This window comes from Lolium rigidum, chromosome 7 (genome assembly GCF_022539505.1).
Source record: "Lolium rigidum isolate FL_2022 chromosome 7, APGP_CSIRO_Lrig_0.1, whole genome shotgun sequence".
Lineage (NCBI taxonomy): Eukaryota > Viridiplantae > Streptophyta > Magnoliopsida > Poales > Poaceae > Lolium > Lolium rigidum.
In genome coordinates, this window is record NC_061514.1 from 184,434,639 (window position 1) to 184,504,785 (window position 70,147).

Here is a 70,147-nt window from a genome sequence, read left to right on the forward strand (position 1 = left end):
CTTAATGATGGGCTCTCAACCATCTTCCAACTTCCTAGGAATAGAAGTTTCAAGTTTTAATTTCTCTTCTCTAACTTTTATGAGAGCATTTGTAATATGTTTTGTAAAGGCCAAATTTATAGCACTAGCATTAGGACTTCTAGCAAGTTTTTGTAAGAACTTAATAACTTCAGAGATATGACAATCAAAAAAAATCATAAACCATTATGATCTACAGCAATGGGATCATTGTCCCCAATATTTTGAAAAATTTCAGCGGTTTTATCACAAACGGTTTACTGCGAGTTTTAGCAATTTCAGCGATTTTAGCGGCTTCGGATTTCGAGGCAATTTTGCACGCTTTGCACTAGGAGTAGAAACATTGCCAACTCCAATTATTTTACCATTGATAGTAGGAGGTTTAGCAACATGTGAAGCATCAACATTACTAGTGGTGGTAATAGTCCAAACTTTAGCTACATTGTTCTGTTTAGCTAGTTTTTCTTCTTTTTCCCACCTAGCATGCAATTCAGCCATCAATCTAATATTTTCATTAATTCGAACTTGGATGGCGTTTGCTGTAGCAAATGACTTAATATCTTTATCTTCTTTAGGCATAACTTTCAATTTTAAAAGATCAACATCAGAGGTAAGACTATCAACCTTAGAAGCAAGAATATCAATTTTACCAAGCTTTTCTTCAACAGATTTGTTAAAAGCAGTTTGTGTACTAATAAATTCTTTAAGTATGGCTTCAAGACCAGGGGGTACACTCCTATTATTGTTGTAAGAATTACCATAAGAATTACCATAACCATTACCATTATTAGAAGGATATGGCCTATAGTTGTTACCAGAATTATTCCTATAAGCATTGTTGTTGAAATTACTATTTTTAATGAAGTTCCCATCAACATGCTCTTCTTGAGCAACCAATGAAGCTAAAGGAACATTATTAGGATCAACATTAGATCTACCATTCACAAGCATAGACATAATAGCATCAATCTTATCACTCAAGGAGGAGGTTTCTTCAACGAAATTTACCTTCTTACCTTGTGGAGTCCTTTCGATTGTGCCATTCGAGTAATTTATCATCATATAATCAAGAATCTTTGTTGCCGCGCCTAAGGTGATGGACATAAAAGTACCTCCGACTAGTCTGAATCCAATAGGTTCCGCGAAGAAAAATTCGATCCGCATAAAGGTTTGGATGATCATCCAAGTAGTTAGTCCATGGGTAGGGCAATTCTTTACCAAAGATTTCATTCTTTCCCATGCTTGGGCAACATGTTCATTATCCAATTGCTTAAAATTCATTATGCTACTTCTCAAAGATATAATTTTAGCGGGAGGATAATATCTACCAATGAAAGCATCTTTACATTTAGTCCATGAATCAATATTATTCTTAGGCAAAGATAGCAACCAATCTTTAGCTCTTCCTCTTAAGGAGAAAGGAAAAAGTTTCAATTTTATAATGTCACCATCTACATCCTTATACTTTTGCATTTCACAAAGTTCAACAAAATTATTAAGATGGGCAGCGACATCATCGAAATTAACACCGAGAAAATTGCTCTCTCATAACAAGATTTAGTAAAGCGAGTTTAATTTCATAATTGCTGCTGTAGTAAGCGAGTGGAGCAATAGGTGTGCATAGGAAATCATTATTATTTGTGCTAGTGAAGTCACACAACTTAGTATTCTCAGGAGTATTCATTTTAGCGATAGTAAATAAAGCAAACTAAATAAAGTAAATGCAAGTAACTAATTTTTGTGTGTTTATGTGAACAGGTATAAAGTAAGCAAAACTAAATTGCGATAAGATAGACATAATAGTAAAGCAAGACAAAAACAAAGTAAAGAGATTGGATGTGGGAGACTCCCTTGCGGCGTGTCTTGATCTCCCGGCAACGGCGCCGGAAAAATATCTTGATGGCGTGTAGTTGACACACGTCGTTGGGAACCCCAAGAGGAAGGTGTGATGCGTACAGCTGCAAGTTTTCCCTCGATGAGAAACCAAGGTTATCGAACCAGTAGGAGTCAAGGACCACGTGAAGGTTGTTGGTGACGGGGTGTAGTGCGGCGCAACACCGGGGATTCGGCGCCAACGTGGAACCTGCACAACACAATCACAATACTCCTTTAGCTTAACGGTGAGGTTGTCAATCTCACCGACTTGTGTAAACAAAGGATTAAACGTATGGTGTGGAAAATGATGTTTGTTTGCGAAGAACGGTAGAGAACGAGAGTTTGCGGTGGATTGTATTTCAGATGTAAAAGAATGGACCGGGGTCCACGATTCACTAGTGGTGTCTCTCCAATAAGATAAATAGCATGTTGGGTGAACAAATTACGAGTTGGGCAATTGACAAATAGAGAGGGCATAACAATGCACATACATATCACGATGACTACTATGAGATTTAATCGGAGGCATTACGACAAAGTACATAGACCGCTATCCGGCAGCATCTATGCCTAAAAAGTCCACCTTCGAGTTAGCATCCGCACCCCTTCCGGTGATTAAGTTGCAAACAACGGACAATTGCATTAAGTATGGTGCGTAATGTAATCAACACAAATATCCTTAGACAAAGCAATGATGTTTTATCCCTAGTGGCAACGACACATCCACAACCTTAGAACTTTCTCGTCAGCATCCCCGGATTCAATGGAGGCATGAACCCACTATCGAGCATAAATACTCCCTCTTGGAGTTACAAGTATCAACTTGGCCAGAGCCTCTACTAGCAACGGAGAGCATGCAAGAACATAAACAACACATATATGATAGATTGATAATCAACTTGACATAGTATTCCATATTCATCGGATCCCAACAAACACAACATGTAGCATTACAAATAGATGATCTTGATCATGATAGGCAGCTCACAAGATCTAACATGATAGCACAAGAGGAAGACAACCATCTAGCTACTTGCTATGGACCCATAGTCAAGGATGAACTACTCACACATCAGTCCGGAGGCGATCATGAGTGATGTAGAGTCCTCAGGGAGATGATTCCATCTCTCGGCGAGGGTGCCGGAGGCGATCACTGAATCCCCGAGATGGGATTGGCGGCGGCGTCTGCTGGAACTTTTCCGTATCGTGGCTCTCGGTAATAGGGTTTTCGCGACGGAGAGTATAAGTAGGCGGAAGGGCGAGGGCCCCCACACCATGGGCCGGCGCGGGCCCCATGCGCCGCGCCGCCCTATGGTTACTGGCCCCTCGTGGCCCCACTTCGTATGCTCTTCGGTCTTCTGGAAGCTCCGTGGAAAAATAAGACCCTGGGCGTTGATTTCTTCCAATTCCGAGAATATTTCCTTTGTAGGATTTCTGAAACCAAAAACAGCATAAAACATCAACTGGCTCTTCGGCATCTTGTCAATAGGTTAGTGCCGGAAAATGCATAATAATGATGTAAAGTGTGTATAAAATATGTGAGTATTGTCATAAAAGTAGCATGGAACATAAGAAATTATAGATACGTTTGAGACGTATCAATACGTTTGGGACATATCAGCCGCCACCGCACGATTCCGCCGGCGCCGGTCGATTCCGCCGCCGGCCCCGCTGTAGCTCGCCGCCGCGCCGTAGATCCTCCTCGCCCGCGCCTCGTCCTGACAGTTCCGGCCGCTCCACCATGCTGTACCAACCCGCCGCCGTCGCCACCGATGGGCACAAGGCTGGCGCTTCTCCTCGCCTCCCCCGCGCCTTCTCCTCTCCCTACCCCACGCTGTCGTCGCCATGTCGTCGTCAAGCCTACTTTCAACATTGCGCAACCAAGATGCTCGCCGGTTTTCTCGCAAGGTATGCACCTCCACCGGCCGCCATCATTTTGTCGATTTTTTTTGCTACTAGCTAGTTGTAGTGAAGTCATTTCATATGTATATTTGTAGAGTTCATCATATGGTTCATCGGATGACGAGTACGACCAAGAGGAAGAAGAGAACATATCCATACTATTACCATACCGCACCGTCAAGAAGCCAAAAATGGGTGGATCGGTGTTCGGTACACAGAAGTTGTGGAGAGAAAGGATTGAAGGGCATGAGAAGTTGATGTGGTCTTATTTCAATGAGAATCCGAAATTTCCGGAAAGCTATTTTCGGCAGCATTTTCGGATGAGCATCGACTTGTTCAAACACATCGCAATGGAGGTGACCAAGTATGATCGATTCTTTGAGCAACGGAGAAATTCCGCCGGAGAACTTGGTCATAGCACATATCAGAAGGTGATCGCCGCCTTGCGTATGTTGGCATATGGTATACTGGCGGATCTAATTGATGATCATTTGGCCATGGGAGAGAGCACTTCCATCTTGTGTGTGAAGCGCTGATACGTCTCAAACGTATCTATAATTTCTTATGTTCCATGCTACTTTTATGATGATACTCACATGTTTTATACACATTATATGTCATTATTATGCATTTTCCGGCACTAACCTATTGACGAGATGCCGAAGAGCCGATTCTCGTTTTCTACGCTGTTTTTGGTTTCAGAAATCCTACAAAGGAAATATTCTCGGAATTGGACGAAATCAACGCCCAGGGGCCTATTTTTCCACGAAGCTTCCAGAAGACCGAGGGAGAAGCGAAGTGGGGCCACGGGGCGCCGCCACACTAGGGCGGCGCGGCCTACAGGGGGCCGCGCGGCCTAGCGTGTGGGGCCCCCGTGACTCCTCCGACTCCGCCCTTCCGCCTACTTAAAGCCTTCGTCGCGAATACCCCCGATGCCGAGAGCCACGATACGGAAAACCTTCCGAGAGACGCCGCCGCCAATCCCATCTCGGGGGATTCGGGAGATCGCCTCCGGCACCCTGCCGGAGAGGGGAATCATCTCCCGGAGGGCTCTTCATCGCCATGATCGCCTCGGATCGATGTGTGAGTAGTTCACCCACGGACTATGGGTCCATAGCAGTAGCTAGATGGTTGTCTTCTCCTCATTGTGCTATCATGTTAGATCTTGTGAGCTGCCTATCATGATCAAGATCATCTATTTGTAATCCTACATGTTGTGTTTGTTGGGATCCGATGAATATTGAATACTATGTCAAGTTGATTATCAATCTATCATATATGTTGTTTATGTTCTTGCATGCTCTCCGTTGCTAGTAGAGGCTGCGGCCAAGTTGATACTTGTGACTCCAAGAGGGAGTATTTATGCTCGATAGTGGGTTCATGCCTCCATTGAATGCAGGACGGTGACGGAAAGTTCTAAGGTTGTGGATGTCTTGTTGCCACTAGGGATAAAACATCAATGCTTTGTCTAAGGATATTTGTGTTGATTACATTACGCACCATACTTAATGCAATTGTGCTGTTGTTTGCAACTTAATCTGGAAGGGTTCGGATGATAACCTGAAGGTGGACTTTTTAGGCATAGATGCATGCTTTGGATAGCGGTCTATGTACTTTGTCGTAATGCCACGATTAAATCTCATAGTACTCATCATGATATATGTATGTGCATTGTTATGCCTTCTCTATTTGTCAATTGCCCAACTGTAATTTGTTCACCCAACATGCGTTTATCTTATGGGAGAGACACCACTAGTGAATTGTGGACCCCGGTCCAATTCTTTACATCTGAAATACAATCTATTGCAATTGTTCATTACTATTCTTCGCAAACAAACATCATCATCCACACTATACATCTAATCCTTTGTTTACAGCAAGCCGGTGAGATTGACAACCTCAGCTGTTACGTTGGGAGCAAAGTACTTTGATTGTGTTGTGCAGGTTCCACGTTGGCGCCGGAATCCCTGGTGTTGAGCCGCACTACACTCCGCCACCAACAACCTTCACGCGCTTCCTTGACTCCTACTGGTTCAATAACCTTGGTTTCTTACTGAGGGAAAACTTGTTGTTGTGCGCATCACACCTTCCTCTTGGGGTTCCCAACGGACGTGTGTCTTACACGCCATCAAGCTCTTTTTCTGGCGCCGTTGCCGTAGAGATCAAGACACGTGCAAGAGGAGTCTCCCCACATCCAATCTCTTTACTTTGTTTTTGTCTTGCTTTACTTTACTTTATTTACTGCTTTGTTTGCTCTCTATATCAAAAACACAAAAAAATTAGTTGCTAGTTTTACTTTATTTACTGTCTTGCTCTCCATATTGAAAACACAAAAAAATTAGTTACTTGTATTTACTTTATTTACCTTTCGTTTATTCCATCATGTTTCCTCCTAAGTACACTCTCAAAGACATACTGGTGGGACGAGGGTCTATAATTGGAAGAGATAATATAGAAGATTTTTTCACTCATGTTAGTACATCTGAAGATTTTGAAGATAAACACTTGGTAGAACTTGCTCCTACTTATGAAATTGCTCTTTGCTTCTTTAGTACACATGTTGGAAACTAAATTTGTTAATCTCAATCCTATAATTCAACACATGTTTCTTACACTCTGTGATATGGAGGAAGGAGAAAAGAAAGATTTTGTCTTAGAAATCCTTCTTGAAGAATTTGGTGGTGCAGCAAGAGAGGCTAGAAAAGTCTTTATTATATATAAGATGCTTGGCTCTTATACCAACTTTGCTAGTACCCTTGAGAAAATGGGAAAAGATAGATTAAGGTACACTAATAGTGTTAATGATGAAGGGGAGATTAAGACATCAATACCTTGCAAGCTCCTAGGAATGCATGAAGCTCTAGAAAATAACTATGGTTGGCTTGCTCCTGAAAATTTGTTTGACGAGAATAGCAAGCCCAAGAATAATGAAAAAGGAGCCTCTGAAACTTACATAGATAAGATACAATGCATAGTTGAGAAAACTCCCAACACCCCTGGTAATGATGCTAACGCTTCATTTTTTGATGTTACTTGATTCACACTTTCTGCGCCTAGCTGAAAGGCGTTAAAGAAAAGCGCTTATGGGAGACAACCCATTATTTTACTTCTGCACTTTTATTTTATATTTGAGTCTTGGAAGTTGTTACTACTGTAGCAACCTCTCCTTATCTTTATTTTATTGCATTGTTGTGCCAAGTAAAGTCTTTGATAGTAAAGTCAATACTAGATTTGGATTGCTGCAGCAGGAACAGATTTCTTCTTTGTCACGAATTTGAGTAGGATTCTCTGTAGGTAACTCAGAAAAATCTGCCAATTTACGTGCGTGATCCTCAGATATGTATGCAACTTTCATTCAATTTGGGCATTTTCATCTGAGCAAGTCTGGTGCCTCTAAAAAATTCGTCTTTATGCACTGTTCTGTTTTGACAGATTCTGTTTTTTTATTTTGCATTGCCTGTTTTGCTATGTTTGATGGATTTCTTTGTTCCATTAATTTTCAGTAGCTTTGTGCAATGTTCAGAAGTGTTAAGAATGATTATATCACCTCTGAATATATGAATTTTCAATTATGCACTAACCCTCTAATGAGTTTGTTTCTAGTTTGGTGTGGAGGAAGTTTTCAAGGGTCAAGAGAGGAGGATGATACAATATGATCAAGAAGAGTGAAAATTCTAAGCTTGGGGATGCCCCGTGGTTCATCCCTGCATATTTTAAGAAGACTCAAGCATCTAAGCTTGGGGATGCCCAAGGCATCCCTTCTTCATCAACAACTTATCAGGTCACCTCTAGTGAAACTTTATTTTTATTCCGTCACATCTTATGTGCTTTAGTTGGAGCGTCTGTTTGTTTTTGTTTTTGTTTTTGTTTGAATAAAATCGGATCCTAGCATTCTTTGTTTGGGAGAGAGACACGCTCAGTTGTTTCGTATGAACACATATGTTCTTAGCTTTATCCTTAATGTTCATTGCGAAAGTTGAACTACTTCATTCATTGTTATATGGTTGGAAACGGAAAATGCCGCATGTGGTAAATGGTATAATGTCTTGAATAATTTGATACTTGGCAATTGTTGTGCTCATATAGATCATGTTTAAGCTCTTGCATCATGTACTTTGCACCTATTAATGAAGAACTACATAGAGCTTGTTAAAATTTGGTTTGCATGATTAGTCTCTAGAGTCTAGATATTTTACGGTTAAGGTGTTTGAACAACAAGGAGACGATATAAAGTCTTATAATGCTTACAATATGTTCATATGTGAGTCTTGCTGCACCGTTTTATACTTGAGTTTGCTTCAAACAACCTTGCTAGCCCAGCCTTGTATTGAGAGGAATTTTTCTCGTGCATCCAAATCCTTGAGCCAAAAACTAGGCCATTTGTGTCCACCATACCTACCTACTACATGGTATTTCTCCACCATTCCAAAGTACATTACTTGAGTGCTACCTTTAAAATTTCTATCCTTTGTCTTTGCAATATATAGCTCATGGGAAAATAGCCTTAAAAACTATTGTGGTGAAGAATATGTACTTATGTGTCTTATTTCTTAATAAGTTGCTTGTTGAGCGGTAACCATGTTTACGGGGACGCTATCAACTTTTACCTTTGTTGAATATCATGTGAGTTGCTATGCATGTTCGTCTTGTACGAAGTAAGGGCGATTTTCATGATCAAATGGTTTGAGTATGCATATTGTTAGAGAAGAACATTGGGCCGCTAACTAAAGCCATGATCAATGGTGGAAGTTTCAGTTTGGACAATCAATCCTCAATCTCTTATGAGAATTTTAACTGTTGTTGTATGCTTATGCATTAAAGAGGAGTCCATTATCTGTTGTCTATGTTGTCCCGGTATGGATGTCTAAGTTGAGAATAATCAAAAAGCGAGAAATCCAATGTGAACTTTCTCCTTAGACCTTTGTACAGGCGGCATAGAGGTACCCCTTTGTGACACTTGGTTGAAACATATGCTATACTATGATAATCCATGTTAATCCAAGCTAATTAGGACAAGGTGCGAGCACTATTGGTATACTATGCATGAGGCTTGCAACTTAGAGGATGTCTTATACATAACACATATGCTTTATTACTACCGTTGACAAAATTGTTTCTTGTTTTCAAAATGAAAAGCTCTAGCACAAATATAGTAATCCATGCTTCCCTCTGCGAAGGGCCATATCTTCTACTTTATTGTTGAGTCGGTTTACCCATTCTTTCTATCTTAGAAGCAAACACTTGTATCAAGCTGTGTGCATTGATTCTTACATGTTTACCTATTGCACTTGTTATATTACTTTGTGTTGACAATTATCCATGAGATAAACATGTTGAAGTTGAAAGCAACTAGCTGAAACTTATATCTTCCTTTGTGTTGCTTCAAAGCTTTCTACTAAGAATCTATTGCTTTATGAGTAACTCTTATGCAAGTCTTATTGATGCTTGTCTTGAAAGTATTATTCATGAAAAGTCTTTGCTATATGATTCATTTGTTTACTCATTATCTTCACCATTACTTCGAATCGCTGCATTCATCTCATATGCTTTACAATAGTATGATCAAGATTATGATAGCATGTCACTTCGAAATTATCTTTGTTATCGTTTACCTACTCGAGGGCGAGTAGGAACTAAGCTTGGGGATGCTTGATACGTCTCAAACGTATCTATAATTTCTTATGTTCCATGCTACTTTTATGATGATACTCACATGTTTTATACACATTATATGTCATTATTATGCATTTTCCGGCACTAACCTATTGACGAGATGCCGAAGAGCCGATTGCTTGTTTTACGTTGTTTTTGGTTTCAGAAATCCTACAAAGGAAATATTCTCGGAATTGGACGAAATCAACGCCCAGGGGCCTATTTTTCCACGAAGCTTCCGGAAGACCGAGGGAGAAACGAAGTGGCGCCACGGGGCGCCGCCACACTAGGGCGGCGCGGCCTAAGGGGGGCTCGCGCGGCCCTAGCGTGTGGGGCCCCTGTGCCTCCTCCGACTCCGCCCTTCCGCCTACTTAGAGCCTTCGTCGCGAATACCCCAGTACCGAGAGCCACGATACGGAAAACCTTCCAGAGACGCCGCCGCCGCCAATCCCATCTCGGGGGATTCAGGAGATCGCCTCCGGCACCCTGCCGGAGAGGGAATCATCTCCCGGAGGGCTCTTCATCGCCATGATCGCCTCCGGATCGATGTGTGAGTAGTTCACCCACTGGACTATGGGTCCATAGCGGTAGCTAGATGGTTGTCTTCTCCTCATTGTGCTATCATGTTAGATCTTGTGAGCTGCCTATCATGATCAAGATCATCTATTTGTAATACTACATGTTGTGTTTGTTGGGATCCAATGAATATTGAATACTATGTCAAGTTGATTATCAATCTATCATATATGTTGTTTATGTTCTTGCATGCTCTCCGTTGCTAGTAGAGGCTCTGGCCAAGTTGATACTTGTGACTCCAAGAGGGAGTATTTATGCTCGATAGTGGGTTCATGCCTCCATTGAATGCAGGACAGGTGACAGAAAGTTCTAAGGTTGTGGATGTCTTGTTGCCACTAGGGATAAAACATCAATGCTTTGTCTAAGGATATTTGTGTTGATTGCATTACGCACCATACTTAATGCAATTGTTTGTTGTTTGCAACTTAATACTGGAAGGGGTTCGGATGATAACCTGAAGGTGGACTTTTTAGGCATAGATGCATGCTGGATAGCGGTCTATGTACTTTGTCGTAATGCCCTGATTAAATCTCATAGTACTCATCATGATATATGTATGTGCATTGTTATGCCTTCTCTATTTGTCAATTGCCCAACTGTAATTTGTTCACCCAACATGCGTTTATCTTATGGGAGAGACACCACTAGTGAATTGTGGACCCCGGTTCAATTCTTTACATCTGAAATACAATCTACTGCAATTGTTCGTTCTCGTTCTTCGCAAACAAACATCATCATCCACACTATACATCTAATCCTTTGTTTACAGCAAGCCGGTGAGATTGACAACCTCACTGTTACGTTGGGGCAAAGTATTTTGATTGTGTTGTGCAGGTTCCACGTTGGTGCCGGAATCCCTGGTGTTGAGCCGCACTACACTCCGCCACCAACAACCTTCACGTGCTTCCTTGACTCCTACTGGTTCGATAACCTTGGTTTCTTACTGAGGGAAAACTTGCTGCTATGCGCATCACACCTTCCTCTTGGGGTTCCCAACGGACGTGTGTCTTACACGCCATCAAGCGCTTTGCCGTGGCAATTGTGAATGTTTTCAGATCCACGTACTTGAGAGCCCCAAATGCTCAAGACACGGCAAGACTTTTGGAGTTCAACACCGACCGGGGATTTCCAGGTATGCTTGGCTCCATTGATTGTATGCATTGGAGTTGAAAGAATTATCCAGCGGCATGGCATGAACAATTCAAAGGGTACAAGAAGGATGCCACTATTATCCTTGAAGCGGTCGCCGATCATGAGACGTGGATATGGCATGCATTTTTTTGGAATGCCCGGGTCTTCCAATCACATCAATGTTCTTCAACGGTCACAAGTAATGACAAGACTTGCAATGCAGGGAGTTCCATCGGTGGAGTTTGAAGCAAATGGCCACAAGTACAACTATGGCTACTTCCTCACCGACGGCATATATCCAAGGTGGCAAACATTTGTGGAGACGGTTATTCAACCACGAGGTAAGAAACAAACCCAATTTCACAATGCACAAGCGGCGGCTAGGAAAGATGTAGAGATAGTATTTGGAATTTTGCAAGCCCAATTTGCCATTGTGAGGGGGGCGGCTAAATTTTGGGACCAAGAGTGCCTTTGGTATATCATGACCGCTTGTGTCATCATGCATACCATGATTATAGAGGATGATCGTGGGAAAAATGTGGATCATACCCACTACGAGTTTATGGGGCTTCCCGTGCAAGTGAGGAGGTCCGCACAAAGGATTACCCGGTTCATTGCCTCGTACTATGCCATTCACTCCAACGACACACATGATGAGCTCCAAAAAGATCTCATGGAAGAATGGTAGAATTGGTATAGACAACAATAGTTGCATACTTCTTGTATTTGTGTGAAAACTATATGTTGTATTGTTTCAAAACTATGTTATATTGGTGTATGTTGTTCGGTAAACTTGTTGTATTTGTTGTGAACAATTTGATGTACTTGTTGTATTTGCTGTGAACAATTTGTTGTATTTGTACGGTACATTTATTTGTGAATTTGTGATGCTTGTTTGATCTTATTTGATGCATAGTTGGGTGTGATTGTTGTTTCCGATGGCGCCGCGAGCTGTATATTGGAGCGTCCGGCGGAGGAATATTTTTACGCCCGCGCACGCGCTCTAGTTCAGCGTTTTCTATGGGAGAAAATTCGAGGCAGCACACGGTAAACGTTTACAGCGCGGTCATAGCAACATATAGCGTCTTGCTGTTGGAGATGCTCTCACGAAACGTCTGCCGACCAAGGTGTTTTGGTGGCCTAGGACTCTGCACGGCAGGAAATCGAGAATTCTGGACGTGAACGGGCTGGAGGTGTCCACACTATTCTGGACACTGCACCCGAGACCAAGCTCGCCTTTCCTATATGCCGATCAAGTTGTCACCTGCACCGTGCTGCACACTCTCGCGTGCGGTTTGGCTAGTCTGGTTAGACGTTTTTTCCTGTTTCTTTCTATTTTTTATTTTATTTTTTATTTTTTCGTATTCTTGTTCATTTTTCTATTTAAAAATAATTTTTGAAATTTTGCACACTTTAAAATTATTCTAGTTTGGAAAAATTTACAAATTGGAAAAATGGTCATATTCGAAAGTGGAATGAATTTCAAAATTTCAACAATTTCAAAATTCGAAATTTTTCAAAATTTGAACGAATTTTGAACAAATTTCGAGTTTTGAACAATTTTTTGAAAATTTGAATGATTTCTGATTTTATGAACAAATTTTGGATTTTGTACGATTTTTGAATTTTGAACAAATTTAAAATCGAACATTTTTAAAATGTATAAATAGGAAAATTTGAACAAATTTTCAAAATAGGAAAATAAACCGAAAAATGTTAGTTTTTAGAAATAAAACTGTAAACAAAAAAAGGAAAAAAAGAAGAAAAAAGGAAATAGATGTTTACCTCATGGGTCACGGCCCATTAACAACCGTCGGTTCGGAGGGGTGTGCGGCACCCGGTACCTGCCGACCCGGTCGGCATATAGCACCTCCCGACCAAGCTTGACCCGACCATGCCAGTCAGATGGGCCTGATTTTTCGGCTCGACGGTTGGGCTTGGGCCTTCGTTTTTGCTGAATTAGTGAAGAGGTCCAACCGGTGTCCCAAAGCCTGACATGATTTTTCCTGACAGGCAGGAGGCTTGATTTTTGTCTCGATGTTCAGGCCAGGCTAGGCTCGGGCCTAGATTTTCTATGTCTGGTTTTGTTTGGTCTGTCCCAAGAAATGTCCATATATAGCCACACCAAGGTCTATGATTTTCTTTACCTAAAAAAAGTATGTGATATCTTCTCACCCTCTGGTGTGATATGTCATAGAGAGTAAGTCATGAAAGTGTGATGTCTGCCACTTAAGATGAACATAACATGTCGTAGGATGGACCTCCATACCCGATGTGCGGTGTCCCATCGTTTGTTCAAGGATGTTGGTCATTTGTAGCATCGAAAAAACAAAGGACTAGTTTTGAGCTTCTTTGAAGAAATAAATTACAAGCATCGTCAAACAGACGATTGCCCACAACACAACTATTATCGAGGTCCATGTCGCGCCATGCTCATCTTAATAGGCAGGATATTATGACATAGACGCTAGAGGAAATGATGGGCCTTCGGTGACCTAGGGCACATAGCTATCGCAACATAGTTCAAGATGACAGGGTCACTGAAAACCAAACCATTACCGAGTTATGCATCTTAAACATATAACTCGGAAGTTAAGAGTAATTCATTTGTGGTGAAACTAGCTGCTCTTTGCGGCGCCAAGTATGCTCCGCACGTGATGCAGGATGACGCGGGATAGTGCGGTGTGCAGCTGTGTCCTGCGCCCAGTGGCGGACGCAGGAAAAAACTTGTGGGTGGGCACACTTAAAAAAAATCGCACTAACCCCATGCGATAAAAAAATATAACAGATGATTAATATAGATACTCAATCAATTAACAATACTGTAGCTCAATTGAGAGTGAAATTATCTGTTCCATGCCATTGTAGCTCAATTCAGAGTGAAATTATCTATTTCAAGCCATTGTAGCTCAACATTGTATCTCAATTAATAAGCAAGTGGAGTGTAGATTTAGCTATACCATTCTCTATTTTATAGTGAAATTCTCAAAGAACTATCTTCAAAAATAAAATCAACTCATGTCAGCATACAACCATATTTACTAGTTTTTTTAAGATAGGCGAACACTTTTTGAACATAGACCATTTTCTTTCAAGACATGATCTTTATTATTATCCATGAAACAATTTTTTGAATCGTAAATATTTTTAAACACCCATGAAACTTTTTTCTAAAGTGTGAACCATTTTTTCAAGACATGCAACTTCTTGTTAACATCCACAAACTATTGTTTGAACCATACTATTCTTCCAAGACTGGGTGAAACATTGTTAGAAAATGTTTTTTAAGACATGAACCTTTTTAAACGGGAATAATGAATTAACCTGAGAAGAGCCAAGAACGGGCGTTCGAATAAACTGATTCCGTCAAGTAGAGAAAAACAGATTTCACCGGTTTGTATTGGTACCTTCTGTCTAGAACGCATTGTCAATTAGCTGACCGTGAGCGGCGATTTCACAAAAATATGGGTTGGGCAGGTAGCTCGCGTCAGCGACTGGGTGGCGGGTGCTACTGTGCTAGTGCAATGGGTCTCGTGGCTTGCTCGCCCCTTGCCTACACGAGAAACAGAAAGGGCTCTCGGCCGTGTTCTAGCCAGTTTGAGGCTCAGCCGTAGTACTCCAGCCCCGTACGTAATAGGTAATAAAAGAAAATTCTCAAAAAATCTGGGTGGGCCACGGCCCCCTCGGCCCACCCGCTGGGTACGCCCATGCCTGCGCCAGCTCTAGCGAAATGATGCGGCGTTCCGCGACGGTCCGCACAGCATGCGCTGCCCCGCATGACTCTCTGGCGGGCAGCCGCAACCCGCCCCCGTTTGCAACCTGAGACCGATTAAGGGTATGGTGACCCAAACAGACGGCGTTAGGTCGTCCGTTTTTGGGTGGTCACACGGACACCCGGATCGTGGACCGGGTGTCTGTTTGGATCGCACACTGCGTCTAACATGACGACCCAAAAAGCCACCACGTGGTTCGTCTTCCTTGAGCTGCGATGCGCCATGGCAGGTCTCGACGGGACAGCAATGGCGGGCGGAAGAATGCGCGGGAAAGTTCCGGCGTGCACTAGGGTTCTCGCGCGCGCGAAAAGGCCATTGGCGCGCGCTCGCGCCCAATTTTCCCGCCAAGGCCACCGGCTATAAAAGACAGTGTCGGCCTCGCAGACCTCACACCCGCTCCTCCGTCCTCTCCCCCTCTACCTTCTCTGGCGCCCTCTCCACCTCCATCGCCATGCCGCGCACCCTGCAGGCCACGTGGGCCAAGCTCTCCTTCGCCGCCCGGGCCAGGTTCCCGTGGACGGAGGAGGAGGAGCCGCATGACGCGCGTTGGGTCGCCGATGAAGAAGGAAGAGGACGCGGAGCTGGTGGAGGCGGCCGCGGACGGCTGGCACGAGGCCGCGGACGGCTGGTACGAGGCCGCGGAGGAGGAGGCGGAGCCCACCATGGAGGAGGAGCCCGTCGACCCGGAGGACTACTTCGATGACCTCGCGATGGCGAACATCAACGCCGCCATCGAGGAGCGTCTTGCCGACCTCACGCGTGTGACGAAGGAGCACGAGGCCACCTGTCGGGCCGCTCGCCGCCGTTTAGGCGACCTCCTCGGCCAGAAGAACCAGCTCCTCGCTATGCGAGCAGCCCGCCACCTCATCCAGCTGCCCTCGCTGAGCGGCGCGCCCGGCAGGCTGCTGCGTCAGTGCAGCGCGGCCGCCAAGAGCGCATGCGTCGCCGGGAGGAGAACCACGAGGCCCAGGCCACCGGCCGCGTCCGCCTGGAGGCACGGAGCGCTATGAACGTGTTGTCGCGCAGGAGCTCGAGTTGTGCAGGAAGCGGATGGTGCCGCCGCAGGAGGCGTAGCACGAGCGCGCCCAAGCTGCGCGGACGGAAAGGAGGAGCGCGACCGCGGAGGAACGCCGCAAGAGGGCCGAGTCGCCGGCCCCGTACATAGCTAGACTAGTAGTAGGTAGATTTAAAAAAAAATGTAATATCTAATTTTAATGAAAATAGATGCTATCTCCTTATGACACGCGGGCTAGAACGGACAAGGGGCGGACGCGGGCGGCCAGCGATCGGCCTCCACGGCCACGCAAATGCAGCACATATTTAGATCGGATTTGGATCGTCCCGAACGCCGCGGCCATTTATTTTTTAGATGGATCCGCGCACTAGACCGGATTTTTGTCCGGTTCTACTCATCCAGACGGGCCCGGGATGGGTCGGGCGCGAGAGCTGCCGTAACGAGCAAAACTAGAAAAACGGAAAGAAAAAAAGAATCCTGGATAACAAAGTCCTCTCTAAGGGCATCTACACTGCGGGGCGCTAAGCGCGGGCGCCAGGGTCTTAATCCCAGTGAATCGGCAGTTGTGGCGTGGGATCCTGGCCTGTAGGCGCTTAGTTAGGAGCGTCGATGCAGAGTTTTGCGCCGGACGCTTCGTTGGAGTTTGGACTGTGGCGTGAAAATCGGTTCGACTCAGTTGGAGATATAAGGGCACGTACAATGGTGATATCTTAGCAATGCCACGTAGGATAAATGCTGATGTGGAGGAAAGAGAAAGTCAAAAAAAGACTTTGCCTTCTCTTAGCTAAGAGATGATCTCTTAGCACAATCTGTCTCACCATATATTTAGGATGTTTAGTTACTAAAGATAAGACTAAAAAATAACCCATTGTACATCATGTTTTACAGTCATATCTAGATTACGTGGCACGATTAAGATAAGACGGTCTTATCAACCATTGCATATGCCCTAAGAGCATCTCCAGTCACGTCCCCAAACCGTTCCCAAAGCGATTTTGGGTGCGCCGGACAAAAAAACGTTCCCAGCCGCGCGCCCCAAAGGCCCTTTTTATCCGGCGCGGCCCGATACGGTGTCCGGCGTCCCGAGCCCGTCCCCGTCCCACAGGGGACGCACCGGGCACGCCGGACACAACGAAATGAGAGGCGAGGAGGCGCGGGCCCGACCCGTCAGCGGCTCGGACGCTCAACCGCCACATACGTAGCGACGGTGCAGCTGCCGGAAGCGGAACCGTCGCATTGGCAACCGCGTCGACGACGCGCCAACCCCGCCGGAATGGAGCGCCGACTCCTCGGAAGAGCAACCGCTGCTCTCTTCGACCTGCTGCGCTGCCGTTCATCCGCGCTCAATAAGACCCGTACGTACGCCGTACGCACGCCACCATTCATCCAAGCCTCCATCCGACACCTCCAGCGACGATGAGCTACATCTCCCGAGCTCCCGTCCGACACCTCCAGCGAGGGAAAGCCTGCTGGCTGGCGCCATTGGTGGGAGAGAGCCAGGACGCCGAGCAGCGGCGACGATTCCCCGCCGCCAGTTGACAGCGAGGAGGAATGGCTGGGCTGGGAGGAGGACGCGGCGGCGGCGGTGGCCCGTGCGAAGGCGAAGGCGGCCAAGGCCAAGGCCGCCAAGGCCAAGGCAAAGGCAAAGGCAAAGGCGCAGCCGACGAGCACCGCCAACGACGAGGAGGACTCCGACGCGTCGGGCGTCGACACCGCCTCTTCGGAAGAGGTGACGAGCAGGAAGCGCCACCGCGATGACGACGACGCGGGGCCATCAGCGAAGAAGAAGAAGTAGATAGTTTATATGTATTTTATTATATTTTTCCGAAATTTTATATATAATTTGTTTATGTTCAACCGATTTGAATATTAGTAAATAGTTTTTTTCTAGCCAAAAAATTACTTTTAATATTTGGGGGCGGCGTTTGGGGGACGCGGGCGGGAGCGACGTCCCCCAAAGGCGGCACGAACAAAACACGTCCCCAAACGCTCGATCCGACGCTGGGATTACTTCCGATTTTTTCTCAGCTCAAGAGCCTTCATAAACGGGCCCGACCCAGAACAAGCAGCCCTGAAGACGGAGCGCCAGATGGGATCGCGTCGAATTCCCCAGAAACAGAACAGCGGCGCGTACCAAACGGGCTAGGCTACCCCACACCCATTCCGCTGCCTCACTGCCGTTCCTGCTCCCGACCCCCAGAACCCTAGCGGCGACTGCGAGGATGGCCCGCAAGAAGGGCCGCGTGCCGTCGCCGTCGCCGTCGCCGCCACCGCCGACGCCTCCGCGGGAGGAGTCCAGCTCCGACCAAGACGATGAGGAGGAAGCCACCCCCGCAGCCCAAAAGGCCCCACAAAACCCTAAACCCCTTTCCACCGCCGCGGCCGACGCCGATTCATCGGATGGAGGCGAGGAGGAGTCCGACCACTCGGAAACCGACGCCGATGCCTACCAGTTCCCTCAGGCCGCCCGCTTCCCCGGCAAGCCCTTGGAATCTGACGCCGATGAGGGGGACGGCAGCTCGTCGGATAGCCCGGACCCCGTCCAGACCAGGCCGGCAAGGAATTCCGGGAAGAAGAGGCAGGCCGCTGAGTCCATTCCGTCTGGTGTCAAGCCGAAGAAAGCCAAGGCCGATGCGGCTCCTCTGTCTCGCAAGCCGCCTTCTGAGCCCAATTCCACCAGCAAGGGCAAGAAGCTTTCCAAGGAAAAGGCTGTGCCGGATCGCTCCCCGTCCAAGACCGCAGGAAGACGCTGGACAATTGAGGACGAGATCAAGGTCCTGGAAGCTCTTGTCAGCCACACCAAGGCTAATGGCACACAGCCTAGTGCTGTTCAACTTATTGCTGCTGTTGGTGACAGCCTTGAAAGAAAGACCTGTACCAAGACAGAAATGTATGAGAAGGTGCGGCATCTTAAGCAGCGACATGAGAAAGCGGCCACTACAGGCACCCTGCCAGATAATGATGATGACCTCCACAAGTTCAACCTCTCGGAGGCAGTCTGGGGAGAAAGTGCAAAGGAGGTTGCTGCAGCCCCCATATCTCAAAATGATGCTGCTACCTCAATGAGCAACAAGGGGCAGACTAACAAAGAGAAAAAGGGTGGTACAGCAAAGGAAGCCACCAGCACCGTGAATGAAAATGTCGGAACTGTCACCAAAGAGAAGCTAGATGGAGCTTCCAAGGGCAGGTTATCAAACAAGGCTGCCAATACTGATACTCCTGTTAAGAGTAAGAAACGGGGAAATCATAAGGAGGACTTAGAAGGCGATGCAAAAACAAAGGAGACCACCAATACTGCCACTCAAAACGGCAGCACGTTGGTTAGGACCAAGAGTGGTAAGTCTGACAAAGAGGAAAAGGATGGAGATGCGGATAGCCTTGGACCAAAGGAGGCCACGGCGGTCACTCAAAATGGGGAGAGTCATGAAGACAAAATGGATATAGATCCTAGTGTGAAAAACATGCGAAGAGAGTTCGATCAATTACAGAATTTGTACCCCAACCTTGCCTCTTATGTGGAGAGCATCCAGGCCCAGCATCCATGTGGGGAGACACTGAAAAGAGCATTTGAGTTCATTGCTGATGACAAGGCTTGTGCTTTGGAATCCAAGATCAAGAAACAAAGAGTAATTGAGATGAAGACGGAGATTCGCCGAGTCGACACTAAGAAGGAGGTGACCAACATATTCATAGGATTGCTGGACTAAACCCTTTGGTGCTGTCAACCCATTTATATGGTATACCTCTCTTCTTAACTTGTGTTAGTATGTTTTCTTGTGATGATATATGCGGAATCATAGGATTACCTAATGTGAACTGAGCTAGTGTGTTTTACAAAATCTGAATGTCATTTTGGAAATTTGAAGCAATTAAACTATTCTACTTCTATGCAGTGTACTACAAGTAAGTCTGGCTTTAAATATCTCCAATCAAAATTTTCCACCCAACTTAGAGAAGGATAGAAAGATTAGCTAGATGCAGATGATGTAGACGTTTGGTTGGGCATAATTTTGTGCAGGTAGTGAGGGGTTGTTAATTTGTAGAAAGTAAACAAGGACGAAGGAGATGAGATGGGTGATGCATCTCATGACTTATGCTCCTATATATTGAGATGCGGTTTCACGTCATTTAAATACTCATTTGCTGTTTCAGTAGATTATTTGTATAGTAAGTTAAAGTGCAGTAAGTGTTCACTAGGAGATTGAATTGGTTAGGTTGATGCGATTTGTGCTCCTGTTATAATCTGGTATGTTAGCTATTGATCAGATTTCAGCTTATGCTGTTGGTAGAGACTTGCATCTCTAGTTGTTGGGTTTATGCCAATGATCACAAGTCAACGAGTCGAGACGAGTCCCCAGGGTACCGATTCATAGACTAGTTGTGACTAGTGCTTGGTGACTTGTGATAGAGAGTAGCTGCTACACAATACCATAGTAGTGCTCAACTTGTAATAGTAGTATACTGCAATGGAGTTCGAAGGCATGAGAGTGGAGCAGAGCAACAGCTCCAGGAGTGGTGACAATGGCCTGCCTAATCTTTAGGCAAACCTGACAAGTGGGCCTTTTTGTGAGTCATTCGACCCAAAAACCTAGGCTGGCCAATAATAGTTGACGATTAGTTGACTGGTCGACCCCCCGTGCCCCGTGTCCCCTGTGATTCAAGTCGATCCACCACCCTCATGAGTCGAGTCGACGCCCTAGTAGTGACTAGATCAGTCGTAACTCTTAATCATTGGTTTATGTTATAATTACCGTCTCCAGATGTTGCAAATGAGTTCATTCCTATGTTAAAGAAAATATCCTATGTGTTCACCTTCAGTTAACTAGGTATGTGTCTATGGTCACATGCCAAATTGATTCAATATTATCTGGAGTTTACCGCGATATCTAGCTTCGGTTAGATGTTTTGCCATATTTGTTTCCTGATGATTTGCCACATTTTTCCCCTGTTGATTTAATTTGCAACATCTGACTAGCAAGCATGCTATTTATGTGTAACTGTATAAGCAAGAATGGAACTATGTTTTGAGGAAGCACCTTTAGTTTGATTTAACTTGCAAATTCATCTTAGCTTAATTAGGAAGTATTTTCGATTAGTTTCATTTTTATCTTACTTATGGTTCTTATTTACATTAGTTATAAAAGAAAATGGAAATTGAGAGGCTTAGAATTCGAGAGCTTAGAGGAGACACTTGTATCGACTAATTAGCGTGACGTTTTGTCCCAGTTAAACATGATTGTTGAGTGTTGGTTTAAGTTTTACATTTTGGTACAGTTATTTATGTCCCTGTAGATTGGTATCTCCATAATCTGTAATCTGAAACTGAAGTTACTTCATGTGCTGAATGCTACTTAGCATTGGTACTTTGTGCTCTTTATGGCTGAAAATGCTACTTCATGTGTTCGTTCCAACCATATACAGTACTTAGTATCCATATTCTCTGTTAAAGAAAGCATCTATTTGTCTTCTGTAGTTGCAATATCACAACGAGTCCAAAGAAAAATATTTCTCCTTTGATGATTGTATGAAGCTTATACATCTGCTCCTGTTTATTGTAGATGAGGAGAAAAAGAGAGGCAAGTTGCTGTGGAACGTGGAAGACTATGGACCAAGATTATTGAAGTTTGCTTTTGCTCTGGATGCCTACGAAGTGACCATTCCAAGTATGCAGTCCCATTTTGAGGTGCAGAATTCTACTTGTACTGATGGCTTATGCACTTTGGACCTGTGAAGTGCTTTTAAGTTCTTAGCATCCTATAACTGTCAAAAAATGTTATGGTTCGTAGTAGGGGTGGAAACTGATAGTGGATAGTCCATATTATCCCACATTCGTATTCGAGAAATTAAAAGTGGAAGTGGTAATATCCGAATCCGGACGTCTATGGAAATGTATATGGTAAATATCTCGATCTGTTTAAAAAAAAGCAAATACAAATGTGGTATTGAATTTTGAAGCGGAAATGGATATATCCGTATCCGAATAAGATTATGTCAGCCAATTTTAGTAATTCGGCCCCAATATGCCAATTATCTAACGTAGAGAAACTAACAAATGAGCCAAATGTTCTTTTATGTTATTCAACTTGAAACTACTATGCATCATATCACTACTAGGAGGCATTGGCGCGGCGGCATGCCGCGCCCGTTACAGAGTTCTTTGTATATTCATCTCTCTGCTTTGAAGCGAACGTGCACAGCTAATATGGTAGGCAACATCGGTGCAGTTATATCATTAGCATTAGTATGTACAATACATTACATGGTGGTGGCCACATAACTTAATCAGGCCTTGACGTATGTAAGACTATACCTCCTGAAAAGAATACAAAAGGTGAACTGCATTCGTTCTCATAATCAATTTGGAGCACAGGTTGTATACAATTTACCCGACATAAGCTGAAGATTATTTACAGGCTCATGGTCTGTAGTTGTATCTCCTGTTGGAAGCACCCCATAGTAGTACCCTGAAGTGCATCTTTGATTGTTTGTGTGGTTGTAAATTGGAAGCTCTCTAACGCCAACATTGATCTTAAAAATAAGCTAAGGTAGGAACTGCTCAAGACCATTCCAGTGTTGTGCAAGACGACACTGCTCACCAACTAAACCGTTATGTGCACATGTTTGAAATGTTTACACTATATAAAAGTTTAAGTTCAAAACAAATGAATACACATGCTTGGAACTAACACACTATAACTCTGAATTCTACTTTCAGTTTGCTCACTGTACTGAAGCTTCTCTTTGGTTGTCTGATGAATAAATGAACAACTATCACACTATAACACTCTGTATTCTAGTTCCAGTACGCTCATTGTACTAAAGCTTCTCCTTGGAAGCCTGGTGAATAAGTGAACACCCAAGAGTTATAGATAAAACAAATTAAACACAGACGCTGGATCATCACTAATCGAAACAGTAAGAAGCAATATAAAAACAGGAAATGGAGTGGACGGCCTTAAGATGGTCTTCAACAGACTGAAAAAATACAAAAAACAGAGAAATCTTAGGGGCTGCAATAGTTAATCTAGAATAGTCGGCACTACTTTAAGCTTTTATCAATACTGATACTGATGAGTAACTTGGAGGACTGAAACAAAATCAACAATGGTGTGTTAGAACGTGTACGAGATGGTGTGTTACAGTGCTTATATCTAGTTAAGCTCAAAAGATCCAGAACATAGCATTTTTGCGTGTACATAGTACCAAAATGTAGTTGCATCACATCCTAGAGCTTAACTTTCTGCTATTCTTTTAGTTCTTTTTGCAGCAAAATGCAGATTCTATAATCAGTAAAGCGGAAGCACTACCTGCTCGTACAAAAGCAGTATGCAGCCATGTGAGAAGTCGTGAAAGAGGTAGCACATACTGAAACCAAAAACAAAGAGCAGTTAGTACACAACCAATAACAGTAAAACAGGTACATCAAAAGCGGAAATGCACAAACTGTGAAACAGCGGATCAACTGGTACAGCAGAAACATCAGAATGAGCGGGATTAGAAACCTCAGAACCATATGCAGAAGGCGAAGATGACCCACCCAAATCACCACCCACTGAAGGCACAGGAGATCAAGAACCCCGACCCTGCAGGGAGGGTGCAGAGGCAGCATCACTCCTACAAAGCAAACCGAGAGACGAAGCAGAACCATGAATCAAGGAGGGAAAGGCAGCAGACATGAAAGGATGCCCATGCATTGGAGAAGTCAAGAGAAAACAAAAAAAATACAAAAAGAGACAAAAGTACAGAGATGACACAAACCACGAGAATGGCCAACAGAATTCCCTTCAATTCCCTTCGCAAAGCTGCAACGAAGAAACCGCAGAACCAGCAGCCAGCCCGGCAAGCATCTCAGGAAAAGATCAGCTACCGGAGAACCACGAACACCACTGAATCTAGCATGAACACATTTCTGCAAGCAACCAAGAAAGCAGAATGAGCACGCATAGTAAAACACGTACTGCAGAATAAACTGGCAAGAAAAAGCCGCTAATACCATCGGACGAATGAGCCACCGTCCAAGTATCACCCGCCAAGTGAGCTTCAATGTAAGTTCTGGTGCCTAATCCAAACTTCGACAGTGAGCTTCAGTGAACAAGGGGTAGCAGGCCTGCCAAGGAACATAACCATCAATTCAGTCATCACCGCCCCTTAATTTGATACTCAAAACCGCCCTCGTCGAGAACACAGTCCCGTCGAAATTTCCTGCAGGGTGGTGGGCTAGTCAATCCCAACCAAGACAGACCTCGGCATCAGATAATTAAAAATGAAGTTCATTCAATAGCACAACGAAAGAGCGACGTGGAGGTTTAGCAACAGTAGTTCTATTTCAAAATAAAGCAGCATATCCATTACTGTTACGAAAGATGTTATCTCCTCTTTGTTCATGTAAACTATAAAACCAGAAGCATCACCACCAATTGTACAGAAAAATAATCAATTAAACAAAAAAGTACAGCTATTGAAGCACAAATTCGAGCACAATGCGATTTATTTGTAAGCACACAGTAGGACTGAACCAGGGGGATGAACCAAGATTCTCTTACCAGTTAACTTATTGATTTCGAAATGAACTGGTCAAAAACTTGTGGATGATTAAAACACATCTAACAATAAAATGCTAACATACTGACACAATAGAGAGACCTCCGAAAATAAGATGAAACGGGGAAATTAAATGGTGATCTAGTAGCTCAGCACTCCATCCAAAATAGTTCGTGGCCTCTTGAAGCCCCTTTGTGATAAGCAATGAAATTAATTAGTCATAATCAATGAAAATCAAGCTGGCATCTCGCGTTCTAAATGTACTGACCTGGATGCTCCGAAAAATGTTGTTTCTTGTGATTTGCTCATCTGGGATATATGTTTCTCGTAGAGAAGAAGTGGCTGAAACTCATCCTCAAGCCTGTTCCCTGTCGACTTGCCAAAGTATTAGCAGACCTCTGAACCTCATCCTTCCTTAGTGCAAACAGCTCATCGATGCCACCAAAAATACCACCAATTTGATTCTTGATCAGCATCTACAGGCATGTCGCTGGCCTCTACTTTGTATCTGATTAAAATCTGTACTGAATAAAGTAGCATATTAAGAAACAAAGAAGGGAGAATAATACCTTCTAGCGTGCAAATATGCATCTTTGGTGGTTGTTTGGCCAGATATAACACAATGCTACCTAGCATCAGGAGTTTTTTTGGGACATGGGAGCTAACAGAAATATAAATGCAAACTGGAAAAAATGAGTCAACGTGTAGGGCTTCTACAATCTGAAACAAAATAGGCACCACTCTGTCTGTAAGCCAAATAGGCACAGCGATATTTGTTATCAACTGGCCGTGGTAAGAGAACAATGCACCAATGGCAGATTTAGTGTTAACTAAATGGAAAGTTGCAAATGAAACAGTCACAAAGAATGGACCATACCATCAATGCATGTAGATTGAAACTTACCATTGTGAAGTAGATTTTCTTATACATATGACAGGATTGTAACTTGTAAGTAAAATCTGGAATAAAATAACCCGAGCTGCAAAAGGAAATAGTTAAATGAAATCATGAGAAAGGGGCAAGACTGTGAATGGATTTTTCTTTCTTTTACTCGCACAATGGCAGACAAATAAAAGCATGTATATAGTTGGTTATGCAAAGCAAGTCAAATCCTATAAGCTCGATTTTAGTGAGTGGATTCCGAGATAGAAGATAGACACTATTTCTTAAACTTCCATTTATTTGATTTGTAGGGCTACAATTGGTGGTAACTGGTAAGAGCATAAATTCCTGCAAATCAGACAAAAACACTACATACATATGGATAAACAATCAAAAAACCTACAATACATTGACAATTTCATTATCTGTTATAACTTTTAGGCATCACCTGATAATCTATTTGACGCATTCCCTTATGTTCAACAAATTGCAGTGAACTGTAAATATGGTAGGAAAAACCTTCACAATGAAATTGGTCTAATAAAGCAACATGGTCTGATGATCATTCGTGGATACAGAACCAACACATCATGGAAGGAATGCATTGAGGGCGACCATAATAGAGTTGAGTTATCAAATGTGTGTTGTTCTATTTTTCTTACCCACCCTATTTCTAGTAGTCATTTCGTCGAACATGTAGCATGCACGTATGGAAAAAAAAAGTGTCCCTACAAATCTTACGGAAAGAATCAATGGAGTGCTCTGAAATCAAAAGAAAACATTAAGGGGAGAGGAGAAGACACATTACAGCTCATGGAGTTAGTTGTCTCTGAGGACACCGCCTTGTCTACCGTTGGTATGGAACTTGCAGCACTGCAAATTCTGTTCAGCAGCTGAGACGGGCCTAAAAACAATCTCAGGAAAATAGAATCAATGAAAACGAAATTGGAAAGAAACATGATTGTAGTACAATCATTGTATCAATACAGATCGAGAGGGAAGAAGCAAAATATTACACAGGAAGAAAGGGGAAAATGAGGCATCGCCTGGGTTCTTCTCCCGGTGGTGGAGTTCAACCGGGACCTCCCGCCACGCCGGCCATGTAGGTCTTCTTCGTTGCCGCCAGAAAACTCAGGCCGTCGTCCTGTGGTGAGCCGAGGTCGCACCACCTCGCGCTGTGGTGGAATTGATGTGCAGCGTCCGACCCATTGGGAGTTTCCGCCGCGCCGGTCATGGCTGACTTCTTCGTAGGCCACGGCGACGGGGCGTGCGAGGCGGTGGTAATAGGAGAGCGTGCAAGGCGTGAAGCCGTGTGGAAGGAGGCATGCACGTCGGCGTGGGCGTGCACTTGGAAGCCAGCGGTTGGGGAAGCCGAGAAGAAGGAGACGAGCAGGGAGACGCGACGGACGCCACATGCCATCCGTGGCCACGGAAACCTAGCCCAGATTTGAACCGAATTTGCGTGTTCCCGAACATCGCGGCCATCCGCATTTGCGATGCGGGACCATGTTGGACCGCGGATTTGTCCGGTTGAACCCATTCGACGCGCGGGCGCAGGATGGGTCCCGCCGATGCCCCCGAGGCCAAACAGAACAGCGGCGCTTACCCAACGGGCTAGGGCTACCCCACACCCATTCCGCTGCCCCGGCCTGAACCATTCCTCTCGCCTCACTGCCGTTCCTGCTCCCGACCCCCAGAACCCTAGCGGCGACTGCGAGGATGGCCCGCAAGAAGGGCCGCGTGCCGTCGCCGCCACCGCCGACGCCTCCGCGGGAGGAGTCCAGCTCCGACCAAGACGATGAGGAGGAAGCCACCCCCGCAGCCCAAAAGGCCCCACAAAACCCTAAACCCCTTTCCACCGGCGATTCATCGGATGGAGGCGAGGATGAGTCCGACGACTCGGAAACCGACGCCGGTGCCTACCAGTTCCGTCAGGCCGCCCGCTCCCCCGGCAAGCCCTTGGAATCTGACGCCGATGAGGGGGACGGCAGCTCGTCGGATAGCCCGGAGCCCGTCCAGACCAAGCCGGCAAGGAAGTCCGGGAAGAAGAGGCAGGCCGCTGAGTCCATTCCGTCTGGTGTCAAGCCGAAGAAAGCCAAGGCCGATGCGGCTCCTCTGTCTCGCAAGCCGCCTTCTGAGCCCAATTCCACCAGCAAGGGCAAGAAGCTTTCCAAGGAAAAGGCTGTGCCGGATCGCTCCCCGTCCAAGACCGCAGGAAGACGCTGGACAATTGAGGACGAGATCAAGGTCCTGGAAGCTCTTGTCAGCCACACCAAGGCTAATGGCACACAGCCTAGTGCTGTTCAACTTATTGCTGCTGTTGGTGACAGCCTTGAAAGAAAGACCTGTACCAAGACAGAAATGTATGAGAAGGTGCGGCATCTTAAGCAGCGACATGAGAAAGCGGCCACTACAGGCACCCTGCCAGATAATGATGATGACCTCCACAAGTTCAACCTCTCGGAGGCAGTCTGGGGAGAAAGTGCAAAGGAGGTTGCTGCAGCCCCCATATCTCAAAATGATGCTGCTACCTCAATGAGCAACAAGGGGCAGACTAACAAAGAGAAAAAGGGTGGTACAGCAAAGGAAGCCACCAGCACCGTGAATGAAAATGTCGGAACTGTCACCAAAGAGAAGCTAGATGGAGCTACCAAGGGCAGGTTATCAAACAAGGCTGCCAATACTGATACTCCTGTTAAGAGTAAGAAACGGGGAAACCATAAGGAGGACCTAGAAGGCGATGCAAAAACAAAGGAGACCACCAATACTGCCACTCAAAACGGCAACACGTTGGTTAGGAGCAAGAGTGGTAAGTCTGACAAAGAGGAAAATGATGGAGATGCGGATAGCCTTGGACCAAAGGAGGCCACGGCGGTCACTCAAAATGGGGAGAGTCATGAAGACAAAATGGATATAGATCCTAATGTGAAAAACATGCGAAGAGAGTTCGATCAATTACAGAATTTGTACCCCAACCTTGCCTCTTATGTGGAGAGCATCCAGGCCCAGCATCCATGTGGGGAGACACTGAAAAGAGCATTTGAGTTCATTGCTGACGACAAGGCTTGTGCTTTGGAATCCAAGATCAAGAAACAAAGAGTAATTGAGATGAAGACGGAGATTCGCCGAGCCGACACTAAGAAGGAGGTGACCAACATATTCATAGGATTGCTGGACTAAACCCTTTGGTGCTGTCAACCCATTTATATGGTATACCTCTCTTCTTAACTTGTGTTACTATGTTTTCTTGTGATGATATATGCGGAATCATAGGATTACCTAATGTGAACTGAGCTAGTGTGTTTTACAAAATCTGAATGTCACTTTGGAAATTTGAAGCAATTAAACTATTCTACTTCTATGCAGTGTACTACAAGTAAGTCTGGCTTTTAATATCTCCAATCAAAATTTTCCACCCAACTTAGAGAAGGATAGAAAGATTAGCTAGATGCAGATGATGTAGACGTTTGGTTGGGCATAATTTTGTGCAGGTAGTGAGGGGTTGTTAATTTGTAGAAAGTAAACAAGGACGAAGGAGATGAGATGGGTGATGCATCTCATGACTTATGCTCCTATATATTGAGATGCGGTTTCACGTCGTTTAAATACTCATTTGCTGTTTCAGTAGATTATTTGTATAGTAAGTTAAAGTGCAGTAAGTGTTCACTAGGAGATTGAATTGGTTAGGTTGATGCGATTTGTGCTCCTGTTATAATCTGGTATGTTAGCTATTGATCAGATTTCAGCTTATGCTGCTGGTAGAGACTTGCATCTCTAGTTGTTGGGTTTATGCCAATGATCACAAGTCAACGAGTCGAGCCGAGTCCCCAGGGTACCGATTCATAGACTAGTTGTGACTAGTGCTTGGTGACTTGTGATAGAGAGTAGCTGCTACACAATACCATAGTAGTGCTCAACTTGTAATAGTAGTATACTGCAATGGAGTTCGAAGGCATGAGAGTGGAGCAGAGCAACAGCTCCAGGAGTGGTGACAATGGCCTGCCTAATCTTTAGGCAAACCTGACAAGTGGGCCTTTTTGTGAGTCATTCGACCCAAAAACCTAGGCTGGCCAATAATAGTTGACGATTAGTTGACTGGTCGACCCCCCGTGCCCCGTGTCCCCTGTGATTCAAGTCGATCCACCACCCTCATGAGTCGAGTCGACGCCCTAGTAGTGACTAGATCAGTCGTAACTCTTAATCATTGGTTTATGTTATAATTACCGTCTCCAGATGTTGCAAATGAGTTCATTCCTATGTTAAAGAAAATATCCTATGTGTTCACCTTCAGTTAACTAGGTATGTGTCTATGGTCACATGCCAAATTGATTCAATAATATCTGGAGTTTACTGCGATATCTAGCTTCGGTTAGATGTTTTGCCATATTTGTTTCCTGATGATTTGCCACATTTTCCCCCTGTTGATTTAATTTGCAACATCTGACTAGCAAGCATGCTATTTATGCGTAACTGTATAAGCAAGAATGGAACTATGTTTTAAGGAAGCACCTTTAGTTTGATTTAACTTGCAAATTCATCTTAGCTTAATTAGGAAGTATTTTCGATTAGTTTCATTTTTATCTTACTTATGGTTCTTATTTACATTAGTTATAAAAGAAAATGGAAATTGAGAGGCTTAGAATTCGAGAGCTTAGAGGAGACACTTGTATCGACTAATTAGCGATAAGTAACTGTAAGGAAGTGACGTTTTGTCCCAGTTAAACATGATTGTTGAGTGTTGGTTTAAGTTTTACATTTTGGTACAGTTATTTATGTCCCTGTAGATTGGTATCTCCATAATCTGTAATCTGAAACTGAAGTTATTTCATGTGCTGAATGCTACTTAGCATTGGTACTTTGTGCTCTTTATGGCTGAAAATGCTACTTCATGTGTTTGTTCCAACCATATACAGTACTTAGTATCCATATCCTCTGTTAAAGAAAGCATCTATTTGTCTTCTGTAGTTGCAATATCACAACGAGTCCAAAGAAAAATATTTCTCCTTTTGATGATTGTATGAAGCTAATACATCTGCTCCTGTTTATTGTAGATGAGGAGAAAAAGAGAGGCAAGTTGCTGTGGAACGTGGAAGACTATGGACCAAGATTATTGAAGTTTGCTTTTGCTCTGGATGCCTACGAAGTGACCATTCCAAGTATGCAGTCCCATTTTGAGGTGCAGAATTCTACTTGTACTGATGGCTTATGCACTTTGGACCTGTGAAGTGCTTTTAAGTTCTTAGCATCCTATAACTGTCAAAAATGTTATGGTTCGTAGTAGGGGTGGAAACTGATAGTGGATAGTCTATATTATCCCACATTCGTATTCGAGAAATTAAAAGTGGAAGTGGTAATATCCGAATCCGGACGTCTATGGAAATGTATATGGTAAATATCTGGATCCGTTTAAAAAAAAGCAAATACAAATGTGGTATTGAATTTTGAAGCAAATGTGGATATGGAAATGGATATATCCGTATCCGAATAAGATTATGTCAGCCAATTGTATTTTTGCGTAATTCGACCCCAATTATCTAACGTAGAGAAACTAACAAATGAGCCAAATGTTCTTTTATGTTATTCAACTTGAAACTACTATGCATCATATCACTACTAGGAGACATTGGCGTGGCGGCATGCTGCGCCCGTTACAGAATTCTTTGTAGATTCATCTTTCTGCTTTGAAGCGAACATGCACAGCTAATATGGTAGGCAACATCGATGCAGTTATATCATTAGCATTAGTATGTACAATACATTACATGGTGGTGGCCACATAACTTAATCAGGCCTTGACGTATGTAAGACTATACCTCCTGAAAAGAATACAAAAGGTGAACTGCATTCGTTCTCATAATCAATTTGGAGCACAGGTTGTATACAATTTACTCGACATAAGCTGAAAATTATTTACAGGCTCATGGTCTGTAGTTGTATCTCCTGTTGGAAGCACCCCATAGTAGTACCCTGAAGTGCATCTTTGATTGTTTGTGTGGTTGTAAATTGGAAGCTCTCTAACGCCAACATTGATCTTAAAAATAAGCTAAGGTAGGAACTGCTCAAGACCATTCCAGTGTTTGCAAGACGACACTGCTCACCAACTGAACCGTTCTGTGCACATGTTTGAAATGTTTACACTATATAAAAGTTTAAGTTCAAAACAAACGAATACACATGCTTGGAACTAACACACTATAACTCTGAATTCTACTTTCAGTTTGCTCACTGTACTGAAGCTTCTCTTTGGTTGCCTGATGAATAAATGAACAACTATCACACTATAACACTCTGTATTCTAGTTCCAGTACGCTCATTATACTAAAGCTTCTCCTTGGAAGCCTGGTGAATAAGTGAACACCCAAGAGTTATAGATAAAACAAATTACACACAGACGCTGGATCATCACTAATCGAAACAGTAAGAAGCAATATAAAAACAGGAAATGGAGTGGACGGCCTTAAGATGGTCTTCAACAGACTGAAAAAATACAAAAAACAGAGAAATCTTAGGGGCTGCAATAGTTAATCTAGAATAGTCGGCACTACTTTAAGCTTTTATCAATACTGATACTGATGAGTAACTTGGAGGACTGAAACAAAATCAACAATGGTGTGTTAGAACGTGTACGAGATGGTGTGTTACAGTGCTTATATCTAGTTAAGCTCAAAAGATCCAGAAGATAGCATTTTTGCGTGTACATAGTACCAAAATGTAGTTGCATCACATCCTAGAGCTTAACTTTCTGCTATTCTTTTAGTTCTTTTTGCAGCAAAATTCAGATTCTATAATCAGTAAAGCGGAAGCACTACCTGCTCGTACAAAAGCAGTATGCAGCCATGTGAGAAGTCGTGAAAGAGGTAGCACATACTGAAACCAAAAACAAAGAGCAGTTAGTACACAACCAATAACAGTAAAACAGGTACATCAAAAGCAGGAAATGCACGAACTGTGAAACAGCGGATCAACTGGTACAGCAGAAACATCAGAATGAGCGGGATTAGAAACCTCAGAACCATATGCAGAAGGCGAAGATGACCCACCCAAATCACCACCCACTGAAGGCACAGGAGATCAAGAACCCCGACCCTGCAGGGAGGGTGCAGAGGCAGCATCACTCCTACAAAGCAAACCGAGAGACGAAGCAGAACCATGAATCAAGGAGGGAAAGGCAGCAGACATGAAAGGATGCCCATGCATTGGAGAAGTCAAGAGAAAACAAAAAAAATACAAAAACAGACAAAAAGAGACAAAAGTACAGAGATGACACAAACCACGAGAATGGCCAACAGAATTCCCTTCAATTCCCTTCGCAAAGCTGCAACGAAGAAACCGCAGAACCAGCAGCCAGCCCGGCAAGCATCTCAGGGAAAAGATCAGCTACAGGAGAACCACGAACACCACTGAATCTAGCATGAACACATTTCTGCAAGCAACCAAGAAAGCAGAATGAGCACGCATAGTAAAACACGTACTGCAGAATAAACTGGCAAGAAAAAGCCGCTAATACCATCGGACGAATGAGCCACCGTCCAAGTATCACCCGCCAAGTGAGCTTCAATGTAAGTTCTGGTGCCTAATCCAAACTTCGATGGTGAGCTTCAGTGAAGAAGGGGTAGCAGGCCTGCCAAGGAACATAACCATCAATTCAGTCGAAATTTCCTGCAGGGTGGTGGGCTAGTCAATCCCAACCAAGACATACCTCGGCATCAGATAATTAAAAATGAAGTTCATTCAATAGCACAACGAAAGAGCGACATGGAGGTTTAGCAACAGTAGTTCTATTTCAAAATAAAGCAGCATATCCATTACTGTTACGAAAGACGTTATCTCTTCTTTGTTCATGTAAACTATAAAACCAGAAGCATCACCACCAATTGTACAGAAAAATAATCAATTAAACAAAAAAGTACAGCTATTGAAGCACAAATTCGAGCACAATGCGATTTATTTGTAAAGCACACAGTAGGACTGAACCAGGGGGATGAACCAAGGTTCTCTTACCAGTTAACTTATTGATTTCGAAATGAACTGGTCAAAAACTTGTGGACGATTAAAACACATCTAACAATAAAATGCTAACATACTGACACAATAGAGAGACCTCCGAAAATAAGATGAAACGGGTAAATTAAATGGTGATCTAGTAGCTCAGCACTCCATCCAAAATAGTTCGTGGCCTCTTGAAGCCCCTTTGAGATAAGCAATGAAATTAATTAGTCATAATCAATGAAAATCAAGCTGGCATCTCGCGTTCTAAATGTACTGACCTGGATGCTCCGAAAAACGTTGTTTCTTGTGATTTGCTCATCTGGGATATATGTTTCTCGTAGAGAAGAAGTGGCTGAAACTCATCCTCAAGCCTGTTCCCTGTCGACTTGCCAAAGTATTAGCAGACCTCTGAACCTCATCCTTCCTTAGTGCAAACAGCTCATCGATGCCACCAAAAATACCACCAATTTGATTCTTGATCAGCATCTACAGGCATGTCGCTGGCCTCTACTTTATATCTGATTAAAATCTGTACTGAATAAAGTAGCATATTAAGAAACAAAGAAGGGAGAATATACCTTCTAGCGTGCAAATATGCATCTTTGGTGGTTGTTTGGCTAGATATAACACAATGCTACCTAGCATCAGGAGTTTTTTTGGGACATGGGAGCTAACAGAAATATAAATGCAAACTGGAAAAAATGAGTCAACGCGTAGGGCTTCTACAATCTGAAACAAAATAGGCACCACTCTGTCTGTAAGCCAAATAGGCACAGCGATATTTGTTATCAACTGGCCGTGGTAAGAGAACAATGCACCAATGGCAGATTTAGTGTTAACTAAATGGAAAGTTGCAAATGAAACTGTCACAAAGAATTGACCATACCATCAATGCATGTAGATTGAAACTTACCATTGTGATGTAGATTTTCTTATACATATATGACAGGATTGTAACTTGTAAGTAAAATCTGGAATAAAATAACCCGAGCTGCAAAAGGAAATAGTTAAATGAAATCATGAGAAAGGGGCAAGACTGTGAATGGATTTTTCTTTCTTTTACTCGCACAATGGCAGACAAATAAAAGCATGTATATCTAGTTGGTTATGCAAAGCAAGTCAAATCCTATAAGCTCGATTTTAGTGAGTGTATTCCGAGATAGAAGATAGACACTATTTCTTAAACTTCCATTTATTTGATTTGTAGGGCTACAATTGGTGGTAACTGGTAAGAGCATAAATTCCTGCAAATCAGACAAAAACACTACATACATATGGATAAATAATCAAAAAACCTACGATACATTGACAATTTCATTATCTGTTATAACTTTTAGGCATCACCTGATAATCTATTTGACGCATTCCCTTCTGTTCAACAAATTGCAGTGAACTGTAAATATGGTAGGAAAAACCTTCACAATGAAATTGGTCTAATATAGCAACATGGTCTGATGATCATTCGTGTATACAGAACCAACACATCATGGAAGGAATGCATTGAGGGCGACCATAATAGAGTTGAGTTATCAAATGTGTGTTGTTCTATTTTTCTTACCCACCCTATTTCTAGTAGTCATTTCGTCGAACATGTAGCATGCACGTATGGAAAAAAAGTGTCCCTACAAATCTTACGGAAAGAATCAATGGAGTGCTCTGAAATCAAAAGAAAACATTAAGGGGAGAGGAGAAGACACATTACAGCTCATGGAGTTAGTTGTCTCTGAGGACACCGCCTTGTCTACCGTTGGTATGGAACTTGCAGCACTGCAAATTCTGTTCAGCAGCTGAGACGGGCCTAAAAACAATCTCAGGAAAATAGAATCAATGAAAACGAAATTGGAGAGAAACATGATTGTAGTACAATCATTGTATCAATACAGATCGAGAGGGAAGAAGCAAAATATTACACAGGAAGAAAGGGGAAAATGAGGCATCGCCTGGGTTCTTCTCCAGGTGGTGGAGTTCAACCGGGACCTCCCGCCACGCCGGCCATGTAGGTCTTCTTCGTTGCCGACGGCGGACGTTGCCGCCAGAAAACTCAGGCCGTCGTCCTGTGGTGAGCCGAGGTCGCACCACCTCGCGCTGTGGTGGAATTGATGTGCAGCGTCCGACCCACTGGGAGTTTCCGCCGCGCCGGTCATGGCTGACTTCTTCGTAGGCCACGGCGACGGGGCGTGCGAGGCGGTGGTAATAGGAGAGCGTGCAAGGCGTGAAGCCGTGTGGAAGGAGGCATGCACGTCGGCGTGGGCGTGCACTTGGAAGCCAGCAGTTGGGGAAGCCGAGAAGAAGGAGAAAAACCAGACTGAGTTTTGGGGAAGAGACGTGTTGGTGAAAGATGAATCTGGAGAGGTGAGCGGTGTTGGTGGGGCCCACCTAAAGATGTCTCTAGTTTTTACATGAGAGAAACTATCTGGTACCGCTATGAGTGCCGGTAATTAAGTAGAAGAAAAATCTACCATCATGCACCGGATATATACAACGGAAAAAGGAAGGAGCCGGCAGAGTAGGCCTTTAAAAAATGAAACGAAGAAGAAAAAACAGATTGGAAGAGTCCACCTATCATAAAGATGTCACCAAACGGGTAAAACTTCTATCGAGAAAATGGCCCATCAACAGTAACCAAAACTCTTAGGAATCGCTAATCTGTCTAACTTTTATATAGTGTATAATATATATCTCTCTACCGTTTTATAATCGGCTCATTATAAGACATGAATCTATTATTTCCTTATATTCGTATCCGGTCCGAATTAAGTCCTTATATTCGTATCCGCTCCAAATTAAAAAAAACATCCAATCCGTATTCGTATTCGAGTAATATCCGCTTCGAATCTGTATTCGACAACATCCGAATCTTTATTCGGCAACATCCGTATCTGCACCTGTTGTTTGGAAAAGCATCGTCATCATCATCTTGAGCGTCGGGCAACTCGGGGTTCATAGGATAAGTAGTATCCGGAGCGGTCATCCCCGAGGAGCCCGGTGAAGAACTTGCATCTTGATCTTGATCACTTGGTGGTGGAGGTTGTTGTTGTTGTTGTTGTTGTCCACTAGAAGAAGTTTGGCCTTGTGGTGTAGATGGCTCTACTTGAGTAGAACTTGGTCCTTCCCCGACACACAAAGGAGGGAGCTTGAGGTCCATATAAACCAACACCCATCCTCTCAATGACCTCTGGGGGAGTTGCATCTCCTTTCTCACAAGAAGCACTTCGCCCTTCTAGAGAGACATCGTCCTCATCAAAATTCACATCGCATGTTTCCACTAAACGCCCATTTGACTTGTTGAAGATCCTATAAGCATGTGAATCCGTAGCATAGCCAACATGTAGGGATTTGTTGCATAGAAAACAAAAAATTTCGTACCGCGAACACGCAATCCAAGCCAAGATGCAATCTAGAAGACGGTAGCAACGAGGGGATTATCGAGTCTCACCCTTGAAGAGATTCCAAAGCCTACAAGATGAGGCTCTTGTTGCTGCGGTAGACGTTCACTTGCCGCTTGCAAAAGCGCGTAGAAGATCTTGATCACGGCGCCACGAACGGGCAGCACCTCCGTACTCGGTCACACGTTCGGTTGTTGATGAAGACGACGTCCACCTCCCCATTCCAGCGGGCAGCGGAAGTAGTAGCTCCTCTTGAATCCGACAGCACGACGGCGTGGTGTCGGTGGTGGTGGAGAAACCCGGCGGAGCTTCGCTAAGCGTGCGGGATGTGGTGGAGGAGAGAGGGCCGCTAGGGTTTTGGGAGAGGGGGGCGCCGGCCACTAGGGGGTGCGGCCACCTTGTGGTCTTGGGATGGCCGGCCCCCTCCCCTTGGCCCCTCATTATATAGGTGGAAGCCCCAAGTGTTGGACTACAAGTCTCCGAATAAGACCCGAACACAAAACCTTCCATGTGATAGGGAAACCTACCCAAGGTGGGAATCCCACTTGGGGTGGGATTCCCCCCTTCCATGTGGGGGGGTGGCTGGCCCCCTTAGGCCTTGTTTGGTAGTGGAGTATTTGTGGGGATTAGTGGGGATAATACTCTAGAGGATTTGGTGAAACCCCTACCTTCACCCAATCCCCACAAAACCCCATTCCATATACTCTCTAATCCCCACTCCTAAAAACTGTTCATTTGGTTGGTAGGGATTGGAGCACAATGAAAACTGAAATCAACAAGAGAAATCAACGTGAAGTAGCAAAGATTTAATTTTTATACCATTGGCCACACGACACTTACATTGAAATCTGAACTAAAACTTATATGAGATTTTGATAACCTTTATGTCATTGTGACTATTCGTGCGTATCAGGTCCAATACCAGGTCCAACACGGCAGTGACATTGATAGTTCAGAACCCAGGATACAGATATTTGTGCTACTACAAAATGACACTACAAAATGTTGTAAATTCCAAATTCTGACCAACCATGACACTACAAGATGTTGTAACAAGTTGCACCAATCAACAACAGAGGCGAGCAAACATCTCAGGTGCCATCAGTGGTAGAAACTGCAGCGATCTGTGCCACACTAGACAGTAGCGTTGGCTGCGGAGGCTTTTGGAAATCGGAACCTGAACAAAACATTGCATTGGAATAAGTTTGGTTCCAACATCCAGTATGCTTAGAAGTCTCAAGATGCCTAACTATGAAATGAGAATAAAGCTATTGAGTTGTTAAGTGCCTTTGCATTTCAGATAATAGTAGTTCGATATCAGGGAGTAATTAAAAAAATGACCAAAAGCATCTACTTTGCACATAAATTATTCAAAACAGGGGCCAACTAGTAATACACAAGCAGGGAGCAACCTACATTATTCAAAACAGGGAGCAAAAGCATCTACTTTGCACATAAATTATTCAAAACAGGAAGTAACAATAGTACTAAATTTAATTGGCACTTCACACTAGGCAAAGGCATACAATAAATGTTAAATGGATCAGCTAGCTCGACAGCAAACCAGAGCAAGATATGGAGCAGCTAGCTCGACAATAAACACTATTGACCACAGCCCAGACAGTCTAGCAGCCATTGATCCATCCAAACAACAACAGCCTAGAAAAACTAACAACAACCATCTATATTATACTACATGAGATAACTTATATATCAAGAGATAAAAATTACTAGGTACTAACTGAGGTAACTTATATCCAGTCTGGATCCAGAGACTTTTTCTTATCAATGTCAAGAATATTACTTCAGTACCAGGTTAGTTTCTATCAACTAACAAAAGATCTCGTTCCCACAGCTTATATCTTCTTGTAAATTTTGGGAAATGAGCTGCATACCCACAGGAGCATATAGTATGTAAAATGAAAAAACAACATATTAAATTTGGTTCCAACATCCAGTATACTCAAAAAGTCTCAAGATGCCTAGCAATGAAATGAGAATATAAAGCTATTGAATTGTTAAGTGCCTTTGCATTTCAGATAATAATAGTTCGATATCAGGGAGTAATTAAAAAAATGACCAAAAGCATCCACTGAATGAATTAGTCGGAGAGAATGCCAGACTGTTCCTGTCAATAACAAGGAGGTGATTAATCTATTGTGGTTAAGCATATTTAGATTAGCAAAGCTAGTATGAATAATATGTACTGCAATTATGGATTTTGCAGTCATAAGGGCACAATAAGAAGCTTACCTTTGAAAAGAAAAACCCAGGGAAGCTTACCAACTGATTTGCTTCCTTTTGTGGAGTGGGCAAATATTTTTGTCTGTTGCAGTAGGTACTACAATGATATCTCTTGGATTTCTAGAAGAGTCTTCGGCCTACAATCGAAACAACTTAGGTACGTCAAATAATGCACCGATTACCAAAGAAGTAAAATAGCAAAATTCAGATGATTGCGCTGCAATTGTCAGTCTTTTTCTCTCATCGTGCAGCTATACAGTTATAAGTGTCATTAGCGTGAAGGAATTTTCTCTCCAGAAAGCCATCATCATTATTCAACTTCTTTTATCTGAAGGAATTTCGGATAAAACAGTGCATCGTCACCCCATCGTCCACTCGTGCGCTGGACCACCCATGGCTGAGCTCCTGCAACCACAAGATCCATGGACGCAGACGTCGTGTAGCTGACGACAGACGTGGAGCGCGCGCGCCGCACACCCACGGCTACTCCATCACCCGTACATAACGCCGGACGCGCACGCGCGGATCGCAACCAAGATCAAAATGGCTGACACTACCACCGCTGCAGCCGTCGCCACCGGCTCGTCGGATCCCGCGGCTCTGCCGCTTGCCGGACGCGTGCAACCACCAGCAACTAACGATTTGGTGCTGTAGTGTTTTGCGTTTGACGGCTACAGGCACTCAGATCGGGAGCCATGGAAGGAAAAAGGGCGACAGAGAAGGGGGCTTACCGGAGATCGAAACGGCAGTAGTGGCGGCGCCGGTCAGACTGCAAGAACGGCGGCGACCTGATGTGGGAGCGGCTAGGCGGGATCCATCCTCTCCCGCCGCTAAGATGCTCCGCCCCTCTCGCCGGCAAGATGCTCCGCCTCTCCCGCAGCGGCTCCGCTCGCCTCCGGTCGCTCGCCGCCGGTCGCTTTGCTGCAGCGCTCGGTAGGGTTTGGAGACGAAGACTTGGAGTCGGGGACGGGGATAATACGCGAGGTCCAGGTCCGGGATTCGGCCCAAGGCAAAAAATGGGTCGGGGACGGGGTTAATCGGGGATGGGCGGGGATTTTTTGGCCCAAAACTCCTCTACCAAATGGGCTTTCGGGGATTAGCGGGGTTTCGAAAATGGGCCGGGATAATACTCTCCCATCCCTGCAAATACCCTCGTACCAAACGAGGCCTTAGGGGAGTCCACTTGGGACTCCTCCCCCTTAGGGTTGGCCGGCCATGGGAGGTGGAGTCCCTCCGGGACTCCGCCTTCCTTAGTGGTTTCTTCCGGACTTTTCTAGAACCTTCTAGAACCTTCCATAGACCCTTCCGGATCATTTTAAATCTTATAAAATGACTTCCTATATATGAATCTTATTCTCCGGACCATTCCGGAACTCCTCGTGATGTCCGGGATCTCATCCGGGACTCCGAACAAATATTCGAACTCCATTCCATATTTCAACATCCAACTTTAAGTGTGTCACCCTACGGTTCGCGAACTATGCGGACATGGTTGAGTACTCACTCCGACCAATAACTAATAGCGGGATCTGGAGATCCATAATAGCTCCCACATATTCAACGATGACTTTAGTGATCGAATGAACCATCCACATACGATACCAATTCCCTTTGTCACGCGATATTTTACTTGTCCGAGGTTTGATCATCGGTATCACTCTATACCTTGTTCAACCTCGTCTCTTGACAAGTACTCTTTACTCGTACCGTGGTATGTGGTCTCTTATGAACTTATTCATATGCTTGCAAGACATTAGACGACATTCCACCGAGAGGGCCTAGAGTATATCTATCCGTCATCGGGATGGACAAATCCCACTCGTTGATCCATATGCCTCAACTCATACTTTTCGGATACTTAATCCCACCTTTATAACCACCCATTTACGCAGTGGGCGTTTGATGTAATCAAAGTACCTTTCCGGTATAAGTGATTTACATGATCTCATGGTCATAAGGACTAGGTAACTATGTATCGAAAGCTTATAGCAAATAACTTAATGACGTGATCTTATGCTACGCTTAATTGGGTGTGTCCATTACATCATTCATACAATGATATAACCTTGTTATTAATAACATCCAATGTTCATGATTATGAAACTAATCATCAATTAATCAACAAGCTAGTTAAGAGGCATACTAGGGACTCTTTGTTGTTTACATATCACACATGTATCAATGTTTCGGTTAATACAATTATAGCATGGTATATAAACATTTATCATAAACATAAAGATATATAATAACCACTTTTATTATTGCCTCTTGGGCATATCTCCCACTTGCACTAGAGTCAATAATCTAGATTACATTGTAAGGAACCTAACACCCATGGCATTCTGGTGTTGGTCATGCTTTGCCCTAGGGAGAGCTTTAGTCAACGGATCTGCTACATTCAGATCAGTATGTACTTTGCAAATCTTTACTTCTCCATCTTCGATGTACTCGCGAATCGAGTGGTAACGTAGCTTGATATGCTTCAGCCTCTTGTGTGACCTTGGTTCTTGTGCATTGGCGATGGCATACATAATAGAGCCTACTGCCGAAGCATAGGGGATCTGACTCATCCTTTCTCTTTCTTCTGCCGTAGCCGGTCCTTGAGTCTTACTCAAGACCTTGCCTGGTAACATAGGTAAAAACCCTTTCTTACTTTCGTCCATTCTAAACTTCTTTAGAGTCTTGTCCGGGTATGTACTCTGTGATAGCCCTATTAGGCGTCTTGATCTATCTCTATAAATCTTGATGCCTAATATATACGATGCTTCACCAAGGTCTTTCATTGAAAAACTATTATTCAAATAACCTTTTACACTGCTTAATAGTTCTATATCATTCCCAATCAATAATATGTCATCTACATATAATATCGGGAATGCTACGGAGCTCCCACTCACTTTCTTGTAAATACGAGCCTCTCCATGGCATCGTATAAACCCGAAGTCTTTGATTACCTTATCAAAGCGTCGGTTCCAACTTCTTGATGCTTGCTTCGAGTCCATAGATTGAACGCTGAAGTTTGCATACTTTGTCGAGCATTTTTAGGATTGACAAAACCTTTGGGTTTTACCATATACAACTCTTCCTCAATGTCTCCATTAAGGAACGCCGTTTTGACATCCATCTCGCCAAATCTCATAATCGAAAAAATGCAGCTATTGCTAACAAAATCCTCACAGATTTTAGCTTCGCTACGAGTGAGAAAGTCTCATCGTAGTCAACACCTTGAATTTGTCGGAAACCCTTTGCGACAAGTCGAGCTTTATAGACAGTAATATTACCATCGACATCTGTTTTTCTCTTGAAGATCCATTTATTTTCGATAGCCTTGCGGCTATCGGGTAAGTCTACCAAAGTCCATACTTTGTTATCATACATGGATCCCATTTCGGATTTCATGGCTTCTTGCCATTTGTTGGAATCTGGGCTCATCATCGCTTCTTCATACGTCGTAGGGTCCTCATCATTGTTGTCCACAATCATAACATTTAGACAAGGATCATACCAATCAGGAGTGGCACGTTCCCTTGTCGATCTGCGAGGTTCAGTAGTTTCCTCGTTCGAAGTTTCATGATCATTATCATTAGCTTCCTCGGTTGCCGGTGTAGGCGGTACAGGTACAACTTCCGGTAATGCGCTACTCTGATCAACGAGTATAGATTCATCAATCTCATCGAGTTCTACTTTTCTTCCAGTCACTTCTTTAGTGAGAAATTCTTTCTCAAGAAAGGTTTCATTCTTAGCAACAAAGATTTTGCCTTCGGATCTGTGATAGAAAGTGTACCCTATAGTTTCCTTAGGGTATCCTGTGAAGACGCATTTCTCCGCTTTGGGTTCTAGCTTGTCCGGTTGTAACTTCTTTACATAGGCTTCGCAACCCCAAACTTTAAGGAACGACGACTTAGGTTTCTTATTAAACCATAATTCATACGGTGTCTTTTCAACGGATTTTGATGGTGCTCTATTTAAAGTGAATGCGGCTGTCTCTAATGCATAACTCCAAAATGATAAAGGTAAATCAGTAAGAGACATCATAGAACGAACCATATCTAAGAGAGTTCGATTACGACGTTCGGACACACCGTTTCGTTGTGGTGTTCCCGGCGGTGTCAATTGTGAAAGTATTCCGCATTTCTTTAAATGCATGCCAAACTCATAACTCGGATATTCACCTCCGCGATCGGATCGTAGAAATTTAATCTTCTTGTTACGTTGATTTTCTACTTCACTTTGGAATTCCTTAAACTTCTCAAAAGTTTCGGATTTATGTTTCATGAAATAGATATACCCATATCTACTCGGATCATCCGTGAAGGTTAGAACATAACGATAACCACCGCGCGATGCTACGCTCATTGGTCCGCACACATCGGTATGTATGATTTCCAATAAGTCGGTAGCTCGCTCCATCATACCGAGAAAATGGAGTCTTAGTCATTTTTCCCATTATACATGCTTCGCATCTATCAAGTGACTCAAAGTCAAGTGATTCAAGTAATCCATCGGTATGGAGTTTCTTCATGCGCTTCACTCCAATATGACCAAGACGACGAGTGCCACATATAAGTAGAATTATCATTCAATTTAATTCGCTTAGCATCAATGTTATGTATATGCGTATCACTACTATCGAGATCTAACGGAAATAAGCCATTCTTTTTCGGGTGCTCGACCATAAAAGATATTATTCATAAAAATAGAACAACCATTGTTCTCAGACTTGAATGAATAACCGTCTTGCATTAAACAAGATCCAGATATAATGTTCATGCTCAACGCGGGTACAAAATAACAATTATTTAGGCTTAAAACTAATCCTGAAGGTAGATGTAGAGGAAGTGTGCCGATAGCGATCACATCGACTTTGGATCCATTTCCAACGCGTATCGTCACTTCATCTTTCAGTAGTCTTCGTTTATTCTCTAGTTCCTGTTTCGAGTTACAAATATGAGCAACCGAACCGAGTATCAAATACCCAGGTACTAGAACGAGAACCGAGTGAGATAAACATCTATAACATGTATATCAGATATACCTTCTTTCTTCTTCTTGACAAGGCCGCTCTTCAGATCCGCCAAATACTTGGAGCAATTACGCTTCCAGTGCCCTTCTCCTGCAGTAATAGCACTCAGCATCAGGCTTAGGGCTGTTCTTAGGTTTCATAGGAGGCGTGGCAGCTTTCTTGCCACCCTTCTTGAATTTTCCCTTAGACCTGCCCTGTTTCTTGAAACTGGTGGTCTTGTTGACCATCAACACTTGGTGCTCTTTCTTGATCTCAATCTCAGCAGCTTTTAGCATGCCAAAGAGTTCAGGTAACTCCTTGTTCATGTTACGCATATTGTAGTTCATCACAAAGTTCTTGTAACTTGGTGGCGGTGATTGAAGGACACGATTAATCCCCGATCTGTTAGGAATCACTATTCCCAAGTCACCGAGTTTCTTCGCATGCCCGGTCATGGCGAGCATGTGCTCACTAATGGAGCTGCCTTCTTCCATCATACGAGTTGAAGAAATGTTTCGATGCTTCATAGCATTCCACGGCCGCATGAGTCTCAAAAATAGCTTTCAGCTCATTCATCAACTCATGAGGATCGTGGTGCTCAAAACGTTTTTGAAGATCGGATTCCGGACCGCACGGGATGGCACACTCGAACTTGAGAGTACCGAGTTTTCCGAGTCTCGTAAACGGCTTTTACTTCATCGGTTTCGGTTTCGCGGGAGGGTCACCTAGTGGTGCATCAAGCACATATTGCAGATTTCCGCCGAGAGAGGAAGATCCTCACATGACGGAACCAGTCGGTGAAGTTGCTACCGTTGCTCTTAAGTTTTTCTTTCTCTAGGAAGCTGGTTAAAATGGATTGGGGACGCCATCTCTACAACATATATTTGCAAAAGTTTAGACTAAGTTTATGACAAATTGAGTTCAAATTTTAATTCAACATAATTAGAAATCTAGGTGAACTCCCACTCAAAACAATATCCCTCGCATTGTCTTAGTGATCACACGAACCAAATCCACCACACCTAAGTCCGATCATCACGAGACAAGGTGTAATTTTAATGGCGAACACTCAAAGTGTTCATCATATCAATCATATGATTCATGCTCTACCTTTCGGTATCACGTGTTCCGAGACCATGTACGTACATGCTAGGCTCGTCAAGGCCACCTTAGTATCCGCATGTGCAAAGCCGGCTTGCACCCGTTGTATGCACTTGTTGATTCTATCACACCCGATCATCACGAGATGCTTCGAAACGACAAGTCTTGGCAACGGTGCTACTAAGGATGAACACTTTATTATCTTGAGATTTTAGTGAGGGATCATCTTATAATGCTACCGTCGCGATCTAAGCAAAATAAGATGCATAGAAGGATTAACATCACATGCGGTTCATATGTGATATGATATGGCCCTTTTGTCTTTGCGCCTTTGATCTTCATCTCCAAAGCACGGACATGATCTCCATCATCTTCGGGCATGATCTCCATCATCGTCGGCGTAGCGTCAAGGTCAATGGCGCCGTCTTCATGATTGTCCTCCATGTAGCAACTATTACAACTACTTTGAAATACTACTCAACATGAAATTTAAAGACAACCATAAGGCTCTGCCGGTTGCCACAATACAATAATGATCATCTCATACATATTCATCATCACATTATGGCCATATCACATCACCAAACCCTGCAAAAACAAGTTAGACGTCTCTAATTTGGTTTGCATATTTTACGTGGTTTAGGGTTTTCGAGAGAGATCTAATCTACCTACGAACATGAACCACAACGTTGATACTAATGTTGTCAATAGAAGAGTAAATTGAATCTTCACTATAGTAGGAGAGACGAGACACCCGCAAAGCCTCTTATGCAATACAAGTTGCATGTCGAACGAGGAACAAGTCTCATGAACGCGGTCATGTAAAGTTAGTCCGAGCCGCTTCATCCTACTATGCCACAAAGATGCAAAGTACTCAAACTAAAGATAACAAGAGCATCAACGCCCACAAAACCATTGTGTTCTACTCGTGCAACCATCTATGCATAGACATGGCTCTGATACCACTGTAGGGATTCGTTGCATAGAAAACAAAAAATTTCGTACCGCGAACACGCAATCCAAGCCAAGATGCAATCTAGAAGACGGTAGCAACGAGGGGATTATCGAGTCTCACCCTTGAAGAGATTCCAAAGCCTACAAGATGAGGCTCTTGTTGCTGCGGTAGACGTTCACTTGCCGCTTGCAAAAGCGCGTAGAAGATCTTGATCACGGCGCCACGAACGGGCAGCACCTCCGTACTCGGTCACACGTTCGGTTGTTGATGAAGACGACGTCCACCTCCCCGTTCCAGCGGGCAGCGGAAGTAGTAGCTCCTCTTGAATCCGACAGCATGACGGCGTGGTGTCGGTGGTGGTGGAGAAACCCGGCGGAGCTTCGCTAAGCGTGCGGGATGTGGTGGAGGAGAGAGGGCCGCTAGGGTTTTGGGAGAGGGGGGCGCCGGCCACTAGGGGGTGCGGCCACCTTGTGGTATTGGGGTGGCCGGCCCCCTCCCCTTGGCCCCTCATTATATAGGTGGAAGCCCCAAGTGTTGGACTACAAGTCTCCGAATAAGACCCGAACCCAAAACCTTCCATGTGATAGGGAAACCTACCCAAGGTGGGAATCCCACTTGGGGTGGGATTCCCCCTTCCATGTGGGGGGGTGGCCGCCCCCTTAGGGAGTCCACTTGGGACTCCTCCCCCTTAGGGTTGGCCGGCCATGGGAGGTGGAGTCCCTCCGGGACTCCACCTTCCTTAGTGGTTTCTTCCGGACTTTTCTAGAACCTTCTAGAACCTTCCATAGAACCTTCCGGATCATTTTAAATCTTATAAAATGACTTCCTATATATGAATCTTATTCTCCGGACCATTCCGGAACTCCTCGTGATGTCCAGGGATCTCATCCGGGACTCCGAACAAATATTCGAACTCCATTCCATATTCAAGTTCTACCATTTCAACATCCAACTTTAAGTGTGTCACCCTACGGTTCGCGAACTATGCGGACATGGTTGAGTACTCACTCCGACCAATAACTAATAGCGGGATCTGGAGATCCATAATAGCTCCCACATATTCAACGATGACTTTAGTGATCGAATGAACCATCCACATACGATACCAATTCCCTTTGTCACGCGATATTTTACTTGTCCGAGGTTTGATCATCGGTATCACTCTATACCTTGTTCAACCTCGTCTCTCGACAAGTACTCTTTACTCGTACCGTGGTATGTGGTCTCTTATGAACTTATTCATATGCTTGCAAGACATTAGACGACATTCCACCGAGAGGGCCCGGAGTATATCTATCCGTCATCGGGATGGACAAATCCCACTTGTTGATCCATATGCCTCAACTCATACTTTCCGGATACTTAATCCCACCTTTATAACCACCCATTTACGCGAGTGGCGTTTGATGTAATCAAAGTACCTTTCCGGTATAAGTGATTTACATGATCTCATGGTCATAAGGACTAGGTAACTATGTATCGAAAGCTTATAGCAAATAACTTAATGACGTGATCTTATGCTACGCTTAATTGGGTGTGTCCATTACATCATTCATACAATGATATAACCTTGTTATTAATAACATCCAATGTTCATGATTATGAAACTAATCATCAATTAATCAACAAGCTAGTTAAGAGGCATACTAGGGACTCTTTGTTGTTTACATATCACACATGTATCAATGTTTCGGTTAATACAATTATAGCATGGTATATACACATTTATCATAAACATAAAGATATATAATAACCACTTTTATTATTGCCTCTTGGGCATATCTCCAACACAACAAATATACCTTCTTGAGCTTTCGAGGCGAACTTGGAGAGACGAGTATCCTTGATGAGCATATAACACTTGCAACCGAAGACCTTGAAATAGGAGACATTTGGTTTGTTGCCGGTGAGGATTTCATATGGCGTCTTTTCCAAGCCCTTGAGGAAGTAGAGGCGATTGGTGGCATGACAAGCGGTTGATATGGCCTCGGCCCAAAAGTTGTACTTGGAGTGGTATTCCATCATCATCATTCGAGCGGCTTCAATTAAGGTCCGGTTCTTCCTTTCGGCGACCCCATTTTGTTGGGGAGTGTATGGTGTAGCATATTGGTGTTGAATGTCTTCCTCGCCAAGGAAGTCATCCAACGTGTAGTTCTTGAATTCCGTCCCGTTGTCGCTCCTTATTGCGATGATCTTGGTGTCGAACTTGCGTTGAACTTGATTGGCAAACTCCATCATGGTCCTTTGTGTTTCACTCTTGTGCTTGAAGAAGAAGACCCAACAATATCGCGAATAGTCATCGACGATCACTAGACAATACTTCTTCCCTCCAAGACTTTCATGAGATGGTGGATCAAAGAGATCAACATGAAGGAGCTCAGAGCACCTTGGTCTTGGCCTTGCGAGGAGCTCCATGCATCTTTCCTTCAACGCAAGCCCTACACACATGATCCTTACAAAAAGAGGCATTGTCTTTTAGTTCGAGGATATGGCCACCCTTGAGGAGACTTTGCAAAGTCCTCATGTTGACATGAGCTAGCCGGCGATGCCAAAGCCAACCCACATCACCCTTGGCGAATAGGCAAAGAGCGGGAGAAGTGGTCCTTTCGGAGAAGTCGACCACATATAACCCATTCTCTACATATCCAACAAAGGCTACATTAAGAGACTTGCTCCACAAGAGTACCACCATATGTTCATCGAAAAATGTACAAATAACCATGCATACAATTTGATGAACGAATAGTAGGTTGTATCCAAGGGTCTCGACAAGTAGAACATTCACAAGATAAATGTCCGGTGTTACCACCACCTTGCGGAGGCCCAATACCTTTGATCGCGTGTTGTCGCCATAAGATACGGTGGAGATCTAGTGAAGGCTTGAGGTCGATAACAATATCCTTGCTTTCGTTCATATGACTTGTGGCACCACTATCAACCACCCATTTAGACCCACCGGAAGCATAGTCTTATATTAAATCGAGCTTTGGATTTAGGTCCATTTTTCAATGGGTCCTATCATGTTAGTAACAAGGGGTTTGGGAACCCAAATAGTCCAATCAACGTTTTTCTCATAGGTACTAACAAAACGAGCACAAACATGACCATAGTAATCAACAAAAAGAACATGAGATGGGTTATTAGCACCGGCATAGCCCCTTGTGGAGGACTCGGGAACTCCACCCCTCCCTGGGCTAGAGTCACCATCCTCATGAGAAATAACCATTTCCTTCTTGTTCTTCTTTTTCTTGGTCCTTCTCTTCTTCTTCTTCTTTGGCTTGGTAGCCACGTCTCCTCCATTTCTAGAGCCCTCCTTGGCTCCGTATTTAGCTTCAAGAACTCCTTCCAAGTAAGCGGCTTGGATTTGGACCTTCTCAATCTTGCCCTTCAAGCGATTGACTTCGTCTTCGTGCTCCGGGAAAGGATGAGTGTGTTGACTGCCAAAACCCACCGGCGGGCAGCGGCCTTGTCAACACCGTAGAGCCGGGAAGAGCCTAGAGCTGCGGCTGGCTGAGACCCCTCCGAGCGACGGCCCGCAATGCTCTTCTGGTCACACGCGGCGTTGCGAAGTGCAAGGGCGTGCCACCTGACCTATACCTGGTCGGGAAGGTGATGGGGATGCCTCGCGTAGTTTCCTGCAGGGCATACATGTAAACATTAAATACGAGCCTCGATCGGCTCTCGAGGTTATCCCGTGAATCGGCTCAAAGAGCCGATCCACCCATGATCCGTACGGGGTGCACGAATACTTGGTGGTCCCGCTTGATCAAGATGAAGCTAATGAGATCTACGACGATTTAGGGTTTTCACCGCATAATCGGATCATCCTACTCCGAGTTGGGCCTTGCGGCCACGCACGGTGCTCGTAAGCCGATCCTAAACAAGGCCAAAAAACCAACATGAAGTTGATCCTAGGAACATCCCGTTTAGGACTTGCGAACGCCACCCTACGTGCCACCGGATCCTCCCCCCTTTGTAAGGCCTAACTATTGCGGATATTAAACTAATCCTTGTAGAACAAGGAGCAATCGTAACGGATCAGATCTACTAAATAATGATCAAGCGGGGTGCCGCCCCCACGCCCGAGACAGGCGTGAGGGCGGCTAGATATGCAAGGGTTGCACTACGTAAGCATGCTTAAACGAAGAACAATGCTAACCCTAACACATCTAATGATAACTACGTTGCTCGCCATCAAAAGCGCTTCAGTACGAGCAACGCATGAACAACGTGGGCTTAGTGCTGCCTAGATCGCAAGATGCGATCTAGGCAGCATGTCGCTTACCTGATAGAAACCCTCGAGACGAAGGAGTTGGCGATGCGCCGAGATTGGTTTGTTTTGGGGTTGAACGTGAGTTGTTGTTTATTCCATAAACCCTAGATACATATTTATAGTCCAGCGGACTTTCTAATGCGAGCGTGCACCAAACCGTGCACGAGTAAGATTCTATCTCTAAACTAAGATACGATCTAATATGTTACGGATACACGGGCAATTAAGCCCAACTTGGTATAAAAGGCCGATTCACATGATTCTCCATGTATACTTCCTTTAAACCCATCTTGATTGCGGCCCACCTCTGACTCGGTCAAATTCTGGTGATAACACATGCCCCCCTGGTTTTGGAAATGATATTTCCAAAATCATTACGTTTTTCTTTCGTCGGGTCATGTCATGGCAGAGCAGAACCATTGCAGCATTTTTCGTCGGGTCATGTCATGGCAGAGCAGAACCATTGCTCCGCACAATTTGACCGTTGTCTTTGGGTACTGCCTCCTCGAAAACTGCCGTGGCATTGAATTTTTCACCGTAGCCCCCTTTTATTTAACCGCTCTGAGCAGTTCGCCATTTCACCATCCTGCTCTGTTCTGGCCATCGGCACCAAAAAACCCCCAAACTCCCACAACCATGTCTTCCTCTTCTTCTTCTTCCTCGTCGGTCTTCCACGACTCCTCCTCCGAGCTTTCCTACGGGTCCTCCTCCTCCCGCGAGACGCCACCGGACATCCGCGCCCCAGAAGCATGGGACCTGGAAGACCATGCCTCCTCCGTCCGGTCCGAAGACGACCGAGTCCCCGACCAGCGGGGACGAAGACCTTCGGTTCCTCGCCGTCGGGGAACTGGAGTCGGAGAGCGAGGACGACCAGTTCCCCTGGGACGGCTGCCCCACCTCTGAAGAAGAGGAAGAGGAAGACGATGACGACGACGACGACTCCCTCGAGGGTTACCCGCCAGCGAAGCGCCTCCGCATGTGGTGGGACGACGACAGCAGCGACGATGAAGACGAAGACGAAGCTCCCGTAGAGGGCTACGGGAGCAGCGACGAGGAACCCATCGGCAGTAGTGCCGATGAGAGTTCCGAGGGCGACGACGAAGGAAGCGACGGCCCGTAGATTAAGATCTACTAGTATAGGCCTAGCAATAGTAGATTGGTCAATAGACCCTTCTTTTGTTCTCCCTTCCCGAGCAATCGGCTCTTTCTTTGTAAGAAATCCCCTTATCAATGAAGAAAATCCCTCAACTAATTTCGCTCCCTTGTCGATTGTCGAATGGAGTTGTCGTACGTGGAGCCGATGGCAAAATATCGGCTCATCTTGCCGTCCGAGGCCAAGCTGTTGTATAAACTTATTTCGCTAAAGTCGATATCAGCGTATCGGCTCTGTTCTCTGAAGTCGATGCCCGTGCATCGGCTGTACTTGCATACTGTTAAACTCCATACGTTTTCTCAAGTCGATGCCTGTGCATCGGCTCTGATATATATATATGTTTTTTTTTTTTACTGGCCGATTCTGAAATCGGCCCCCACATCTTACTGTCCATCATCCCACATGCTTGGGAAATATTTCTTGAGGTGTTGACCATTAACAGCCACGGGGAACTTTTCGCCGCTCAATTCCTCCAGCATGTACGCATTACCCTTCAAGGCCCGGACCACTTTGTATGGGCCGTGCCAATTAGGAGACCATTTGCCATATGCCTTATCCCCGGTTCCCAATGGCAACACAGCCTTCCCACACAAGATCACCAACTTGGAACTCCTTTGGCCTAACCTTTTTGTTGTAAGCACGAGCCACCCCGGCTTTGTTCTCCTTAATCTTCTCCAACGACCAAAGCCTGAGTTCTCGTTGCGTCCTCAATAGTGTCGCTCATCAAAGCTGCATACTCTTCAGCCGTCGGATCATTCTCGAAACGTGACGCGTCTTGATCCAGCCGTAATTTCCCAAGGCAATACGGCCTCCCGTCCATAGACAAGCTGGTACGGCGAGGTCTTTATAGCTCCATGGCACGACATGCGGTAGGCCCATAACGCTTCGATAGCTTATCGTGCCAATCCCGAGGGTTCTCGTCAATTTTCCTCTTGATCAGCCTTGATCGGGCTTTGATTGGACGCCTCGGCCTGTCCGTTAGCTTGAGCATAGTATGGGGATGATCGGATCAGCTTAATCCCTACGTCATCACGTAACTTCCTGAATTCTTTAGAAGTGAAGACCGAACCTCCATCGGTCGTGATAGTCTGGGGGATTCCAAACCTATGAATGACGTGTTCTTTCACAAACTTGATCACGTCTTCTGATGTCACCTTCTTCATAGGGACGGCCTCCACCCACTTGGTGAAGTAATCTGTGATGACCAAAATCCATTCATGTTTTTTACCTGATGCCGGATGGATTTTGCCGATCATATCCATGCCCCACCCCCGAAACGGCCAAGGCTTGATGATGGGGTTCATCGCCGATGCCGGCACCATCTGAATTTTTCCAAACATCCGACATGCTTGGCACCCCCGTAATAATTGAAGCAATCTTCAAGCATAGTGGGCCAATAAAACCCCGATCGCCCGATCAACCACTTCATCTTATGAGCCGACCGATGTGTTCCACAGGCGCCTTCATGCACCTCATGTAAGAGCCGATTGGACTCGGTCGGTCCTAGGCACTTGAGTAGCAACCCTTCTAATGTCCCGTAGAACATATCGTCTCCTATAAGGACATACTTCATGGCTCGTATCTCACCCGTTTAGGTGCCCCCCGAGCCGAATCTTTCAAATAATCGAAGATCTCGGCTCTCCAATCATTCTCGTTCCAGAATTGTATCTCGAACTTCCGCTCCGTCGGCTATATCTATGTAGCCCGACGCCATTTGTGCGAGATTGTTGGCATCGGTATTCCGGGACCTTGGGATCCAATTGAAGTTGATGTACCGGAACCGTGTCATCAACTCACGGCATTCCGCCCAATATGGGAACAGCGATTCACTTTCGCAATTATATTCCTCCGTGAGCCGGTTAATCACCAACTTTGAGTCTCCGAAGAGCTCTACAGCCTTCAGCTCCAGCTTCCAATAACAATTCCATTCCTTTACGTATTGCCTCATATTCTGCTACGTTGTTGGTGCAAGGGGTAGATAATCCGATGGAGAAGGAGTATTCTGCCCCCCGAGGCGATACGAGCAGGATGCCGATGCCGCAACCATCGTCACAAACCGATCCATCGAAGAACATAGCCCATGCACGAATGGATAGTGCTGCTATATTGGTGCTGATCCGTTCAGCGATGAGATCGGCTAACGCTTGGCCCTTGACTGCCTTCGCAGGCCGGTACCGGAGGTCAAATTCCGACAGCCGCAAGCATCCATTTACCGAGTCGGCCTTTCAAAACAGGGGCCGACAACATGTGTTTGACGACGTCCGATTTACGGATGACGATGATCTCCGCCGTCGAAGGATGTGATGAAGCTTGGTGCAGGTGAAGAATAAGCAGAGGCAAAGTTTCTCGACCTCAGGGTATCTTGTCTCCGCGTCCAGCATCCTTCCGCTGAGGTAGAAAACGACTCTTTCAACGCCATCGTAAAGTTGCACCACCACCGAAGCGATGGACGTATCAGCCATCGACAGGTAGATGTAGAATGGCTCTGTCTTGCCGGGGCGGAACTAGCACAGGCGGCGTTGTCGGATATCGCTTAATTTCATCAAACGCCCGTTGTCGTTCCGCCCCAGTGAAACTCGTCGTCAGACTTGGTCTTCACCAGCGCCATGAACGGCTCGATTCGTCCTGACAAATTAGAGATGAACCGCCGGACGAAATTGATCTTGCCGATGAGGCGTTGAAGCTCTTTTTTCGTGGTCGGCGGCTGCATGGTACGCACCGCCTCCTGACTTTTCAGTGCCGATCTCAATTCCCCGTTCATGAACCAGAAAACCTAGGAATTGACCAGCCGTCACGCCAAAGGCACACTTCTTCGGATTCATTCTCAGCCCGAATTTCCGAGTCCGTTCTAGGACGTGCCGTAGATCGTCCAAGTGCCCCTCCATGGATACCGATTTGACCACCACGTCGTCGATATAGATCTCCACCAACTTGCCGATCAGATCATGAAATATATAATTCATGGCTCGCCGGTACGTTGCACCAGCATTCTTCAACCCAAAGGTCATGACCACGTACTCGAACAAGCCTACCGCCCCCGGTACCCCGAATGCGGTCTTGTGTATGTCTTCCGGAGCCATGAAAATCTGATTATAACCGGCGTTGCCATCCATGAAGCTCAACACCTTGTGGCCAGCAGCGGCGTTTATTAATGTTTCCGCAACGGGCATCGGATATTCGTCCTTTGGGGTAGCTCTGTTAAGATCTCGGAAATCGATGGCCACGCGCCATCGGCCGTCCTTCTTCTCCACCGGAACTATACTGGAGATCCACTCAGCATACCCGCATGGCCCGATGAATCCGGCGGCCAACATTTTCTCAATCTCCTTCTTGACTTCTTCCGTAATCTCGGCCCTCATCCGACGTGCTCGTTGTTGGAACGGCCGAAATCCTTTCTTCGTGGGGAGGCGATGCTCAATGATGCTCCTGTCCAAACCAGGCATCTCCGTGTAATCCCATGCAAAGCAATCCGGGTATTCCTTCAACAGGGCTATCATCCGTCCCCCGAGCTGCGGATCTAACTTCTTGCCGATAAAAGTAGGTCGAGGCTTATCCCCGGGACCGATGTCAACTTCCTCTAGCTCATCGCCTGATGTGAACCCGTACCCCAGCTTCCCGTCTCCTGTGAGGTCGACGCCGCATACTGGGAGAGCGGGCGATACGGATACAGCGGGCCGATTACTAGCATCGGCTTCTACCTTGATCATCACCAGGATGTTTTGGCGGTGTCGGGGCCGATCACACGGAGCAGCCTCTTCCTTGTCTTTGCCACGAGAGCAGTTGCCCTCGTCTTTATCTTCATCAAGGGGGTGCCCCAGTTCTATCATGTTGATGTTGAACGAATGTCCTGGTTGGCACCTCCCGGGGTGAGTACCGTTAATCCTGTTAACGGCACGCGCCGGTGAATTATGCGCTCCGTGACGCGTCTTGATCCAGCCGTAATTTCCCAAGGCAATACGGCCTCCTGTCCATAGACAAGCTGGTACGGCGAGGTCTTTATAGCTCCATGGCACGACATGCGGTAGGCCCATAACGCTTCTGATAGCTTATCGTGCCAATCCCGAGGGTTCTCGTCAATTTTCCTCTTGATCAGCTTGATCAGGCTTTGATTGGACGCCTCGGCCTGTCCGTTAGCTTGAGCATAGTATGGGGATGATCGGATCAGTTTAATCCCTACGTCATCACAGAACTTCCTGAATTCTTTAGAAGTGAAGACCGAACCTCCATCGGTCGTGATAGTCTGGGGGATTCCAAACCTATGAATGACGTGTTCTTTCACAAACTTGATCACGTCTTCTGATGTCACCTTCTTCATAGGGACGGCCTCCACCCACTTGGTGAAGTAATCCGTGATGACCAAAATCCATTCATGTTTTTTACCCGATGCCGGATGGATTTTGCCGATCATATCCATGCCCCACCCCCGAAACGGCCAAGGCTTGATGATGGGGTTCATCGCCGATGCTTGGCACCATCTGAATTTTTCCAAACATCCGACATGCTTGGCACCCCCTGTAATAATTGAAGCAATCTTCAAGCATAGTGGGCCAATAAAACCCCGATCGCCCGATCAACCACTTCATCTTATGAGCCGACTGATGTGTTCCACGAGCGCCTTCATGCACCTCATGTAAGAGCCGATTGGACTCAGTCGGTCCTAGGCACTTGAGTAGCAACCCTTCTAATGTCCTGTAGAACATATCGTCTCCTATAAGGACATACTTCATGGCTCTGTATCTCACCCGTTTAGGTGCCCCCCGAGCCGAATCTTTCAAATAATCGAAGATCTCGGCTCTCCAATCATTCCGTTCCAGGAATTGTATCCGAACTTCCGCTCCGTCGGCTATATCTATGTAGCCTCGACGCCATTTGTGCGAGATTGTTGGCATCGGTATTCCGGGACCTTGGGATCCAATTGAAGTTGATGTACCGGAACCGTGTCATCAACTCACGGCATTCCGCCCAATATGGGAACAGCGATTCACTTTCGCAATTATATTCCTCCGTGAGCTGGTTAATCACCAACTTTGAGTCTCCGAAGAGCTCTACAGCTTCAGCTCCAGCTTCCAATAACAATTCCATTCCTTTACGTATTGCCTCATATTCTGCTACGTTGTTGGTGCAAGGGGTAGATAATCCGATGGAGAAGGAGTATTCTGCCCCGAGGCGATACGAGCGGGATGCCGATGCCGCAACCATCGTCACAAACCGATCCATCGAAGAACATAGCCCATGCACGAATGGATAGTGCTGCTATATTGGTGCTGATCCGTTCAGCGATGAGATCGGCTAACGCTTGGCCCTTGAGCGCCTCGCAGGCTGGTACCGGAGGTCAAATTCCGACCAGCGCAAGCATCCATTTACCGAGTCGGCCTTTCAAAACAGGGGCCGACAACATGTGTTTGACGACGTCTGATTTACAGATGACGATGATCTCTGCCGTCAGAAGGATGTGATGAAGCTTGGTGCAGGTGAAGAATAAGCAAAGGCAAAGTTTCTCGACCTCATGGTATCTTGTCTCCGCGTCCAGCATCCTTCTGCTGAGGTAGAAAACGACTCTTTCAACGCCATCGTAAAGTTGCACCACCACCGAAGCGATGGACGTATCAGCTACCGACGGGTAGATGTAGAATGGCTCTGTCTTGTCGGGGCGGAACTAGCACGGGCGGCGTTGTCGGATATCGCTTAATTTCATCAAACGCCTGTTGTCTGTTCGCCCCCAGTGAAACTCGTCGTCAGACTTGGTCTTCACCAGCGCCATGAACGGCTCGATTCGTCCTGACAAATTAGAGATGAACCGCCGGACGAAATTGATCTTGCCGATGAGGCGTTGAAGCTCTTTTTTCGTGGTCGGCGGCTGCATGGTACGCACCGCCTCCTGACTTTTCAGGCCGATCTCAATTCCCCGTTCATGAACCAGAAAACCTAGGAATTGACCAGCCGTCACGCCAAAGGCACACTTCTTCGGATTCATTCTCAGCCCGAATTTCCGAGTCCGTTCTAGGATGTGCCGTAGATCGTCCAAGTGCCCCTCCATGGATACCGATTTGACCACCACGTCGTCGATATAGATCTCCACCAACTTGCCGATCAGATCATGAAATATATAATTCATGGCTCGCTGGTACGTTGCACCAGCATCCTTCAACCCAAAGGTCATGACCACGTACTCGAACAAGCCTACTGCCCCTGGTACCCTGAATGCGGTCTTGTGTATGTCTTCCGGAGCCATGAAAATCTGATTATAACCGGCGTTGCCATCCATGAAGCTCAACACCTTGTGGCCAGCAGCGGCGTTTATTAATGTTTCCGCAACGGGCATCGGATATTCGTCCTTTGGGGTAGCTCTGTTAAGATCTCGGAAATCGATGGCCACGCGCCATCGGCCGTCCTTCTTCTCCACCGGAACTATACTCGGAGATCCACTCGACATACCCGCATGGCTCCGATGAATCCGGCGGCCAACATTTTCTCAATCTCCTTCTTGACTTCTTCCAGAATCTCGGCCCTCATCCGACGTGCTCGTTGTTGGAACGGCCGAAATCCTTTCTTCGGGGGAGGCGATGCTCAATGATGCTCCTGTCCAAACCAGGCATCTCTCGTGTAATCCCATGCAAAGCAATCCGGGTATTCCTTCAACGGGGCTATCATCCGTCCCCCGAGCTGCGGATCTAACTTCTTGCCGATAAAAGTAGGTCGAGGCTTATCCCCAGGACCGATGTCAACTTCCTCTAGCTCATCGGCTGATGTGAACCCGTACCCCGAGCTTCCCGTCTCCTGTGAGGTCGACGCCGCATACTGGGAGAGCGGGCGATACGGATACAGCGGGCCGATTACTAGCATCGGCTTCTACCTTGATCATCACCAGGATGTTTTGGCGGTGTCGGGGCCGATCACACGGAGCAGCCTCTTCCTTGTCTTTGCCACGAGAGCAGTTTCCCTCGTCTTTATCTTCATCGAGGGGGTGCCCCAGTTCTATCATGTTGATGTTGAACGAATGTCCTGGTTGGCACCTCCCGGGGTGAGTACCGTTAATCCTGTTAACGGCACGCACCTCAAAGAGCCGATTCACCCATGATTCGTACGGGGTGCACGAATACTTGGTGGTCCTGCTTGATCAAGATGAAGCTAATGAGATCTACGGCGATTTAGGGTTTTCACCGCATAATCGGATCATCCTACTCCAGGTTGGGCCTTGCGGCCACGCACGGTGCTCGTAAGCCGATCCTAAACAAGGCCAAAAAACCAACATGAAGTTGATCCTAGGAACATCCCGTTTAGGACTTGCGAACGCCACCCCACGTGCCACCGGATCCTCCCCCTTTGTAAGGCCTAACTATTGCAGATATTAAACTAATCCTTGTAGAACAAGGAGCAATCGTAACGGATCAGATCTACTAAATAATGATCAAGCGGGTGCCGCCCCCACGCCCGAGACAGGCGTGAGGGCGGCTAGATATGCAAGGGTTGCACTACGTAAGCATGCTTAAACGAAGAACAATGCTAACCCTAACACATCTAATGATAACTACGTTGCTCGCCATCAAAAGCGCTTCAATGACGAGCAACGCATGAACAACGTGGGGCTTGTGCTGCCTAGATCGCAAGATGCGATCTAGGCAGCATGTCGCTTACCCGATAGAAACCCTCGAGACGAAGGAGTTGGCGATGCGCCGAGATTGGTTTGTTTTGGGGTTGAACGTGAGTTGTTGTTTATTCCATAAACCCTAGATACATATTTATAGTCCAAGCGGACTTTCTAATGCGAGCGTGCACCAAACCGTGCACGAGTAAGATTCTATCTCTAAACTAAGATACGATCTAATATGTTACGTATACACGGGCAATTAAGCCCAACTTGGTATAAAAGGCCGATTCACATGATTCTCCATGTATACTTCCTTTAAACCCATCTTGATTGCGGCCCACCTCTGACTCGGTCAAATTCTGGTGATAACAGAGTGATATCAAACATTTGTCTCTCCTTTTCCTTGTTCACCCAGAAATGCTCTTTCAATGCATCATATTGGAGAGAGTTCATCTTCAAGAGCAAGCGCTTGTGATTTCCCAAGAAGGCAATCTCTTCTTCATGATTGCTACAAGCTCGATCCTTGATCAAGGGAAAACACTCCTTCAATGATTCTTCTTGCATGCCATTAATATCCGTGAGCTTGGCCTTGCTCCTCTTCAAGGAGGCAATCTCCTCCTCATGATCACAACAAGTGAGCTTTTCCTTGTTCATGAGGAAGCACTCCATCAAGGACTCACTTTGCATCTCATTCAACTCCAAGAGCTTGGCCTTGGTCTTCTCTAGAGCTGCGATCTCTTCATCATGATTGCAACACGGTACCTTCTCCTTGCTCAAGCGATAGTACTCATCCAAGGCTTCTTCTTGAAGAGAGTTTATCTCCAAGAGGAGTGCATTGTGCCTTTTCAAAGAGGAAACTTGATCTACAAGCTCATCACAACAAGAGTTAGGCACTTCTACTTCTTTCTCCTTGTGAGCTTCCTCTTGAGGATGATCACTTGACTTAGAGAGAGTTGCAAACTTGCTCTCCAAGGATTTGTGTTCCTTGGAGAGGGTTTTCAATTCCTCAAGTAACTTGGTGTGGTCATCTTCAAGAGAAAGCTTCTCCTTTTTGAGCACACCTACTAAGGCGAGAGCATAATCTCGGTCCTTAGTAAGTTGAGAGATAATAGAGTTGTTAGACACTTCTAAGTTCAACACACTCGCTTCAAGAGAAATGCATAAGTCATGTTCCTCCACATGGGCTTGAGAGAGAGAGATGCAATTTCATCGGCCACCTCTCTCTCTCAAACCTATCCTTCTCCTCAAGAAGATCTTGAGCTGCCCCAAGTTGAGCCATAAGGCCCTCAACATGTATCTTGGTATCCCCTTCCATGTTAGTGAGAAAAGTATCCAAACCCACAACCTCTCGCTTAATGGAGAGGCTTTTAGCATCATCAATAATAGAAGCACTAGTAGAGGATGTAGGTTTGGGTGTGGGTGATACCTCCGAAGATACCTTTTCCATGAGGCAATGAGAGTTGTTGGAGGTGTGGTTCTCATTAGGAGAGTCGAAGAGGGATTTTGAGGAAGTGGATATGGCGATGGCGGCCACTCCCTCATCCTCCTTGTTCGAGCCCTTGTCATCATTGTCACCGCCTTTGTCGGAGGATTACTCTTCACGGATGATGAAAGCCCTTGGATTCTTGTTGAAGGAGGCCTTAGCATAATTTGGCTTGTAGGAGAACTTGGAGAATCCCTTTGAGAAGGATTTGGACTTGTCCTTGTGAACAAGCCTTCCGCCATTGTCTTTCCTTCTCTCAAAGGAACAATCCGCGACGAAGTGACTTTTGTCGCCAAAATTATAGCAAGTCCTTCCTCTTTGCCCTTCCCTAGGGCTCTTGTAAAAGCTTCTTGGAGAGTCAGGGCGAGAATCTTGAGCTTCCTCTTGGCCTTGAACTTCTTTTCTTGTTGCCATCCCAATTTGTTTTGGCGGCGAGAGCCATGTACTCATGGTAGTTGATCTTGAGATCCCCGGGCCCCATTCAATGGGATCCTCATCACTTTCACTTGCATCGTGCTCCTTGATCTTCAATGCAAGGTTGGGTTTGCGCCCGTTGTGAGCACGAGCAGAAAGATCCTCCGCATTCTTCTTTGAGATATCCAAAGCGATGACTTTGCTAAGGACTTCATCCGATGTCATGGAGCGGAAGTGAAAGGACACATATGTCGCCTAGAGGGGGGTGAATAGGCGGTTTAAAACTTTTACGAGATGGGCTTAACAAATGCGGAATAAAACTAGCGTTTACTTTGTCAAGCCCAATGCATATATACTATGGTTCACCTATGTGCACCAACAACTTATGCTAAGCAATACAAGCAACTATGTGATAGCAAGATATATAACTTCAAGCACGATGACTATCACAAAGTAAAGTGCATAAGTAAAGAGCTCGGGTATGGAGATAACCGAGGCATGCGGGAGACGATGATTTATCCCTAAGTTCACACTCTTGCAAGTGCTAATCTCCTTTGGAGAGGTGCAGTGGCTTAGCTCTCCCGAACGCCACAAATGGCCTCACCTTGAGGTGTGGTTGCTCGATGCACACCAATGCCACAAAGGCCTCACCCCAAGATGCAGGAGTCACACCACACACCGAGCACCGCGAAGGCGCCTCACCTTATTCGCCACAAAGGCCTAGGTCACGGTTCCACTAAGGGATTTCCTTCAAGGCGGAAACCGGGCCTTACACAAAAGTTGGGGCACACATCCACAAATTAATTGGAGGCTCCCAACAAATCACCACAAAGGCCTAGAATCCGTTTAGGGTTTCAAGAACCCAAGAGTAACAACTTTCTTGCTTTCACCTCCACGAATCACCGTGGAGAACTCAAACCGATGCACCAAATAATGCAATGGCAAGAACACCACAAAGATGCTCAAGTCCTTATCTCTCAAATTCCAACAAAGCTACAAAATCTATTGGGGGAATAAGAGAGAAAGAACAAAGAGGAGAACACATAATTCTCCAAGATCTAGATCCCAAAGATTCACTCACAAAGAGATGATATGGTTTGGTCAAAGTGTGGATCTAGATCTCCTCTCTCTTTTCCCTCAAAAGGGGGCAAGAATCATGGAGGGATAGAGAGATAGGGAAAGCTTCTCAAGATCAACAATGGAGGAGAGAGAGAGAGTGGGAGGAGAAACATCCCAAGGAGGAAGAAGGGGGGGGGGCATTTATACCCCCAAGAAAATCGAGCCGTTGGAGAAATCTGAGGATATTTGGGGGCGGATAATCCGGCCTAAGTAAGGGCCGGATTATCCGGCCACCCCGGATTATCCGGCCTCCTGGAAATGTCCGGCCAAATATCCATCCTGGATCCAGGGGTATACTGAGAGCCTCGTCGAAAAATCCTTAGCCGTTTTTCAGGGCCCAGATATTTTGCAAATATCCGGCCCGGATTATCCGGCCTAGCAAACTTGTAAAATCAATATCTAAAGATTGGTAGCTCCGAATAGGGTGAAACCAATTTTGTTGGAAAGAGGACGACAAGAGCTACCCAAAAAATATGAAAACCAGTGGGGGTGATTTTCTATTATTTTTAGAGGTGCAACACCTCAACAAGAGAAACCGAGAAAATTACCAAAATTGAAAACGCAACAAGTGATCTATGCGAAATCCGTTTTCGATGAACTAGAGCTTGTCATGAGAATAAGCACAAGCTCTAAAACATCACATGGATAAGATCCAAATAAAAACCAAGAAAGATGATGCAAGGATGCAAAGCTTTGAGCTCTCCGAAGGATACGATCGAGTTACTCACTCGAGATCCCTCTTGATAGTATGTCAACTAAACTATAAACCGGGCTCCAACTACACCATGAGACCGGTGAGAAAGAAACCCGGTCAAGAGCAAACCTTAACCTTGCGCATTCCACTTGAGCTTGATGATGACGGTCTTGACCGCACCAAGATGGAATGCCTTTCTTGATTGTGCTTGCTTGATGAAGTCATGCGAATTGCTCCCCCATACTCCACTATGGGAGAGCTTCTTCTTCGGCGCATCCTCACATATCCATGAACACCATATTGATGGCAATTTCTCCCCCATACTCCACTATGGGAGAGCTTCTTTTTCGGCACATCTTCACATATCCATAAACACCATATGGATGGCAAGGTTCAAGCAAATGATCTCTTCGAGATGGCTAATCTTGAACTTGCACTTCATTTCTTCATTCTTCATCGTTGATGTCTTGAAGTTAAACTTGAGGGCTCACTTCATCTTCATCTTCAAGACATACTTGACACTTGATCTTCTTTATTTGCTTCTTATTGCAATCTTGAAGCCAACATATGTTTCAAGCATTGCCTATGGACACCTCCTACAAATATAACTGATGAGGGCTAAGCCCTAGGGGAGCTAGGCCCGATCTTCACGGATTTGGGATTCGTGGGGGAGGTGGAAGAACACGAAGAACACGGGTGGAAAGCGGGGTGGATCGAAGATACAAACGCAACACACACACACAACCGGTTGTTCTTCGTTGGCCCGATACACCAACCCAATGGAATTGCAAGAAAAAGACCCACAAGGAGTAGAATCCCTCACAAAAGATTGGCAATAGCAATTGATAGAGTTCCAAAGAGGAAAAGAGTGCAAATAGATAGAATTGCAAAAGCAAAAGACCCACAACACTAGAATTCCTAGAATGGAAGAGATCAACTACCTAGAAGAGTAGATAACTTCATAGATTGGTGGATCTAGAAGGGTTTCCCTAAGGGAGGAGCAAAAGCTCAGGTTTTCTCTTACATCAAGTCTGAATCTCAGATTCGAGCCAACAAGGCTATTTATAGTTGGTGGGGCGAAGGGGTAATTTACATGCTGAAAAGTGCTGTTTTGAGCTGAAAGTCGTGCAGGCGAAAGTTCCGATCGCTCGGGGCGGAAGTTCCGGCTGGATTCTCTTCACAGGGCATCTGGGCGGAAGTTCCGGTCCTAGGGGCCGGAAGTTCTGGTCGGGGCGGATTTACTTCCGGTCTAGTTCCGAAAACGACCGATTTCTTTGCAGTAACATCCCGGGGCGTTTTGGCGCAATTTCGGAACTAGGGAGGAACTTGAGCGGAAGTTCCGGTGGGCGGAAGTTCCGGTCTCTCGGGGCGGAAGTTCCGGCTGGATTCTCTTAACGGGGAATCTGGGCGGAAGTTCCGGTCCTGGGGGGCGGAAGTTCCGGCTGGGGCGCTGTAGCTCCATCTTCTTCATTTTCAGCTCCCTCTCCATTGGCTTAGTCTCCATGGCCTGCGTCTTGATCGATGTACCTGATTGAACAAAGGGTATTTGTATGAAGTAGCATGCCATCCAATGAGGTATCAAATTCATACGTGGAAAGGAGCGAGTTCACCTCTTGGTGTATGGCTTCGACTCGAGCTCGTGTCATTGGGCCATGAGGAGGGCTTGTCGGTCTTGATGTAGTGTCGTCCTTGGGTAGGGCTACATCATCTCCCCACCTTGAGAAAGAGTCGTCCTCAACTCTATGTTCTCTCCATCTTCATGATAGAGAGAGAGAGGTCGGACACATTGAATGTGTTGCTCACCAAGTACTTGGATGTTGGTATGTGATGTCTACGGGAGCTTCTATTCTTGTAGACAGTGTTGGGCCTCCAAGAGCAGAGGTTTGTAGAACAGCAGCAAGTTTCCCTTAAGTGGATCACCCAAGGTTTATCGAACTCAGGGAGGAAGAGGTCAAAGATATCCCTCTCATGCAACCCCGCAACCACAAAGCAAGAAGTCTCTTGTGTCCCCAACACACCTAATAGGTGCACTAGTTCGGCGAAGAGATAGTGAAATACAGGTGGTATGAATAAGTAGTAGCAACGGCACCGGAAAAGTGCTTTGCCCGAGACAAGTAAACAAGCAGTAGTAACGCAGCAGTAGTAACGCGATAGAAACAAGAAACAAGCAGCGATAGCGATATTTAGGAACAAGGCCTAGGGATTAGACTTTCACTAGTGGACACTCTCAACATTGATCACATAACAGAATAGATAAATGCATACTCTACACTCTTGTTGGATGATGAACACATTGCGTAGGATTACACGAACCCTCAATGCCGGAGTTAACAAGCTCCACAATAATGCTCATATTTTAGTAACCTTTAGTGTAAGATAGATCAAAAGACTAAACCAAGTACTAACATAGCATGCACACTCGTCACCTTCATGCATATGTAGGAGGAATAGATCACATCAATATTATCATAGCAATAGTTAACTTCGCAATCTACAAGAGATCATGATCATAGCATAAACCAAGTACTAACACGGTGCACACATCGTCACCTTTGCACACGTGCGGGAGGAATAAAACTACTTTAATAACATTGCTAGAGTAGCACATAGATAAATTGTGATACAAACACATTGCAATCATAAAGAGATATAAATAAGCACCTCACTATGCCATTCAACAGTGAATAAGTATTCCGTGAAATATAGCCTAAGAGACCCACACGGTGCACACACCGTCACCTTTACACACGTGGGACAAGGAGTCTTCGGAGATCACATAAGTAAAACTCACTTGACTAGCATAATGACATCTAGATTACAAGCATCATCATATGAATCTCAATCATGTAAGGCAGCTCATGAGATTATTGTATTGAAGCACATAGGAGAGAGATATTAACCACATAGCTACCGGTACAGCCCCGAGCCTCGATGGAGAACTACTCCCTCCTCATGGGAGCAGCAGCGGTGATGAAGATGGCGGTGGAGATGGCAGCGGTGTCGATGGAGAAGCCTTCCGGGGCACTTCCCCGCTCCGGCAGGTGCCGGAACGGAGACTCCTCGTCCCCCGCATCTTGGCTTCGCGATGGCGGCGGCTCTGGAAGGTTTTCCGTATCGTGGTTTTTCGCATCAGGGGTTTCGCGACGGAGGCTTTATATAGGCGAAGAGGCGGCGCAGGAGGGTCGAAGGGGTGGCCACACCATATGGCGGTGCGGCCAGAGCCTGGGCCGCGCCGGCCTATGGTCTGGGGGCCCGATGCCCCCCTCCGGTCCTTCCCGGGTGTTCCGGATGCTTCCGGTGAAAATAGGAACCCGGGTCTTGATTTCGTCCGATTCCGAGAATATTTCGTTACTAGGATTTCGAAACCAAAAACAGCGAGAAAACGAGGAACCGGCACTTCGGCATCTTGTTAATAGGTTAGTTCCGTAAAATGCACGAATATGACATAAAGTGTGCATAAAACATGTAGGTATCATCAATAATATGGCATAGAACATAAGAAATTATCGATACGTCGGAGACGTATCAAGCATCCCCAAGCTTAGTTCTGCTCGTCCCGAGCAGGTGTAAAACGATAACAAAGATAATTTCTGAAGTGATATGCCATCATAACCTTGATCATACTATTTGTAAACATATGTAGTGGATGCAGCGATCAAAACAATGGTAATGTCATGAGTAAACAAGTGAATCATAAAGCAAAGACTTTTCATGAATAGTACTTCAAGACAAGCATCAATAAGTCTTGCATAAGAGTTAACTCATAAAGCAATAAATCAAAGTAAAGGTATTGAAGCAACACAAAGGAAGATTAAGTTTCAGCGGTTGCTTTCAACTTGTAACATGTATATCTCATGGATAATTGTCAACATAGAGTAATATAACAAGTGCAATATGCAAGTATGTAGGAATCAATGCACAGTTCACACAAGTGTTTGCTTCTTGAGGTGGAGAGAGATAGGTGAACCGACTCAACATAAAAGTAAAAGAATGGTCCTTCAAAGAGGAAAGCATCGATTGCTATATTTGTGCTAGAGCTTTTATTTTGAAAACATGAAACAATTTTGTCAACGGTAGTAATAAAGCATATGAGTTATGTACATTATATCTTACAAGTTGCAAGTCTCATGCATAGTATACTAATAGTGCCCGCACCTTGTCCTAATTAACTTGGACTACCGGATCTTTGCAATGCACATGTTTTAACCAAGTGTCACAATGGGGTACCTCCATGCCGCCTGTACAAAGGTCTAAGGAGAAAGCTCGCATTTTGGATTTCTCGCTTTTGATTATTCTCAACTTAGACATCCATACCGGGACAACATGGACAACGAGATAATGGACTCCTCTTTAATGCATAAGCATGTGGCAACAATTATTATTCTCATATGAGATTGTGGATATATGTCCAAAACCGAAACTTCCACAATGAATCATGTCTTTAGTTAGCGGCCCAATGTTCTTCTCTAACAATATGCATGCTCCAACCATAAAGGTGGTAGATCTCTCTTACTTCGTACAAGACGGACATGCATAGCAACTCACATGATATTCAACAAAGAATAGTTGATGGCGTCCCCGTAAGCATGGTTATCGCACAACAAGCAACTTAATAAGAGATAAAGTGCATAAGTACATATTCAATACCACAATAGTTTTTAAGCTATTTGTCCCATGAGCTATATATTGCAAAGGTGAATGATGGAATTTTAAAGGTAGCACTCAAGCAATTTACTTTGGAATGGCGGATAAATACCATGTAGTAGGTAGGTATGGTGGACACAAATGGCATAGTGGTTGGCTCAAGTATTTTGGATGCATGAGAAGTATTCCCTCTCGATACAAGGTTTAGGCTAGCAAGGTTATTTGAAACAAACACAAGGATGAACAGTGCAGCAAAACTCACATAAAAGACATATTGTAAACATTATAAGACTCTACACCGTCTTCCTTGTTGTTCAAAACTCAATACTAGATATTATCTAGACTCTATAGAAACCAAATATGCAAACCAAATTAGCAAGCTCTAAGTGTTTCTTCATTAATGGGTGCAAAGTATATGATGTAAGAGCTTAAACATGAGCACAACAATTGCCAAGTATATCAAATTATCCAAGACATTTTAGAGTTACTACATGTAGCATTTTCCAATTCCAACCATATAACAAATTAACGAAGAAGAATCTTCGCCATGAAAATTAAAAGCTAAGAACACCTGTGTTCATATGAACCAGCGGAGCGTGTCTCTCTCCCACACAAGCATTTATTCAAACAAAAACAAAAACAAAAGCACACAGACGCTCCAAGTAAAGTACATAAGATGTGGCCGAATAAAAATATAGTTTCAAGAGAAGGAACCCGATAATTTGTCGATGAAGAAGGGGATGCCTTGGGCATCCCCAAGCTTAGACGCTTGAGTCTTCTTAGAATATGCAGGGGTGAACCACCGGGGCATCCCCAAGCTTAGAGCTTTCATTCTCCTTGATCATATTGCATCATACTCCTCTCTTGATCCTTGAAAACTTCCTCCACACCAAACTCGAAACAACTCATTAGAGGGTTAGTGCATAATAAAAATTCACATGTTCAGAGGTGACACAATCATTCTTAACACTTCTGGACATTGCATAAAGCTACTGAACATTAATGGATCAAAGAAATTCATCCAACATAGCAAAAGAGGCAATGCGAAATAAAAGACAGAATCTGTCAAAACAGAGCAGTCCGTAAAGATGGATTTTATTAGGCCACCAGACTTGCTCAAACGAAAATGCTCAAATTGAATGAAAGTTGCGTACATATCTGAGGATCACTCACGTAAATTGGATTAATTTTCTGAGTTACCTACAGAGAATTAGACCCAGATTCGTGACAGCAAAGAAATCTGGAACTGCGCAGTAATCCAAATCTAGTACTTACTTTACTATCAAAGACTTTACTTGGCACAACAAAACATAAAACTAAGATAAGGAGAGGTTGCTACAGTAGTAAACAACTTCCAAGACTCAAATATAAAACAAAGTACTGTAGCAAAATAACACATGGGTTATCTCCCAAGAAGTTCTTTCTTTATAGCCGTTAAGATGGGCTCAGTAGTTTTAATGATGCACTCGCAAGAAATAGTATTTGAAGCAAAAGAGAGCATCAAGAGGCAAATTCAAAACACATTTAAGTCTAACATGCTTCCTATGCATAGGAATCTTGTAAATAAACAAGTTCATGAAGAGCAAAGTAACAAGCATAGGAAGATAAAACAAGTGTACCTTCAAAAATTTCAAGCACATAGAGAGGTGTTTTAGTAACATGAAAATTTCTACAACCATATTTTCCTCTCTCATAATAACTTTCAGTAGCATCATGAGCAAACTCAACAATATAACTATCACATAAAGCATTCTTATCATGAGTCTCATGCATAAAATTATTACTCTCCACATAAGCATAATCAATTTTATTAGTAATAGCGGGAGCAAATTCAACAAAGTAGCTATCATTATTATTCTCATCAAGTGTAGGAGGCATAGTATAATCACAATAAAATTTACTCTCCATAGTAGGTTGTACCAAAAGACCACTATTATAATCATCATAAATAGGAGGCAAAGTATCATCAAAGAAAATTTTCTCCTCAATGCTTGGGGGACTAAAAAGATCATGAAAACCAGCTTCCCCAAGCTTAGAACTTTCTACATTATTATCAACAATGGTGTTCAAAGCGTTCATACTAATATTACTACCAGACATGCAAATAAGATTCCATAGGTTTTTTAATTTTCGCATCAAACAATCCATGTTTTAAATCAGGAAATAGAATAAGAAGCTCATTGTTGTCCATTATGCCAAACTAGTGTAAACAAGAAACAAAAAGATGCAATTGCAGGATCTAAAGGAAATAGCTTCGAGCACACACACAACGGCAACAAAAAAATACTTTACCTGGGACCGTAGTATGAGTGCCTTTTACCTTTCCTCCCCGGCAACGGCGCCGTAAAAGTGCTTGATGTCTACGGGAGCTTCTATTCTTGTAGACAGTGTTGGGCCTCCAAGAGCGAGAGGTTTGTAGAACAGCAGCAAGTTTCCCTTAAGTGGATCACCCAAGGTTTATCGAACTCGGGGAGGAAGAGGTCAAAGATATCCCTCTCATGCAACCCCGCAACCACAAAGCAAGAAGTCTCTTGTGTCCCCAACACACCTAATAGGTGCACTAGTTCGGCGAAGAGATAGTGAAATACAGGTGGTATGAATAAGTAGTAGCAACGGCACCGTAAAAGTGCTTTGCCCAGACAAGAACAAGCAAGAGTAACGCAGCAAGTAGTAACGCAGCAGTAGTAACGCAAAGAAACAAGAAACAAGCAACGATAGCAGCATTTAGGAACAAGG

General features: G+C 44.9%; 2 protein-coding genes and 1 long non-coding RNA gene across 4 annotated transcripts; 2 read left to right on the top strand and 1 right to left on the bottom strand.

Annotated features, from left to right (window-relative positions):
- The first annotated feature begins 18,164 nt into the window (after window positions 1-18,164).
- LOC124672368 (probable transcription factor At4g00390) lies at window positions 18,165-21,679 on the top strand. The gene is made up of 2 exons (XM_047208605.1): window positions 18,165-19,679; window positions 21,501-21,679. Exon 1 carries the CDS (start codon window positions 18,165-18,167, stop codon window positions 19,647-19,649), a length of 1,485 nt encoding a protein of 494 aa, XP_047064561.1. The 3' UTR covers window positions 19,650-19,679; window positions 21,501-21,679.
- A 5,406-nt stretch (window positions 21,680-27,085) lies between these two features.
- Window positions 27,086-30,688, top strand: LOC124678088 (STOREKEEPER protein-like). The gene is made up of 2 exons (XM_047214018.1): window positions 27,086-28,576; window positions 30,418-30,688. Exon 1 carries the CDS (start codon window positions 27,086-27,088, stop codon window positions 28,544-28,546), a length of 1,461 nt encoding a protein of 486 aa, XP_047069974.1. The 3' UTR covers window positions 28,547-28,576; window positions 30,418-30,688.
- A 6,838-nt stretch (window positions 30,689-37,526) lies between these two features.
- LOC124675638 lies at window positions 37,527-39,889 on the bottom strand. Of its 2 annotated transcripts, none has more exons than XR_006993362.1 (3): window positions 39,717-39,889; window positions 38,995-39,122; window positions 37,527-38,863 (listed from the first exon to the last, which is right to left on the bottom strand). It is a non-coding gene; the product is annotated as an uncharacterized LOC124675638 (long non-coding RNA). The 2 variants fall into 2 exon arrangements; XR_006993361.1 differs by having other exon boundaries at window positions 37,527-38,869.
- Window positions 39,890-70,147: the final 30,258 nt, after the last annotated feature.

Coding starts and splice junctions, on each gene's coding strand:
- LOC124672368 (XM_047208605.1), top strand. CDS start 18,165: ATGGCCCGCAAGAAGGGCCGCGTGCCGTCGCCGTCGCCGTCGCCGCCA.
- LOC124678088 (XM_047214018.1), top strand. CDS start 27,086: ATGGCCCGCAAGAAGGGCCGCGTGCCGTCGCCGCCACCGCCGACGCCT.